The following is a 63,317-nucleotide window of genomic DNA, read 5'->3' as shown; positions in this document are numbered from 1 at the left end:
CATTAACGCAAGCCCCTGTGTTGAAATTTCCTGAAAAGGATGAAAATTTAGAAATTTCAGCGGATGCTTCGGATTATGCGGTAGGAGCGGTACTTTCTCAAAATCAGCAGCCAGTGGCATTTTTTAGCCGAACTTTAAATCAAACACAAAGAAACTATTCCGCGACCGAGAGAGAGGCACTTGCAGTTCTGTTAGCAGTGCAAAAGTTCCGAGTCTATTTTGGAAAGGCGCCGATAACAGTATATTCTGATCATGCGGCGGTAACTAGATTGTACTCTGGGAAAAATTTATCCCCAAGGTTAATAGGATGGGCACTCAAGCTGCAAGAATATAATCTGGTAATCAAGCATACCCCCGGAAAGGAAAATATCGTAGCAGATGCCCTGTCACGAATTATATTAGACGAACAGGGTAATACCGTAAAAGTTGCAATGCTGACAGCGTGTACAATAAATTCCCGAGAAACTGTAATAACCGAACTGGGTAAGGATCCTGAGTTTGGAAGTATTTATGAGTATTTGAAGGATCCTGAAAATTTTAGCCACCAAGATATTGTGGCGATAAGAAATAGGGCGGCCCATTACGAACTAATAGATGGTCTATTATTTTATACAAAAACTACGAATTCCAACAACGAATTTCGACGTGTTATCCCAGCTAGTCTTAGATTAAATATCCTGCAAGAGCTCCATGACAGCCCTTTAGCTTCTCATGCTGGTATTCGAAAAACTACTCAACGCGTACGCGAGGCAGTCTACTTTCCTGAACTGCAAAAGTTAACAAGGGCGTATGTCCAGTCCTGCCCAACATGTCAAGCCGTTAATTATATTAATTTCCACCCGGCCGGGTTTCTAAATAGTATTAAATCTGAATTTCCAAATGAAATAATCGGCATCGATTTATTGGGCCCTTTCCCAAAAAGTCAGTTAAACAAAAGTCGCTATCTCCTTGTTATAGTTGATCATTTTAGTAAATGGACCGAAATTGTTCCCTTAAAACGAGCCTCCGCGAAATTAGTTACCGATTCTATTTTAAATAAATATATTTTAAAATACGGGGCGCCCCTAAAAGTTATATCGGATAATGGTCCTCAATTTGTAAGTAATATATTTGAAGACATGTGCCAAAAACTGGGCATACGTCATTTAAAAATGGTCCCGTATCGGCCGCAATCAAATATAGCGGAACGGGTCAACAGAAATACAGTGAAAATTATCCGTAGTTATGTTAAAAATTTTCATAAAAGCTGGGATAACTATGTCAATGAATTTGCTTTCGCCCTTAGGACCGCAAAACATGATACAACGGGCAAAACTCCTGCTGAGTTATTTCTAGGCAGAAAGGTTATAACACCGTTAGATAAACTATTTTATGTGCAACAAAGAGCCCCAGAATTTAAAATGGGTGATATAGAAAAACTAATAAAAGAAGCAAAAAAGAATACGGAAGTAGCACAAAGAAAACAAAAATTGTATTATGACTTGAAACGACGGGGAGTAACTTATAAAGTAGGGGATGAAGTACTAAAAATTAAGCATTCACTTTCTTCAGCACCAGAAGATAAAACTGCCAAACTTTTTCCACGCTTTGAAGAACCATATGTTATAGAAAAAATAACTCACGCTGTTGTAGTGTTAAAGGCAAGAAATGGTGAAACCTGTTCCGCAAACATTGATCAAATCAAGCCCTACTTCGATCGTAATAAAATGCAAATCTTTTCAGATCTTTTGCAGGATCCGGTACGGCAGACACCGCAGGTACAAGTTCCAGAGGTGGGAAAAGGACAAGTACAAGGGCAAGCCAATGAGAGACAGAAGCAAGTGAAAAGAAAATTGCCCCGCGGAAAAACTGAAGGTAAAAAGAAAAAGAAGCCGTTCCACCGTCCAAAAAACAGAGTTCACGAACACCCCCAGAATGAAGAAGGGAGAAGGACGACGTATGTGGAAAAGACCGGGAGAAAGGACGGCAACTATAACCCGGCTGTGAAACGGAAGATTGACTCATCCGACAGAACTCTCCGCAGCAAAAGTCGCCGAACTGCGGAAGGGCCATCAGCGGCGGAGGAAAAAGTACAAGAAAAATTTGAACGGCCAACAACGAGGTCCAAGCAGGATCACGACAGAAGTTTCCCGGTTCCACCAAGACCAGCTGCCTTCAAACGGCCAAGACCACAAGCAGAGGACAGAAGGAAGATGTTCAAGGCTGGCCGTAGTGGTGAAAAACGGAAGCTTCCAGAGGAAAGCACTGAAGGGCGAGCCCGTACAAGAAGGAGGATCAACCAAGCTACGGTCTGCAGCACCTTTAAAGACTGGGCCCAGAAAAGGATGTCTGAATATTACAAAGATAAGTAAAATTTTATGTTACTTTACAAACTTAAGTTAATCTTTCATTCTTACTGCAAGTGGCAGATTTCAAGAAGTTTTACCTCATGCGAGGTCTACCTTTATCGCCAAAAGGGCGAGAAATGAGTTGTGACCGATTTTCTTATTATGTTTTTCAATTACTCGCGCGTAAAACTAAAGTTGATGTATAATAGCGTTGTATAAAGACTTAAATATTGTAAAAAGTTATTGTATAAATTTTATTTAAAACATTCTAGCAAGAAAGAAGTTTTAGTCTGAAAGACTTTTTGAAATGTAGTATTATTTCAATGTAGAAAGAATTGGCACTTGCTTTGAAAAGAATAGAAGTTAACAATGTACTACTAATGTATGTTTTCAAATGTGTAAAATTAACGGCATCTTGATATGTTCTTGTATACATGTGAACTGTTATTTTGAATGTTTAGAAATACCGTGATATGGTAAAAGTGAAAGTAATGTTAAAAATTTGTTATTCGTGTGACTGTAAAGATTAAATCATGGTGAATATGTGTTAAAGGTTGAATGATGTAGTTAGGCTCTCTGACGCTACACTTTAGAGTTAGCCACTTTCAGAATAGTACCTCAGGGTCTAGAGTTGAAATTAGGGTGTGTTAAGAGGTCTCGTATGTTGAATTTTAACACGTTAGTGTTTTGATTGTAGGAGGAAGTGTTGAACACATAGACAGAAACACATTCGTGTTTGGTGTTTTTACAACACATGTCAGAGAGCACGGGGAGAGATAATTAAAATAGTCATGAATGAAATAAGAATGTTAAGAAAAGTATATTCTATATGTTATTTGCAATGTCATTCTGTAACATTTCATTAAACTAGTTTTCCTTCCAGATCTCTGGAAGGAACCAGAATTGAATAAAGCTCCTGTTTAGATGCAGTACAGATGAAAAAGAAAAAAGATTGTTGTATATTCCGGGAGCTGCTATTGTAACAAATTTCTTTCTTTTAAAATTTTCTAGTTTCTAGCTAAGTTATGATTGTAAAAGGTTGGCCTCGCGTTAGTTTCTAGAGCTAAAAGTTTTCAACAAGGTCGTTTTAGACCTCAGTTTCAAACTAATTAACTCTGGCGGGAAGTATGTAAGGATCTTAAGTTTTACTAACGTTTATTTTATTTTAAATCTTTACTATCACTTCTTATTTTCTACTTCCGGCCAGAATTATAAGCGTGAAGGAGTTTATGCAAAGTTGTCTGGCGAACGCCAAGTATTTAAGTGTGGCCTTTTTGCCAAGCAGAAGAGAGGAAGCCGTGAGTTCGAAGCAGGCCGCTTACCTTAGAAGTTACGCAGTTGCTACTTTGCCTTCCAGGCCAGAGGTTTTAATCCTCTTGATAAATTAAACGTATTGTAGTGTTCACAGTCTCTGTGCTACATACGCTTCCTGTTATTATAAGGCCAATCTTATTCTAAAGTTAAATTAGAGTTTAGTTTTATTTTGATATCTTTTAAGTTAGACCCCGAGTGGAGGGTCATTGTATTCCGAAGTACGGAAGTCATTGTATATAAAGAAAAAAAATAAAGGGTTTTGTATACCCTTCGTCTGTATCCTGTCTACTTACTACAATTAGTGAACATAGCTTTAGTAAGCTCTCTGTTCTAGTCAGGTCATTGTATGTTTCCGAAGAAGGTTAGAAGAAACATTGAACCTGATAACATGATGATGATTGAAACATGAACCGTCCATGGTATATCGCCATGGACGGTTAGAGAGCCATGGTATATCGCCAATTTTGTCGCCAAATGTCGCCAAACAGGCGATTTTTCGCCAAATATGACAACCCTGCTCTTGCCATTTTATGGCAACCCTAAAACTGCTTTGCGTGGAAGCTATCTTACCTCGCCTGTACATTTCGTAACAATATTTATGGTTACAAAATAAAAAAAAAACTGAATTATGAAGAAGTGCATTTGTTATTTTTAAATTGCTCCTCTTGTTAAACACTGCGGTAATGTAAGAGAGTTATAATTTGAAAGTTGATTAAATATATTGTGCCATATCGAATGTCAAAATGTCAACAATGTAAAAACTAACTATTTAGCAAGCCTCGTGAGAAATAAATTAAAGATCTTAGATGCACGATGACAGTTCTTGCCAGTCAGTATTGATGACAAAAGGCATGGTAGCGCAATGTAACGTTATTTAACGGCTCGAAACTTTAGAGAGATATTTCTGAAACTCTCAAACGTTTTTACTATTTAAATAAACAAATAACTAAATAAATTAAGCATATGAAAATCTTTCTAGTCGTTTGTTAGTTTTGTTACATTAAAAAAATAAATAAATAAAATCAGTATTCTCAGCCTCGAACAGTAAATTTTAAAGCTAAGAATGTATAGCGAAAGATCCCCCGTCAATAAGAATTATTCATAAGGGGTACGCCAGATGATGAAAATGCACGACTTCTAGCATAGAGGACTTTTTAAGGGAAACTTCCTTGTATACGCGTTACACATGGGGCAAAAACCACGAAAAAGTCCATGCAGGCCAGCCCGTTCGCGGGATTCGAACCTCGGACCGAACTACCAGTGTTCAGCGACTTTACTACTCGACCGCTAGTGGGATCAAGGTGAAACAGTAAAGGTGCATAATTAATTAAAATGATATAAATAATAATAATGGTATTAAAATCTCTTGAGGAATCGTTCCAGAATCTTTGGACTGTAACATTATGTTAAACTTCCATGCATTTATCATTCGCCTGTCTTAGCACATGTTGCCACCGCAAGAAATGTTAAGTATAATTTATCTTCCATATAGCCTTGTGAGTAATCAGTTAGAGCATTGCCATTTAGCTCATCTTAAGTTCAGTAATTTATTTTTCAAATTTGATCAATATACTGATACACTGAGTCATTTACAGAAACAAAGGTATTTGTTAATAATTTATATAATCCCCTCTTAACAATTTAACTAATGGGTGTCAATTAAAATACATTAATTTGCTCTTAACTGATATTTTTTTTTTTTTGAAAATATACAATTTTGTTCCAATTAACGAATGTTTCTAATACTATGTATAGCATACTTTGATATGCAAAAGTTTACTTTTTAAAGACATATGTAAAAATATTCATTTCCAATGTTATTATTGCTGCTATTTTCAACTACAGCATGCATATTTACATAATTCAACATAGAACAAATTATGTTTCAATAATCTCCGTTAACCATTAGTTTTCTTACTTCAAAACAAAACTATTAATGTATTGGCCTTCAGGGGCGTTCCTAGGCCATTGGCTGCACGCGTACTTTCCTAAGATTGCCGCGCCCCCCCAAAAAAAATGTGCTCAATGATTAATGAAATTTTTTATTTCTTACCCACTACGTACTTACATATCACAAATTGTATAAAAAAGTACTTAAATATGATAAGTGCTTGCATTGAATTTAAAATATTTAGGCTTGGTATTGCCAAAATCCGGCCACCCATGTACTTTTACGCGCTGCACAGCCGCAAGGAACGACCCCGCTGGTCATCAGACTTCATTAACCCATAAAACTATAAATTTTTTTTAGTCCAAATGGGCAATTTACCCAAAAGGACTATTAATTTCGTTTTGGCATTTTGCGTTACAATGTCGGTTTACTTTTCAAATTGTTGCCACCAAATATTAGAGTCCTATGTTATATTTAAAGAAATTTCTGCATAAATGTATGTATGTTTATCGTATTGTGATAAAACAACGGTATCTAGAGCAATCCAAGTTCGAATAAGGTTATTTTCCACTGACTATGGGCACCTGGAAATCCAAATTTGGAATTTGGAATTTATTTTATTATCTATTTCATATTTTGTAAAACATTAACGAATTTTTGATTCACAAACTCAGCGATTTCAATGCGAGTCATGGCAACACTCTACCGGGGGGGGGATTATCTTCAGCGCGCGAGGCTCTGTATCGGAAATTCTAAAGATAGGCTCATTTTAAAACTAATTTGCGATATTGCTATTGAACTGACTTTTATAGTTTGAGTACGTAAACATGATATTTAATAAATAAAGGTAACACACAAAACGTTAAAAAAAAAAAAAAAAAAAAAAAAAAAAAAACGCGCCTTTGGTAAACAATTGGCGTAAAGTTATAAGGTATTTCTCCCGCTTTCCTATCGTGCCTTCGTGGTGTAGTAATTCTGCACACTGAGCCGGTATTCCAGAGGTCCGTAGTTCGATTCCCAGCGAAGGCGGTTGCTAATTTTTCATCTCTCCGGCTTCTTCAAAAATTGCCTAATGTCTCTACAGTGGCGCACGAACTAAAAGGATCGTGGATGACGAATTCCCACAACCAGGATTTGGCGATTGCATCCTCTAAAAACCCCAGTCGCCCTTTAAAAAGGGGGAGTATATAAGGTATTCCTCCCCCTTACCTAGCATGCCTTCGTGGTGTAATGGTTCTGCACGCTGGGCCGGTATTCCAGAGGTCCGTGGTTCGATTCCCGGCGAAGGCAGTTGCTAATTTTTCATATCCCCGGCTTAAGGAATTGAGATTTAGATGAAGATACTGCATAGTATAAGGATAACTAAAGATTTAGGAAACAAGGAGTAGTATTCAAGATGATTTAGCTAATGAAGGACTACTGAATCGTTTAAGGAAAGGCAGAAGAAAGAGGCTTCAAAGGAAACAGATTTTAAAGGGAAAAGGTATAAAATTACAAATAAAGGTTTCAAAGGAAAGGCAGAAGAAGGCGGCTTCAAAGAAAAAATATTTAAAGGGAAAAGGTATACAATTACAAATAAAGGTTTCAAAAAGAAAAAGGAACTTTTTCTGTAGAAGGTGAAAAGTATATGTTAACAAATATTTCATAAAGATGGATTTCTTATTCGCTATATTAAGTAAAAAGATAAAGGATATATAGGAAGAAAATACATGTAAAATGGAGGAAAGAAATTAAGATAGAAGAAAGGAAGATTTAACGAAGATTCAATGAAAGGAAGATTAAAGGAAAGAGAAGAACGAAGAAAATAAGAAGAATGAAAGAGAACTTCTTGAAGAAGAACGAGGGAATAAGTTTCAAACGTTTTTTACTAAAGAGAAATTTCGACATTTTATAAAGAATTACTTACAAAGATACACTTCATGAAGGACTCTAAAGTACTACTTTAAGATTTTTAATTTTTCTTTATTTTTTTATATGGCACTATATGGCACACTATATGGCAATGTAAAAACCTTTGATTTATTAATAAATACTAGATAACGGCGGACGTGGGCAGAACCGATTAACCGTAATGGTAGAGGGAAAATGGTGTCCACGACCTCCGTTACTACTACTACTACTACTACTACTACTACTACTACTACTACTGCAACAAATCCCGGCTTCTTCAAAAATTATCTAATGTCTCTACAAGGTAAAATCTGAAAGCTTTCAGATTTTTTGGGGGGCGGCGGGGAATACTTGCCATTTTCAAAACGTAAGTCTTGAAAAAGCTTTCAGAATCAATAGGATGTGCATTTTATGTGGAAAAGGAAAAGGAAATGAAGCACTCATTACAGTCATGAAAGCAGATCTGTTGCATAGTATTTTCGGTAAAAATTTTGAATTTTCAATTGTCTTTTTGTATTGCACTATCCTTGTAGTACTGTTACATGGAGCTGCAATGTTCCGCAGAATATTTTGAAGATCCCTGCATTAGAAGCAGAAACAACTCCAACTGCCGCTGAGTGTCGCGATTAACATGACTATAAAAGTATTTTCTTTTCCTGCTGTCATCATATACCGTCTTTCTCTGAAAATAAGACATCCTTCGAAAATAAGCCCTATCGTGATTTTCGGAACTTTTTGTAAAATAAGACATCCTCCGAAAATAATCTTTAGTTAAAATAATGTGACAAAAAGAATTCGTTAAAGAAAGATTTAATCCTTTTTGCATCAAAAATTAGGTCATTACTTTGTTCAGATTTTTCACTATTGTATTGTTTGTTGCTTAAAGACAAAAAAAAAAAAAAAAAAAAAAAAAAAAAAAATTTTTCAAAGTTTATCCATTTCATTATTTGAATAAATGCTATTGCATTAGTAATTTAAATAAAGTTCTCAATCTTATTTACCGGAATTGATCAAATTTTTAGGACTAATTTCGTCACAATTATTGTCAAATTCTGTAAATTAATAACCTGTTTATCTTCACTTAAATCATAAATATTCACTAAGTCCAGATGATTATGCAAATTTAAATATTAACGCACAAGCGTGTTAAATACGAGCCGTTCTTAATTGCACACATGGCGTTGTAGAATAAAATCTTTCCTGTTTGTAGCTAAGACACTCAATTTTATGAAGCGAAGGTATTGGTGAATGGTGTTTTCCGACAACAGCCCGAATTTCTGTCTAGATGAAAAATGAGATTAAAGTAAAATTAAATTAAGTTAAAGATTATTATTATGTTTTTTGCATGAAGTTAAAGTTGATTTTATGCTGTTGAGGGGTCAGAATAGAGGTTTACTAGTTTGGGATTCAGCCAGTACTCACCGGGCTAAAGACATATAAACTATCTTGCTGAGAGGAAGATTGATCAAATAAATGACTGGTTACCTCCAGACACTTGACATTGCAATTAACAAGCCATTCAAGGATCATTTGTGGATGGAAATCAATGAATATATTGAAAACTGAGTGGTGACAAATCATCGAGGTAATTTTGTAAAACCAGGCTTACAAGAAGTTGTGAATTGGGTAAAAAATTCATGGGACAAAATAACTGATAGTGATGTTTCCAATGCACCATGAACAGGCTACTTAGACAAGAAGTGTTCATTTAACGATAGCTATATCGCAAGAAATGAGAGATTCGAACGAATGATTTAACAGGAAATGGATTTAGAAGAAAATCAGAATATAATTCAGAATTTTATTTCTGACGATGTTCCAGAAGATGACATGACTGTAACTGAATAAATTAAAATTTCTGTGTAAAATAAATATTAAATAAAAATATATAAATATACTTTTATTTTTTCCCTCCACCGAAAATAAGCCCTAGCGCGTATTTTGGACCAAAAAAGCCCACTTTAATTAACCCACTTTCTTTAACGAATTCTTTTTGTCACATTATTTTAACTAAAGATTATTTTCGGAGGATGTCTTATTTTACAAAAAGTTCCGAAAATCACGATAGGGCTTATTTTCGAAGGATGTCTTATTTTCAGAAAAAGACGGTATATGATGACAGCAGGAAAAGAAAATACTTTTATAGTCGCGACACTCAGCGGTAGTTGGAGTTGTTTCTGCTTCTAATGCAGGGATCTTCAAAATATTCCGCGGAACTTTGCAGCTCCATGTAACAAACAGTACTACAAAAAAGAAAGTAAGACAGTGTCTTATTTTCGGAAAAAGACAGTAGTTGCTTCTATAGTAGCACTTCAAGAAGAGCAGATCTGTAAGTGAGTCAACAGGACAGGATAGTGGGTGAGAAAGATGAGAACAGAAACAGAAACCGTCATCGAATAAAAACAGTAATTTTCCGGACTGACTGCGGCGAGAAATTCCAAGCTTACAACAGGAACCCCGCCACGTTTCCGCGAACTTCGGCGACCAAATGAACCGGTTTCGAAAAGCATAAGAGGATACACACTATAAGCTAGAAGTCACTCGCTAGTCACTGCATTATTCGGAGTCATAACTTTTCTCAGGGAGACTGCCGGGAACAAAAAAAGCCATAGCAACTTGATCTGTGAATGGGCAGTGGTGCGAGTCATCTTCAAAAAGATGAATGACCCACTTAAAAGTACCCCGGGGGTCAGTCACTCACGTTCGTTTCCTAAAATCCAGGAATTTCTGAAAAAGTTCAGCTTTTAGAAAAAAATGAAAAAAAAAAAAAAAAAAAGAAAAGAAAAGAAAATCTGAAAGCTTTCAGATTTTATATTACACCCAAAAGAACGCTTTCTTAACGTTTCGTGTGTTACCTTTATTTATTAAATATCATGTTCTTCGCACTTAAACCATAAAATTCAGTTCAACTGTAATATCGCAAAATGATTTTAAAATAAGCATATCTTTAGAAATTTCCGATACACAGTCTCGCGCTGAAAATAAAAATGTATTTCGGGACAAGGTTGCCATTGTTCGCTTTGAAATCCTTGAGTTTGTAAATCAAAAATTCGTTAAAGTTTTACAAAACATGAAATCGATAATGAAACAAATTTCAAATTAAAATGAGGGCTTCCGCATGCCCATATTCTATGGAAGATTACGTTATTCCAATTTTGATGGCTCTAGGTACCGTTGTTTTACCATAATTCGAGAAACATACATACATTAATGCAGATTCTTCATTATTTAATTTCTTTAAATATAAGACACGGCGATAATATACGATGGCAACGATTTGAAAAGTGATACAGCCTTCAACGCAGTTTTCAACGCAAAATGCCAAAACGAAATTAATTGTCCTTTAAGGCAAATTGCCCCTTTGGACTAGTGTATCATATTGTATCGGATTTTTATTATCGATGATTTGTAGATGTTCATTAATCCAATGATTCTTTTAGAGTGAGATTCACGTTTTTCATTATTTAGTTCTATTAAATTTTCAGGCGCGGAATCCAATGAAATTAAGATTAATCAAACTAAAAGAATAAAAAAAGAAATAATAAATTAAACACCGAATAATGAGTAATCAAAGTTAAAACTGAATATAAGTGTGAAAGGGGGGGATTAAAAAATGCATTACTGAATTAAGGGTAAAAAGATAAATAATAATAATAAAATATCTGAAAGCTTCCAGATTTTACATCAAACCCAAGGGGACCTTTTTTTTAACGTTTTGTATGCTACCTTTATTTATTAAATATCATGTTCTTCGCCCTTAAAGCATAAAATTAAATTTAATAGCAATATCGCAAAATAATTTTAAAATGAGCGCATCCTTTACAATTTCCGATACACAGTCTCGCGCGCTGAAGATAAAAAGGTTTCTCGGGACGACGTTGCCATAGTTCGCTTTGAAATCCTTGAGTTTGTTCATCAAAAATTCGTTAAAGTTTTACAAAACATGAAATCGATAATAAAACAAATTCCAAATTTCTAATTTGGGCTTCCACATGCCCATATTCACAGTAGGATTACGTCATGCAAAACTGGATGGCTCTAGGTACCGTTGTTTTATCACACTGCGAGAAACATACATACATTGATGCAGATTCTTCATTATTTGATTTTTTCAAATATAATACAGGGCGATAATATTGGGTGGCAGCAGTTTGAAAAGTGAAACGGACATTCAGGAGTGATTCGACGCAAAATCGCAAAACGAAAAGAATAATCCCTCAGAGACAAAAATGGTACGTTTTGTGGGATGGAAATGTGTAAAAATATTTACTTTTTGCCGAAGCAGTTTATTTTCCACCATTGACAATTAGGTTAAATTGATTTGATTACGAATTCGAAGCTTTTTCCCTTTAAAGTTACTGTTTACTTCCACGCCTCTGGAATTAATTTGCACTTTTACATTGTCCTGCGTTGGCAACATGCTTTAGATTTGTCATCGGTAGAATTCTAGGATATAGCTGACTTGTAACTGTTCTTTTTCTTATTTTTAAAACTTAACTTTATGATCGTATTATTAGTAAATGTTTACGTATGCATATTTTATCATTATGTGTTTACAGTTTGGTTACAGGTCTCGATATACGGAGTTCTACCTACCCGGACTTCAGATACCTGGTAATTCAATCGTGTGTATTAAAAATAGATTTCCAGTGACATAGAAAAAGCAATCTCTGTTCACTGTTTTCTTTTAATCAAATGATAATATAAGTTTTGAACATTTTGAGGGTTTTTTCTTTGCCGTCCAAAGGAAATGGAGAAACAATTGCCAGAAATTTTAAAGCTAAAATTCCTTGTGAGTCGAAGTTTTAATGTTATTCGACGGTTAAGATAGTATTATGAGTTATTAACAGATATTATTATTATTTTAAATGAGAAGCGAGATATTTATAGGATTCTTGTATTTAAAATTTTTTTTTATGTTTAATTTTTCCAAAAAAAAAAAAAATGAAAATTTTAAACTTAGTGAATTTCAAAATTTGTTCAGAAGAACCCGAACTGCTGCAAAGCTATTATTTACTTCAACACAGTAATAGAGAAAATAATGGAAATTATCTCCTAAGAAATTCGAAGTGAAATTTAGATGCAAAAGTGACCGAGGGGAGTGGCGCCCCCTCGGATGGCCTCTGGAGGTTGGAACATTTTTAACCGTGTAATAAGGCGACTTCGTGTCTGGGAGCCCCTTCCTCTGGTGAACTGGTGAATTGTAATTATTTCAATAAAAAATATATTCATGAATCCATTTTACTTAAAAATAAAAATCGAAATATATATATATATATATGTATAATGTTGTATGAACTCAAATCCATTTAGTGCGAATACATTATTCAAAGCCCCTACTGCCGCTAAGAATTTTCGGACACCCTACACTTCTGAGTCAGACACGAAGAGAACACTTTGCCAACTCCCCCACTAGAAAGAATGTAAGTTACTTAATACCTTTCTGGCCTTTATATCTTCATGTACATTCACTGATCTTATTTATATTATTTTCTATATTATTTTTATATTATTTTTATGTTATCTTTGATTTGTTTTTACAAAGTTTGCATTATTTATCTTTTTTATAATCTTCTATGTTTATTTCAACTTTACTTTGAATTCGATTTCATAATGACAATTTCCAATGTTTAATTTCTACAAATAATATAGTACTCAAATGCATAAAGATGATAGTGTCGGGGACGGTTACTCGAGTTTTACAGGATTTCTCTACAGTAATTGATTTTTACTCCAAATTGAATTGACTAAAATGCTTCATGAGAATAAGTTCTTTGAGTAGCAACTATTCGCGGAAATATTTGGCCTGACTAGAATTGCCGGTTTGGCTTTAACTTATAACTCGAGTAAAGACGAAACACTTTCATATTACGCATTTTTATCAATTATTGTTCATTGAACTGGAGTTGGTTTGTTCCCCTTGAAAAGTCAACTAATTTCCGATCAATGGCAATAATTACATGTTTTAATTTTCCTTTTACAATTGAAATATTATTCTTCGTGATGATTTAACTCCAGTCCCCGTTAAAACATTATTAACATTTTGCTTTCAAATTACTTTAAAACATCTTTCAAAATATAACTTACCAGTATGGATGCACACTTTTAAAATAATTCTACTTTAATTAAACTTAGGAGATAATATAATCAATTAATCAATACTGTTTAGGAAATAAATTATTATATATATATATATATATATATATATTGTTACGAATTTGGTATTTAAAAAGCTAATGTTAGTTCAATTATAAATTAAATGGTTTTATTTCTCGCGCAGTGCAGCGCGTGACGAATATTAAAAGAAAGCTAAGCCGGAAAAATTAAAAACACAAGAGCGCGTGCATTAAATAAATAAATAACTCTTTTTCATTTCGAGAAAGTACTGGAAAATTCTAGCACGTGATTTTAAAATGTTATAAAAGGAGGAAAACATCTCAGTTCGTAGTTAGTTCATGGAAATTAAAAGTAAATCCGTCAAAGAGCCAAATTCTCCTTTTCAGACGTCATCGGAAGTTCACTCCTGTAAATGTAAATATAAAAATTAATGATCAAGCCCTAGCAATTGTTTCAAGTACCAAGTATCTAGGAGTGGTCTTCGACTCACAGCTGTTATTCAAAGAACACACGGAGTATGCCTTGCGCAAAGCCACCGCTGCTAAAATGTCTCTTTACCCTTTAATAAGAAGAAATGCTAAATTAAATATCAGTCTCAAGAAGAAGATCTATACCAGCTTAATAAGACCCACCCTACTTTATGCAGTGCCTATCTGGGCCACTGTGTACAAGACTTATAGACACAAACTACAGGTCTTTCAGAACAAAATACTCAGACAAATTGTTGACTCCCCATGGTTCGTACGTAACCTGCAGATACATAAAGAACTAAAAATAAGACCCATAGATGATCAAATTCTCACCACGAGCCACAATTTCTATGCTAAAATAGAACTTTCTCAATACGAACATATCCGTAATCTGATAAATTATGATCCTACTATAAAAATTGCAGCAAAGCGCCCAAGAGGCATCTTCCATAACAGCAAATGGTGAAATGTGTATATATTGTACATAGTACTATTATCTTTATTTTATCTTCATTGTGTCATTTTACCAGTGTCTTTGAAACTTTATAGACTTATGGACATGATCCGTGTACCTGGATCTTCAAAGCACTCATCTTATATTTGTCATTTTCGTAATCTTCTTATTGTTATATCAGAGACTTTGTAATATTGTGGACTTATGGACATGATCCGTGTACCTGGATCTTCAAAGCTCTGATTATTTATTGCTAGTGTAAAATGTTTTTCACCATTTGCCACTTCGCTCAAATACCGCCGTCCCTATATGTACATAGTGTATAGTTACAGTAACTCATGTGCCTCAGTGTTGTACAAGAACTTTAGTGTTTAATTTCTCAGACCAAGACTTCACTGAATTGTGATATCTACTATTTCAAGATGCATTGGGCTGTGGACAGTTCACGGGAGGGTGACTCCCACGTGACTACCACTGTCCAATCCGTGTTTTACAGAAAGGATGAATTTGAATATTTTGTTTAGCTAATCTGTTGCACTTAGTTGTGCCATTTGTCTTCATTTAGATCGTGATATTAGTTTAATTATTCCAATCTAGATAACCTGTTTCAAAACTTGATAATTATTAATATTTCCAATATTTCTCATTGTACGCGTAAGCTGGTGACCACCCGCGTGACAGGCTCCTGCCTGTCACGCGGCTCCCTTACTCACCTACATTTCACAAAATTTGACAAGTTTCGCCTAGTTAGCGCGGCGTAAATCGCCTTAATTAAAAACTTAAGTACCAACGCCTTAGGGCAATTTACCAACAGAGACGGTTAAAGTAGCGGTTGGCTACTAATTGCCGCCTAGCCATTGACTCGATTTCGATTTCGAGTTCGTAGTTAGTTGCTTAGTTTGTTGTTGTTTAGAAAACTGCTCTTGTTGATTGTAGCGAATTCGCGGATTAGCGTTCTTTAGCTGTTTTGAATTACGTTCTATTGGACATTTGAGTAGTTAAAAGAAAACTACTGTGAGATATTGTAATACTGCGTGATAATTTGAGAAAATTTAAGCATTTTTGTTGTGATAATAATAAATTTTTGTTCATTTTTCATCGGACTTGTGCATTCATTTAGTAACGAATCCGTACGCACGCAACAATTTTTGGTGTCAGAAGTGGGATTTGAATGCCAATAACAAGAGCGATGGAAGAGCAGTTAAGGCAATTGATAACAGCCTTTGCCTCGTTTAAAGAAGAAATGAAAGAAGAGATGAAATCTAGCCAAGGAAAGATGGAAGGGGCCGTCAACTCTGTTAAGGACGAAATGAAAGCCGTTCAAGCTGGTCAAGAAAAGATTGAAGCAGGTCAAGAAGAAATGAAAAGAGAGATTACCTGCATAATAGAAAATAAATTTGAAGCTATGGAAGGCAGAATTGACACAGTTGAAAATAAAGTTGGACTAATTGAAGAAAGAGTTTCTTCGGTGAAAGAAGAAATAGAAGAAAGAGTTTCTTCTGTAAAAGAACATATAGAAGGGAGAGTTTCTGCTGTGGAGGAACGAATTGAAGGAAGAGTTTGTGCCGTCCAACACCAAATCGAACAACAAATTGATGAGAGAGTTTCTGAAGTTGCCAAAGAAATGGATACTTTAAAGAAATTCGTAGCGTCGGCAGGGAGCAGGAGTGATGATTTTAAATTCTTACCAATGCCTGCTCGTCCACCTCTGAAGCTATCCACATATGATGGGAAGACCTCCTGGCAGGTGTATAAGACACAATTTTCTATCGTGGCGGATGCGAATGGATGGGATTCCCAAGCTAAGGCCTGTCATCTCGCCGCTTCTCTAAGAGCCGACGCAGCGGATATCCTTCAGACTCTTCCCGAAAACAAAAGGTTAGATTTCGAAGCTCTGTCCGGCGCCTTGGAGTTGCGCTTTGGGGAGAAGTGTTTAAAAGACTACAACGGGCTTCAATTAAAATCCCGTCAACAGAAGCCCACCGAATCACTCCAGGAACTCGCCACGGATGTTGAAAGGCTGTCCCACCTCGCCTTTACGGAGTGCCCGAGAGAAACGAGGGAAATTCTGTCGCTACAATATTTCATCGATGGCATCCGGGACCCTGAAATACAGAAAGCACTGCGAATGGCCGATGTTAAAGATTTGAAAAGCGCTTTAGTGTATGCCATGAAATTTGAGGCAGCCCAGCAAGCAACTCTTAGGGATAGCTACCCAGTCAGATCTGTGCGAGTCCACGACCCAGGGGACCAATTGATGGCTCGTTTAGATGATTTATCCAGACAAGTCGATGCTTTGATACGGAGTAGCAGTGAGAACAAAGTGGCTGTAAGATGTTGGAGATGTGGTTCTGAAGGTCACCTACGACGGCATTGCAGAACACCCCAGGGCACGGATAATAAAACGGATGAGTTGACAAGACCAGTGAATGCTTTAAGACGGAATAGTGGTGCAACAAAACCGACCCTAAAGTGCTGGAATTGCGGTGTTGAAGGCCACCTACGAAGGAACTGCAGAACTCCCCAGAGCACGGAAAATAAGGCATATGATTTAAACAGACAATTAAATGCCACGGGAAGGAAAAGGACTGACAAGAAACCAAAGTGCTGGAACTGTGGAGCTGAAGGCCACGTACGAAAGAATTGCAGAACACCCCAGGGTACGAAAATTGAGACAATTTCTGAGCAACGACGCAGGAAACAAATTAATGACCATATCAAGGAACGGAGGTTGCCAGATAATGAAAAACCCTGTTTTAAAGCGCTTAAGATCTCTATAGTGAGTGGCAACAATAACGGACTGTCCATCAATGGGAATATCGATGGAGTTCCTTGCAATATGATCATTGACACAGGAGCTAATGTTACCATCATTAGGAAAGATTTAGCTGAACAGTTTAAAGATAAATTTATTTGGACGCCATCCTGTGTTACCCTTCAGACTGCGTCTGGAGATAAGATCGACATAACTGGGAAGTTAAACGTGAACATCACGTTTGGAAGTGCCGCCTACCATCACACGGCATATGTGGCGGATATTACAGATCCATGCATACTCGGATTGGACTTTTTAAGGAAATACAATTTTCCCTTAGACTTCAAAAACAACAAGCTGCTTTCAGCATCTGATGGCATGACTATCCATCCTCAAAAGGGATCCTCGCCTGGAAATGTCGACGTCTTGTCCGAAAGATCGAGCTCGGGAAGCTGCCGAAATCATACTAGGGTCGAAAAGAAACTCAAGACTACCAGCTATTCTCCATCCCAGAAGCTCTTCGGTCGAGACCTTCGTCTGCCTTGTGACAGCCTGTTTAGTCGCCCTACGGATGCGCCTTCATCGCCTGAGGAACACATCCAAGATGCCCAGGCCCGGTTTGAGGGGATGCACCGTTCTGCACGAAAGCGAGTCAACTTGGCGACGGAGAAAATGAAGATCAGATGCGACACAAGAGCTACTAGACAGAGATCCAACAAAGGAGACAAGGTGTGGTTGTGGAACCCAATTCAACGAAAAGGACTGAGTCCTAAATTACAGTCACCTTCGGATGGTCCATATACAGTGCTGAACACGAATGACGTCGTGGTTCGGATCCGTGAGTCTTCGAACTCTTACGACAGGTTATCTTATTACTATGGCCATAGTACCTAATGTAAATAATTGTAAATAGTATCAGACCATGGTCCTTTTTGTTTATAAATGTGTATTTAGTATTTGATTGCATTTAGTATTTGATTCGTATTTAGTATTTGTTTTGTATTTAGTATTTAATAGCCTTTGATTTGTTTAAGTTAGTTATTGCATTTATTGTTCATGTTGTTTGATATTGTAATGTAATGTTCATGCCACAGTTGTAAGTTTAGCTTCCTGTCCAGGGATTGTACTGCCCGGGACGTGCAGTCCTTGGGAAGGGGGCAGTGTTACGAATTTGGTATTTAAAAAGCTAATGTTAGTTCAATTATAAATTAAATGGTTTTATTTCTCGCGCAGTGCAGCGCGTGACGAATATTAAAAGAAAGCTAAGCCGGAAAAATTAAAAATACAAGAGCGCGTGCATTAAATAAATAAATAACTCTTTTTCATTTCGAGAAAGTACTGGAAAATTCTAGCACGTGATTTTAAAATGTCATAAAAGGAGGAAAACATCTCAGTTCGTAGTTAGTTGCTTAGTTTGTTGTTGTTTAGAAAACTGCTCTTGTTGATTGTAGCGAATTCGCGGATTAGCGTTCTTTAGCTGTTTTGAATTACGTTCTATTGGACATTTGAGTAGTTAAAAGAAAACTACTGTGAGATATTGTAATACTGCGTGATAATTTGAGAAAATTTAAGCATTTTTGTTGTGATAATAATAAATTTTTGTTCATTTTTCATCGGACTTGTGCATTCATTTAGTAACGAATCCGTACGCACGCAACAATATATATACTAAAATATTCCGAAACGGCTACCTGTAATTACAAGCAATTTCGCGCTCGCACAGGCCTAGCGGTAAAGTCACTAAACACTGGGTAGTTCGATACAGGGTTCGAATCCAGGCGAATGGACTGGCTGCACGGGCGTTTCGTGGTTTTCCCCTTACGAGAGAGTTTTTCTTAGAAAGTCCTTCACGAAGGCAACCCTCCCTTAGGCAGATAGACCTTGAGTGATTAAATAAATGGAATCAAACTTCGCACTTATTAACTCTTGGACTGGATCTGAAACAGTACGCATCAATTTACCAATTAATGTACCAATTGTCTGCATTCTAAACTCAGTAACTAAATTTTAAGCTATTGGTATTATAATTCAGAAGTCAAACAACAAAAATCAGCGAAGAAGATTAGAAAAAAGGAAACAGAAGTCTTTAGTTACCCAGCATTGTTGGTCCGAAAATCACACTTTCAAATTTTTCTGCTTCCAAAATTATTCAAAAAACATCTTCCATTGGAGAACTGGATTTTCTAGAGGCATTTCACATTCAAAAGAACTTTCTGTTCTAGTTAACGATCCTAATTCCAATCCATCTTTGCCTTCAGCCTTTAAAGAAATTATGTTTTAGTTCTGGTTTCATCAACAGATGGCGCCCGTAGCTTATTTTCTGTCCAGGTTTTCTTATCTTATCTGATCATTATATCTTATCTCGTTCATTTGCGCTTTTGCAGCTGATGATGGTGGTTCGGTAAAACTATCGAAACTAGTCCTGTGAAAATTTGAAAATATCACGCTGATTTTTGTTGTTTGATTTCTGAATTAGTATTTGTTCGGCGTGTTATTGTGTCTTAATTATTGGTATTATATTTTAATTTGCGTTATTTTTGTTCTCCATGGCGGGAGGACGAAAAAAAAATTGCGTTCAGATAAAGCTAATATTCATTTGAGGTCATTTTAGAGCAATGGGACTAACAGAAAGAAGGATCATTTTACTTTAAAGAGGAGACAGAAGGAAAGAGAAGAGAGGCTTTCATGGAGGACTTTCAGAAAGAAATTAGATGTTATTCGAGATTGTCCATGGGAAAATCGCAAAAACTTTCATCCAAAATAGTCTGTTCACCGGATGTGAGTCCAAGACAAATTATTACTACTCTTCAGCGGTTTTCCCATTCGACCGTTGATAGGCCAAATATCACGAATGTGTAAAGAATATCTGAATTATTTTAGCCACCCCTTTAAGGAAAGACAATTTCATATGTATGACCAATAATATTTCAGATTAAAAGCTCTAAGAAAAAAATCAAGGAAATATAACTATTATTATAATCTAAATGAATTACGTTAAATTTTAGTACAGAAATAAAATTATGCATTAAGTTGCAGGGTTTAAATCAATAAAAGTGGAATGTGTATTTCAGCAGATAAATTTTTTTCATAGTTTTAGTTTTGTAGGGAAAAATATGGTTTTTTTTTTTTTTTTTTTTTTTTTTTTTTTGCTTTAACGAAATAAAAATTTTTAATATTTTTTATCTTTTACCAATTTTTTTACCTTTGTTTGGACTTAAATTCAGCCGGAGCTTACTCGGAGCTCTGCTCCGGTACTAGTACTTCGAATGAAATTCCAGCCGGAGTCCGAAATAAGATATGATTTGATATTTCAGTTTATTATTTAACTATTTATCATTAATATAACTTAATTTATAAATTCTTTATTTATATCATTACATTTTATTTTATTTTCATTATTAAATATTCATCATTTTATTTATTTATTTTTATTCATGTTACCAGAAGATCTCCCATTTGAGCTTCGGCACTTCTAATTTTAGAAATTAAGCCCTGATAATTAAGAAACAAAATACGATAAACAAAAAACTAAATTCCATTCTTTTGTATTAAAATACATATTTGGCACAGAATAAATATTACTTAAATTTAGATTAAAATAGCTGGAATCTGGAGACTTTCAAGCACAGTATATTGCTTAAAAGAAAAATTTATAAAAAAATCTGATGTGTACACCACATGACTTCCTTGTATTGGAATATTAAATTATCCGCATTTTTTCTTGCATTTCATTTAAACTTATTGGATTGAATTAAATCTACTTCGCCGACAGCGCATAAACCACAACAGAATAAATGCATTCTTTAAAATTCACTCTAGTATTTGTTTACCATAGCGACACTCTGGCGCTAGATTCACTTAACAGTATTAATAATTATATAACAGTTAACTTATATAATAATTATATAACGGAAACTAAGTTAACTGTTATATAATCCAATAATTATATAACAGTTAACTTATATATTTCGTTCATATTATAACTCATAATGCACAAAATTTATATCATTTAAAGAATAGAATTATCTAATCATTGCCACATGTTCTATTCAAATACTATATATGAGTATAAAGCTAGAATGATGTATAAAAGAAATTAAGCAAACAAAACAAAAAAGAAACATTTCTTCACAGACGATTGAGTATTTTAACTAATTCAGTTCTCACTTCGCGAGAAGGCAAAAATACAAACTCAAAATATCTATATTAAAAATTACGAAGTAAATCTTAAACACTTATTTTCTCGAAAAAATTCCTGAAAGAATTAAGCATGATTTAATTGGCAAAAATAAATGAATGCGTTATCTTTGTTGTTGCGAAGCTAAGTTTCTCTAGATTGGCAACAAATCCACTAGTCTGCTGTTTCAAATGTAAACAATCAATGGCCGCCATAAAAAAAAAAAGGCTTAGCGGCACTTAGACAACTTTAAAATTGTTGATAATTCTAAAAATATTGCACACAGATGTACTAAAAGCATAAAAATCTTAACCGGGAGATAAAAACAACATAATGCAATCATTTTTAAAGCAAAAAATGTACAGTTTACAAACATATAAGAGTAAAGAAACTGAGATCACTGAGCCGGGTAACAGAGTGGATATATATATATAAATATATTTATAAACGTTTGGTGCGGCCGATGGCAACCAAAATACGAGGTGCACATCTACATGTTATAGCAGTCCTATATACAACATTTCAACGTTCTGAGGCTACTCGTTTTTGAGTTATGCGAGATAGGTACATACATACATACGTTCGTACGGACGCTACGAAAAATTCTCTTCAGAATTATTTTTAAAGCAGTTTGATAATTTTTTTGAAGGAAAAGAGTATTTCATTCTGTCCTTACGTACAGATATCACGCAAAAACATCGTTAAATTGCATTCGATAGCGGTCAAAATGGATATTTTCGTTAAAATATGCTGCCTGAAACTTTTCGCGATTACAATACTTCCTTTTTACTTCGTACAAGGAAGTAAAAAGAATTAAATATAAAAAGTTTAGAACTACAGAAATTATGCAAAATATCTTCTTAAGTAATATCTGTTTTCGTTAAATTTTAAAGCTAAATATTTGCTTTGAATAAATTAAAACTCGATTTGGAAAGAATTTTAGTTTAAAAAGATCTAGCATTTATTTCTGCATTTCTTGCCGGGACATAAAGCGATATACATATAAAAATATTAAAATAAGGCAAAATATGTAGAAAGATCTAGCAGTCTGGTATGCTGTTTAAAAATTTCAACACAATATCATCTTATCATCATTTTAATGTAACATAATTCTAATTTTGATGCAGACGATAATGCACACAAAACGCAGAGTTAGAAATTTTGCATCCGTTTTGAGATAAAAGCTTATTTTATTTATGCATCTGATACATAAAGTAACATTTGCTTCAGTGGCATTGCTAAGAATTCCAGATAAAATGATTAAAATAATATAGAATGATAATAGCGAAGAAGAAATAGTAAAAAGGATGAAGAAATGATTTTTTAAGCGATTAACTTAACGTTCAGTTCAGTAACCCACTTTAGAATATTGAACATGAATGAAAGATCTAATTCAGCACTGTCGATTTATACCAAACGCGCTTTTATTGAAACAAAAGAATAACAATATATAACAAAAGAATAACAATAATACGGCGAAGTAATTATCCGCATTTTTCAAATATGTCTCTCTGAAAATTTTGAGACACGCGTAAACGATAAGTTGAAAAAAAAAAAAAAAAAAAAAAAAAAAAAAAATACAATTCGATCTGAAAATGTGAACTGTCTTGAACAAAAATGCATCGCAGGGATAGAGAACATCCACCCTATTCACCTGATTTAGTTATCTGTGACTTTTGACTATTTTTTAATCTAAAAAAGGACTTAATATGGACGTCGTTTTTATTCGGAAGATGAAATTGATAAGGTTATAAACGCAATTTTTTTTTTCTATCGATTCCAAGAAATGAAAGGCCCACCAGCGGCCAAGCGGTAAAGTCGCTGAACACTGGTAGTTCGGTCCGAGGTTCGAATATCGCGAACGGGCTGGCTGCATGGGCGCTTTCGTGGTTTTCCCCATGTGTAACGTGTATACGAGCCAGTTTCCCTTAGAAAGTCCTCCACGAAAGGCATCCCTTCTCTTAGGCAGATAGCCTTAGTGTGCTTTGCCATAATTAAATACACCACACCACACCAAGAAATGAATGACTTGAAGCATTTAATCTTCGGAAAATTCGCCTACAGAAGTGCAATGATGTCAGAGGAGACTGACTGCTTTGAACATTCCTGAAATTATATAACTTTAAATAATAAGTATAACTTTAAGGGGTATCAGAAACCCATATACCGACAATGTTAAATTGGCCATTTTCGATGTACCTTTTCTCAAAATCTGCTGTAGATACAAGCTTGAAATTTTTTCTGTAATTAAAGTATACCTATCTGATTATACTGAAATGAGCTTCTGAAACATTTTGAATTTTATTTTTAGTAAATTACAGAATATTTTGTTAAGCATAGTAAATTTTAGCACTTTTCTCATACAAAAAAAATTAAATTTTTTTTTCTAAGTTTATTACAAAAAACTCATTTCAGTAAATATTAGGGAACCTAATAAATAAGCCATAAAAAGTTTAGATATTTGTGAGCAGTAGTTCCTGAGAAAAGGTACATCGAGTATAAAAAAAATCTTGTTTGCAGAAAAACGCGTTTTTGTGTCAAAATCCTCATTGATCAAAGCAGTAGATGACATATTAAAACTCGATTTTTTTACAGTTCTACTTTTCATAGAGATTAAAGAATGGTATTTTTAGAAAGATAAAAGTGTAGAGAATTTGAAAATGCAAAAATCCGAAATCACAATTTTTTGAAGATTTTGGGTTTCCCCTTAAATGCATATGTGTATCCGAACAATCTTGATGTGTGAAGCTCTGTTCTTTATATATGTCGAATTTATCCGTTAATTTAATTTCTTCGGTTTTTTAGTTCTTTTTCAAAATGAAAATGCGCGAATGAATGACGTGTCCGTAATAAGTGGACGACCCCCTCTTTCACGTGACGCAACGGAATAGAAGCCTACGTGAGAGCGTGTGTACCCGTCGCTGTGGCAACAAGTACGCGAGAACTTTTAAAAAAAACTGCAGCGTTGTCTAGTCACCCCGCGGGCACCATGCGAAATGTACTTTCTTTTGTGCTGTGTACCGTTGTATATATCCTATATCTTCTTCCTATAGGTAAGTACCGATTGATATTAAAGAGTTTTAAAAAGATTTTTTTTAACCGGCCCATCCTTACTTGCTTGTTTTAATGGCGGTCGACTTATGTTCAGTGCAACGAACAGTCGTGCACACATGTTCGCGTTGTTGTTTTCTCGTCGTAATTTCTTCGAGTGCTTAATATTATTGTTTAAAAAGATGTAGAAGTAATCTTTTGAGTGTGGATATAATTAGTTATTCTTTAATTGTGTCGGTTGTAAGGAAATGCGTGTACTTGTTTGATGGGCGTGGTTACAGTTTGTTTACAAATTTCTTTGGAAGAAAAATATGTTTTTTCTTCTTATATTTAAATATATAAGGCTCACATAAATAAACTAGAACTAAACGCGCTTAATATGCACATTTTGGAGAAAAATGTACTAGGTGTCCACGTATAATTGGATCCCGATATAACGCGATTCGTTTAGTAGATCTTGGCAAAGTGGTTTTTCAGTATTTTATAGTATTTTATTACATTAATGATTAAAAATTTCGAAAATTTTTAATCATTAATGTAATAAAATACTATAAATTTCTTCTATTTATGTACTGTAATTTGTAATATTATTTTTTTCTCCAGTGAACGTATTATTACATAATTATTAACGTCATTTATTAAAATATGATTTATATATTATTAGTCTCTAATACTGTAATATAATAGTGATGTTGCAAATAATAATCTGTAATAAAGTTAATATATTTTCAGTACTGTTAATAAAAATAAAAAGTAAATTGCCTGCATAAAATTAGCATTTTTTATAGTGATATATATATATATATATATATATATATTGTTACTGCTATGAGGATTGAAATCATATAATTTTGTAAGGGAACTGAGTTTTTGAGAATCAGATATTTTTTTGTAATAAGGGTATGCAAAACATGTGAACGTTTGAAATGTTTTTAAACGTACACTTTTTTTTTTTTTTTTTTTTTTTTACATTTGCTGCATGACACACATGCCGCAGTATTAAACTTTATAGATTACTAAGTATATATATTTAAATTAATTAATTTTATCGTTAAACATATTAGAACTGATAGCGATATTTAAAAGATCATAGCACAGCCGGTCATAATTGTAGTAAATGCATTCTGTAAATGTTAGTCATAGTTCGTAGGGGCTATGTATTTTGTACTAATAGGTATACTACACACACAGTCCTGAGCATACCAAAAAAAGGGGGGGTGCGGACTAACCCCGGCCTCTGATCTTCTCTCCGAAGAACCTTCACTTTTTAAGCATATGAATTTATATTTAGGGAGGAGGGAACTGAAAGGTTTCAGATTTTTAATTACGTCCAAAGGGGCGTTTTTTTTAACGTTTTGTGTGTTACCTTTATTTATTAAATATCATGTTCTACGTACTCAAATCGTAAAATTCAGTTCAACAGCAATATCGCACAATAATTTTAAGATGAGTCTATTTTTAGAATTTCCGATAGGGAGAGAGAGAATTTTTGCAATGGAGATAATTCCCACCCACCACATAATTTTTGTTTGAGATTGTTAAACAAAAATTCGTTAAAGTGTTACAAAATATGAAATCAATAACAATTAATTCCAAATTAGGGTTTCCAGATGCCCGATTCGGTAGAGGATTACGTTATTCAGAATTGGATGGCTCTAAGTAACCGTTGTTTTATCACAATGCGAGAAACATACATACATACATTCATGCAGATTCTTCATTATTTAATTTCTTTAAATATAATACAGGGCGATAATATTTGTTGGCAACAATTTGAGAAGTGAAACGGACATCTAAAGTTTTCAACGCAAAATGCCAAAACGAAATTAATAGCCCTTTTAAGTTAATATGCACTTTGGGCTTTTTTTAAAAAAAAGGGAAGACGAGGCTAAAAAAATGATCTGCATTAAAAGTTTTAAAGTTTATTGCGGAAATGGATTTCCAAGAATAAGTTCCTAACTTTTATCTAACACTAGAGGCTTGTTTAAACATATGCGTTTCAGTTGCTTCTTGCGAAAGAAGCTTGCCGGTGTTGAAGTTGACTAAGAGCTGGCTATCTAATAAGACTTAGGGGTTTGGCAGTCCTTTTTATTCAAAATGCAGTAGCTAATTTAATTTTAATGAATCTGTAAAAAAATTTTCAGAGGTCACAGCTCGCAAAAATAGGTTAAGGTTTTTTATTGGCAAAAAGTTAAAATTTCTTAAAAATCTTCATAAATGACAAATTATTAAACTTTGCCGAGACATTAGCTCCCTCGAACTAGGACCTCTGGAATACGCGCCGAGTGTGCTACTGTTATACCACGAAGGCATGCAGAAAGGAGGGAGAAAATGCCTTATATACTCCTCCGTTTAAAGGGTGAATGGGGATTCGGGGACCCAATTGCCAAATCCTGGTGGTGAAGAATCATTATCCACCACCTTTTTAGTTTGGACGCCACTGTAGAGTGATTAGTTGTTTTGATTTGAAAAATGAGCAATGCCCTCGCGGAGACTCGAACCAGGACCTCTCGAATACGCGCCGAGTGTGCTACCGTTACACCACGAAGGCATGCAGAAAGGAGGGAGAAAATAATATTTGTCTGCTAAATGTTAATTTTTTTTTCCGTTAGTATTAAGATTTTTTTTGTGTCTCATTTTAATTATTTAACTTCAATTAAATAAATGTTAATTATATATTTGTGTTGATGATATTATACGGTGATTATTATGATTATTCTAATAGGGGGGGAGGAGGATTTTTTCCTAGGCCTCGAAAACTGTACGTTTGCCGCTGAATGTAACTTCAGTTTTTGCCAACCAAGTGTTTACTGTAATAACAGAACAATTTATTAATCAATAACATAATAACTGTTGATTAATAAACTGTTTTCCAAGAAATGTGGATGTATAAAAGATGACTAGGTGAATCTTCGGATCTTGGCAATTTTCTGGCGAAAATTTGGCGACCAACCCTGCTACAGCAACCTGCTAGTTTTTTTTTTTTTGGATGCCATTTTGTTTTCACGAAGTAAAAGCATTCCCTCCCCCAACATTTTTTCCAACAATCTGCTAGCCGAATTACGCTTATATTAGAACTTTTATGGAACAAAAATGCTTAATCATGACGAAGATAAGGTACGAAATTGGGAGAAAGTGCAGAATCGCCCACTGCTTGCCGCGTTTTTAAGAATTGTACATACGATGTACACGTCGACCTATTTTCACTTTAAAAAAATCCCAGAATTGCACAAAAATGGCATTGCGCACACTCTTGACTTTATCCATGTACACATCGACCTATTTTCACTTTAAAAGTCAAAGAAAATTGACAAAAATCCAATTCTTCTTACTCTTGTCAAAAGCGCCAAAGAAATAAGTGGGCGATTCTGCACTTTAGCAGCGAAATTGTTTCTAAGTCCTTATTAGCTAAAATCACGATCGGAATTTTCCGGAAAATGTCACATTACATGTTTCATGATCTCTCATTTCTCTGAGACAAAATAATCTATGATTCCAACTGTGTACTTCTCAGATTATTGCTAAAGTCCTAGCTAGTAACCTTTATCGCCTTACCAAAATGTCTCCAAACTACCTGTTACCATATTCCAAAGATTAGCCGATGACTATTTAATGTGCTACATAAGACACATGCCGTAGTGCGAAATTTTATGAATACAGAATTCTAAGTATATGCTTAATGATTACGTTAAACATATTTGTTGCGAGTTGATTGCGATATTTTTTAGATCATAACGCTGCTGATCATAATTGTAGAAACTCCATTCTGTAAGTGTTGTTCATACATTGTTGTGTCTGTTTTATGGACTAGATTGTCTACATATTTCTGTACAAAAAAATCTGATGTTTACACCACATGACTTCTTTTTACGGAATACTAAATTATACGCACTTTTTTCTTACATTTGAATTAAACTTATTAAATTGAATTAAATCTGCTTCGTCGATAGCGCATAAACTACAATAGAATAAATGCACTATATAAAATTGTCACTTTATTTGTCTACCGTAGCGACACTTTGGCGCTAGATTCACTTAACAACGTTAGATTTAATTCATTTTATAACACAGGATGCGTTGCCACATGTTCTATTCAAATATTATAATAAATCTAAAACGATGTATAAAAAATTAAGCGAAAAAAAAGTTTTCACAGATGATTTAGTATTTTTCATTCAATTCATTCAGTTCTCACTTCGCGAAAAAAAAAAGTTTTCACAGATGATTTAGTATTTTTCATTCAATTCATTCAGTTCTCACTTCGCGACAAGGCAAAAATACATAAAATCCCAAAATATCTATATTAAAAGTTACGAAATACGTCTTAAACACTAATTTTCACGAATAAATTCCAGAATGGATGAAGCATGTTTTAATTCGCAAAAATAAAAGAAGGCGTTATCTTTATTGTTGCGAAGCTTAGTTTTGGCAACAAATCCACTGTTCTGTTAAGTTTCAAATGTAAACAAATATGGCCCCCATGACAAGAATAATTAGGCTTAGCCGCACTTAAACAACTTTGAAATTGTTGAAAATTCTAAAATATTATATGCAGATTTACTAAATGCTTAAAAACCTTAACCGAAAGGTAAGAACAATCATTTGTAATTTAATCATTTGTAAAGCAAAAATTTAATCATTTGTAAAGCAAAAAATGCTCAATTAACGAACATATAAGAATAAAGAAACGGAGATCACTGAGCCGAGTCACAAAGTGGATATATATATATATATATATATATATACATATATTTACATAATTTTGGTGCAACCGATTGCAATCAAAATGGGAGGTGCACATCTACATGTTATAGCAGTCCTATATACAAAATTTCAACGTTCTGAGGCTACTCGTTTTTGAGTTATGCGAGATGTACGTACGCACAGGCGTCGGGATGGGGAAAAATTATGTTTGGAGATAATTTTAAATCAGTTTTATAACTTGTTTGGGGAAAATGAGTCTTTTATTCTGTCCTTACGTACAGATGTCACGCGAATGTCAAAATGGATATTTTCGTTGAAATATGATACGTGAAATTTTTCGCGATTACAATACTTCCTTTTTACTTCGCACAAGGAAGTAAAAAATGACATTTTTCGTTTTATATTTAATAATCATTGAAATGACAAATGAAATGAATACGAATGAACTAAATAGGTTAAGGTATGAACTAAATAGGTTAAACTGAACTACTGTTGCCAAAGTTAACAAACAGAAATGTCTTTACTAATGAAGTAGAAAAGTATAGTTTGTAATTAAGAAATATATATGAGACTAACTAGATCTTTATGTGTGTAGAAGAATTGAAAACAAGTTCAGTATAAGTATGATATCGACGTCAGTATTAAACATATCGATTGAGGTGAAATCTGAAAAGACTATGGAACAAGAATTTAAAATGCAAATTTTACAGGTAACAGGTATAGAAATTGTTTTTATTACTTACGACTACAAAATTAATTTTATTTCTGTCTCAATTTAAACAGAAAATCATAATGTACAAAAGTTTTAATATTTATTTAAAAACACGACGTGTTATCAATACATTTAACTTTCATTTAATACATTAATATGCCTTGTTTAATTTGTTTTTAAATATTTTAGAGCAAATGCTCTCGAAACGTGTATGTGCGTATAAATGAAAAAATAAATAAATAAATAAAAAATAAAAAATAATAAAAAAAAAATAAATAAATTAAAAAAAAAACCGCATCTTTGAGATTAATACAAAATCAGAAAGGCCTATAGATTTTATCTATTTTTTCATAATATTTCAGTTCAGGCAATCTGTTTCGGAGCTCAAAAAACTGCATTATGCACACCAACTCTTGTTATTTTTCCTATCCTATAACTACCTATAACTATTCTATAACTAATAATATTAAAATAAAATAACAGAGATGTTCCACAGCTAATTTTTTTAGTCATGAAATATTTCTGTACGAATGCAAATTCCATTATTTTGAACAGAATTTGGTTTGGCGACTTTTGGTTATTTCTCGCCAATTTTGGCAACAAAATGAGTCGCCAAAACCGTTTACTCAGTAGCCATTTACTCATTGTTAAATAGGACTGTATTCCTGTTTTTCCGGCACAGTATCATTTCTGTCAACTTTAAAATACAACAATTTTACATGTAATTTCATTAAAATGATCTATCTATGTACGAAATTTCTAGCAATATTTTTGTGAAAGTAAACATATTGCAATTTCTGGATCAAATTTTTATAATCTGAAATGTTTAGATTTGTGTTAAATTTTGAAATTATATACGTAAATTAATTTGTTGCACACGTTGCAGAAACCTTAAATTTACGTTTCTTTCTTTCGTACAGGGATGAATGCCCATTTCATCTGATGAAATGCAGCATTTCAAAAAAAAAAAAAACCCTGTAAATTTCTTAAGTTTTTAATTTAGAGGACATACATCTAAAGCGAGAAAATAAGACGAAATGGAAAAAAAAAAAAAAATATGAAATTAGTTAAAATGCTAATCTTTCATTCGACCTAAATATCAAAGAAATGCAGTTTGCATGCTTAGAAATGGAATAGATTAATTTTTTTCCTCTGACACGTTTTAATATATGTCTTCTTTATCGGTGTTTCTCGGATGATAGTTCTTTAGAGACAGGTTTAGAAGTTTATTATTAAGAGAGGAGAACTAAAAAGGGAGAAAGATTATAAGAAGGAAAAGAAGAACACTAGAAAAAGGGTCACTAAAAGGGTTACTGTGTAGTGGGTGAATCAATTAATAGCCCGCTGGATGAGACCAGATCCCGAAAACTTTGTACCTTTGGTAAAGGGGCGAAACCTAACAAAATATTACATTAGGCTAGCATACCATATATCATATGCTAAATTTAGAATAATACTTAATATAGGAAAAAACAGAAAATATAGAATAATACATAATATGTCATATAATAAAATTTGGAATTTTCCAAACTTGGAAAAAATTTAAAAAAATAGAATATATCATATGACAATTTAAAATAATACTTATAATATAGAAAATGAAATTCAGAATAATATGTAATATATCATATAATAAAATTTATAATATTTAGAATCTAGAATAAAATGTTAAAACAGTACTTAGCAATTGTATACTTGAAAAGTCACAGTCCATTTACCGGTTTAGGCAGAAAGTTTAAGCTGCCACGTAATGAAAACAGATCCATCAACAGCCGATCGGTGAAATTGAAGAACACTGGTAGTTCGTTCCCGGTTCGAATCCCGACGAACGGGATAGTTTCACGGGCGTTTTCGTGGTATTCTTCATGTGTAACGTGCATACGAGCCAGGTCCCTTAGAAAGTTCTCCATGAAGGCCTCGAGTGCTTTGTCGTAATTAAACTAACCAAACCTAATGAAAACAAAATATGAAAATCCACTTGCCAGCTTAGGAGCTATTCATAATTTAAGTTATAATTTTGATTTATACATTTATCTCATATACATACACACGAAAGAATAGTATATATATATACATATCATACGTACATCCAATATGAATATACGTATATATACGTATATTTATATGTATTTGTCGTCAAAATTAGGAAGAATGTGTGATCAAATGATCAAAATAAAAAACTGCCATTTCAGAATAGGTGTACATTTTTTTACCGCAAAACTCTCGAGAGCTATCAGCATAAGGGGAGGAGTTCTTGGAGAACTTTCTAAAGGGAAACTGTTTCGTATACATGTTACAGATAGGAAAAATCACCAAAACGGGTATGCAGCCAGCCCGTTTGCGTGATTCGAATCTGGCATCGGATTACCAGTGTTTAGCGACTTTACCGCTCGAATGCTGGTGGGCGCTATCACTTTTATTTTTCGATGTATTTAATGTTTACAGATTAATCTTATTTTATTTATCTTTAAAACTTATGTTTTCAATAACTGCCATTTTAAAAATCACATCAGTGACTGTTCTACTTTTGAAATCCAAAAATCAGTAAATTGCATTATAGATACTCCTAGATATATCAGATGGAAGATCTACACGATATTGAAGAGAACGTAATTTTTCGATATTTTATTTGAAGTAATTTTAATTAATAAAGGAAATTTTAATCAATAAAATTAATGCATGAACAAAAAATCTGATGTATAGACCACATGACTTCCTTGTACGGAATATTAAATTATGCAAATATTTTCCTGCATTTCATTTAAAAATATTGCCTCGAATTTCATTAGAGATATATTTCTCATTCAATGAGTTCAGTTCTCACTTCGCGGCAAAACAAAAATACATAAAAGCTCAAAATATCCTCATTAAAAATTGAAAGACATAGAAAAACATAAAACACCAAATACAGCTAAAACAGATAAAAAGACAATTTTTACAATTAAAATTACAGTTTCTACGCAAAGACAAACAATTTGGCCCGCAAGCAAGAAGGCAGATTTTTCTGTGCACAAAACTAAAAGTTTTCTTTTGGTCAACTAGGCAAAAAGACATTGAAGGTGCAGAAAGACGTCATTCACTACTCTGCTAAGTTTCAAATGTAAACAAATATGGCTGCTTTGGTTAAAAAAATAGACTTAGCCGCACTTAAAAAACTTTTAAATTGTTGACAATTTTACAACTATTGCATACAGATTAACTAAAGGCATAAAAAACTTAACTGGAAGATAAGAACAACATAATTCAATCATTTTCAAAGCAAAAAATAGACAATTTACCAACATATAAGAATACAAAAATTGAGCTCACTGAGCCGAGTAATACAGTAGGTGTACAATAGGTAAGAGAAAGAAGGAATATGTGTAAATTAGCAACGTAAATTTCCCTTCTCAATTTCAAAAATAGTAACCTCTCTCTGCACTGGGTCATTTCTAGATTAATCCATGCCATATGACTCTTACATAATTCTGGTGATGTCAATGGAACTAAAACTCAAACAGCCAATAGTAATTTTACCGCAATATTAACTATCCAATCAAAATGCCTTGAGAACCGAAATTAACGCAGTCTGAATTAAGATTTTACCCTGAGCACAACGTACTTGCTTCTTACGCTTTCTTTGGCTTAGGTGGACGACAGCCTGTTTCTTTCTTACTGCAAATTTATCTAAAATGTAAACTTTTTGGGATAGGCACATTTAATGTGCCAACTTGTTTGTGCCCGCAACATGTATTCTGAAATAAAAAAATCTGATGTGTACACCACATGACTTCCTTGTACGGAATATTAAATTATACGCATTTTTTCTTGCATTTCATTTAAACTTATTGGATTGAATTAAATCTTCTTCGCCGACAGCGCAAAAACCACAATAGAATAAATGCATTCTTTAAAATTCACTCTATTTGTTTACCATAGCGACATTCTGGCGCTACGTTCACTTAACAGTATTATATTTCGTTCATATCATAACTCAGAATGCACAAAATTTATATCATTTGAAGAATTATCTAATTGCTGCCACATAATACTATAATAAAGCTAGAACGATCTATAAAAGAAATTAAGCATACAAAACAAAAAAGAAACAGTTTTTCACAGACGATTGAGTATTTCTCATTCAATTAATTCAGTTCCCACTTCGCGAGAAGGGAAAAATACATAAAAACTCAAAATATCTATATTAAAAATTACGAAGTAAATCTTAAACACTTATTTCCTCGAAAAAATTCCAGAAAGGTTTAAGCATGATTTAATTCGCAATAATAAATGAAGGCGTTATCTTTGTTGTTGCGAAGCTAAGTTTCTCTAGATTGGCAACAAATCTACTAGTCTACTGTTTTAAATGTAAACAATCAGTGGCCGCCATAAAAAAAAAGCTTATCGGCACTTATACAACTTTAAAATTGTTGATAATTCTAAAAATATTGCATACAGATTTATTGAAGGCATAACAACCTTAATCGGAAGATAAGAACAACATAATTTAATCATTTTTAAAGCAAAAAATGTACAATTTACAAACATATAAGAGTAAAGAAACTGAGATCACTGAGCCGGGTAACAGAGTGGATATATATATAAATATATTTATAAACGTTTGGTGCGGCCGATGGCAACCAAAATACGAGGTGCACATCTACATGTTATAGGAGACCTGTATACAAAATTTCAACGTTCTGAGGCTACTCGTTTTTGAGTTATGCGAGATACGTACGTACATACGTTCGTACAGACGCCACAAAAAATTCTCTTCAGAATTCATTTTAAAGCAGTTTTATAATTTTTTTGGAGGAAACGAGTCTTTTATTCTGTCCTTACGTACAGATATCACGCAAAAACATCGTTTAGTTGCATTCGATAGCGGTCAAAATGGATATTTTCGTTGAAATATGCTGTCTGAAACTTTTCACGATTACAATAATTCCTTTTTACTTTGTACAAGGAGGTAAAAATGAAGCTTGAACCTGCCTTAGCCTCCAATTCTAGTCATTATGGATGGACACTTGAGTTTTTTTTTATCACAATTTAGTCGATAGGATTCGAAATCTACACCTGAGTATATTTTTATTACACACACACACACATATATATATATACTTTTGGTGCGACCGATAGCAACCAAACAGGAGGTGCACAACTACAGGTTATACCAGTCCTATATACAAAATTTCAACGTTCTGAAGCTACAGACGCGACGAAAAAAAAAATCTCTTTTGAATCCATTTTAAATCAGTTTTATAATTTGTTTTTTTGAGGAAAACAATCCTTTATTCTGCCCTTGCGTACAGATGTCAGGCAAAAAACATCGTTGAAATGCATTGGAAAGCGGTCAAAATGGATATTTTCGTCGAAATATGATACCCAAAGTTTTTCGCGATTACAATACTTCCTTTTTACTTCTTACAAAGAAGTAAAAATAAAAACCTGAAAAATTCAGATTTTATATTATGCCGAAAGGGCCGTTTTTTAATGTTTTCTCTGCTGCCTTATTAAATATCATGTTCTTTGCACTTAAACCATAAAATTCAATACAGCAGTGATATCAGAAAAGAATTTTAAAATAGCATATTTGTTGAATTTTCGATACACAGTCTCGCGCCCTGGAGATAAAAATGTTTCCCCCCCTCCCATATAGTGTTGCCATGGCTCGGTTTGGAATCGTCGAGTTTGTTAATCAAAAGTTCTTTAATGTTTGACAAAATATTAAATAGATAATAAAACAAAGTCCAAATTTGGGCTTCGATATGTTAATATTCGAATGGAGGAGTACGTTCTTCAAAATTCGATGTCTCTAGGTGCCGTTGTTTTTTCACAGGGCGAGAAACATACGTATATTCATGCAGATTCTTCGTTATTTAATTTCTTTAAATATAATGCAGGGCTCTAATATTTGGTGGCAACAATGTGAAAAGTGAACCGACGCAAAATGTCAAAACGAAATGAATAGCAAACTGCCTCTTTTTCTAGAAAGGAAATTCTGGGTATACTACCTCCTTTTGGTTAATAATTTTAGTGTAGTTTTTCATATATATTTATTTTATACAATTTCCTCCTTACTACACGATACTACTTTATCAGTTATATCAGTAAACGATTAATTAGCAATTTAATTAGTAATTTTTAGTAATCAATATGATCTTGATTATCATTGACTTCTTTTAAAATTTTATCGACCGCCGCGGGGTTGGTCCGACTGTGATGAGAACCTATGCATTACATGTTGGAAATACCTACCGCTGGGTTTCGTTGAAACGCGTTTTGCTTTGATCACTGTATTGCTATGTATTACGTATTGCTATGTAGTATTATAACGGTTTCGATAAAGATTTTTTAAAAAGTAGATGTTCTGGAATAAAAATTTTTGGCAACACCTTATTATTTAAAATGGGAAATATCGTCTGCTAATTTTAAATTTATTCTTCTTCGAAAATGTTGCATGTAAACAAGCTGATAAATAAAGATTGAAAGATGTTTTTGCCCTCGCTGACAGAGAAATATTTCTATTCCATAATTCAAAACCGTTGTGAAATGCATGGTATTAAAATTTCTAAGGGCGAAATAACCAACATTTATTAATCTGAAAGGCTAAATTCCACAATCAATACTTCTGCATGGAAAGAAGACTTCTAGAGTCATTAGGGCTATTTTGGGAGGAAAGCTAGAGTCATGAAAAATTGAGTAGTGCCCTCGCTGGTGCTCGAACTTGGCCGTCTCGAATACGCGCCGAGTGTGCTTACCGTTACACCACGCAGGCATGCTGGAAGAACCGAGAAAATCCCCTTTTAAAGGATTTGACGACTGGGAATTAGGTGACCCAATCGTCAAATCCTGGTGGTGAAGTATCATCATTCACCACTTTTTAGTTCGGGCGCCACTGTAGAGTCATTAAGTTATTTTGAAGCAGGAGTGCATGAAAAATGTGCAATGCCCTCGCCGGGGCTCGAGCCTAGACATCTCGAATACGTGCCGAATGTGCTAAACTGTTACAGCACGAAGGCATCCTGGAAGAAGGGAGAAAATAGACTCCAAAAGAATATCTGAAAGACTTCCTGTTTCTAATGTTAAATCACTGGTGAACAGAGAAACTCCTCCGACGCAGAAATCAACTGCAGAATCTAAATACAGTAAGACCCCGCTTAACGCTGTTTCGTTTAGCGCTGTTTCGGTTTAGCGCTCTTTTTCAACCCGGGGATTCTCCGAAATTGTACGCAGCGCTAGGTTTCCAAATAACATATCCGAAACAGTGTAGTTGTGTTTCTTGCTTGGTGGACGCATTTTTATCATTTGAAACATTTGTTGACATTATTGTAAGTTTAAATTTGTATAATACTATAACGATTAATACAGTGACAAATATTATGATCTTTAGTTTTTATCATGGGTGATAATAAAAAACAAGAAAAGAAAGCAACCAGAAAAAGCATTTCACTGGAAACTCAAATGCAAGTGATTAGAAGATTAGATTCTGGTGAACGTCAATCTCAAATTAGTGCTGCATTGATTTTGGCAATTTCAAAAATAAGGACAATTCTTAAGAATAAAGAAAAAATACTGTCATCGGCAACTGCAACTACGTCCAGCTCTGCAACTAGAATTACCCGTTCTAGAAATAACATTATAGAGGAAATGGAAAAACGACTGTCTATATGGATTGACGACGAAATTGAACGCAATATGCCATTAAGCCAATCTATCATAATGCCTTCTTGACAAAAAGGCAGAAAATTGGAAACCCAGAATAGACTGAATGATCTGACTGAGAATTTTATTTGTTTTTAAAAGTATATGCGATTATATTATTTTTATTTTTGTAAGAAATAAATGTTTGATTTTATTTTTATTAAAAAAACATTATTAAATTTATTGCCTAACCATTTTTTATCCGTCTTCCCCTAACCCTATTATTTACATGTTAAGATAGCCTCGCTTAGCGCTGTTTCGCATTACGCTCTACTTCGATGGAACGTATCCCCCGCGTTAAGCGGGGTCTTACTGTACTTCTGCAGCAATCATCTCTTCTCTCTATATAATAAAACAAAGAGTCTGTCTGTGTGTGTGTGTCTTTCGTTCGCGCTGCGCGTAAGCTAATAGACCCACGACTACGAAATTTGGTACATAGGTGCATCTAGACAAGAGCCAGTGCACCTCGAAGCGATTTTTTCGAAATTCGAATTCGAATTTTGTTTATTTTATGTTTTGTGACGAAATCGCGTCATTTTGAGACATAATGGGCTATACGAAAGCGAGATTTTACTCTACACACTCCATTTTCACATCGTCGTGAAACGTAGGCACTTAGCTATTTTACGAACTTAAAATAAATTTCCTGTTTCAATAAATCGATTCAATACGAATTTATTTAACAAAGGGAGCTTAACACCTTTTCAACGGGATTTTTTTCTAAAAAAGTTTATTTTTAAAAATGTACAGTTTATTTTTCTTTGATTTTTGGACACGTTAAACTTTTATCCTTGCGACTGCTTTTACAAAAAGAATTTTGGAAAAATGATAATATTTTGTATTTTTAAAGAATTTTTTAAATGAAGCTTCCGAGTACACTTCTCACATCTCACATCTTTACAAATTTGATTTTGGCAACAATTTTCCTGTCTTATTGTTGTTGATAGATTTTTGATGAAATCGCATCCTTTTGAATATTTCATTCTTTTAGAAATATGGGTTTGGCAACAATTTTTCATCGTATTTCTTATGTCACTGTTTTTAGGAGATTGGCATATTTCATTGTCATTTATATATATATATATATATATAATATATTTTTATTGATTTTTTTTTTGATAAAGTTGTTCTGCAGAGTAAATTTTTGCTGGGAATTTTATGTTTTTTGAGTTGCTTTCATGTTATTTTTTGCTTATTTCACTGTTTGTAAGATACTGAAAAGTTTTGCCTTCAACGGAAAGTTGGTTAATTTTTTTATTAGGATAATTAATATTTGTATTAGGGGATATAGCTTATTTCATTGTAATTTTTTTCTCTTGAAAATATAAGATAAAATATCATTAATTATACTTTGCTTTTCAGAATTTTTTGTTTTTTGTATTCTTTTATGTTATTTATTGCTCATTTCACTCACTGTCTTAACGATATTGAAAAGTTTTGAGCGATTTTTTTAGGAAACAAAGTTCTTAACCTCCTTTATACCATTTGAATTCTTAAGATTTTTCAAAGGGAAGTTGGTTAATTTATTTATTAGGATAATTAATATTTGTATTAAGGGATATGGCTTATTTCATTGTAATTTTGTTATACGTAATAACCTTTTTTTATGAAGTTGTTCTGCAGAGTGAAATTCTACGCAGTTTGTAAATTTAACGTTTGGTGTTCCCTTCAGCCATTTTTCCGGTACATTTAAAAGCCAGACGAAGGCTGGCAGCGAAACTGCTAGTATCATAAATAAAATAATAAACCAAGATTTAGGACTTAATAAAGCTAATAATGTTCGCCAGCTTTTGCCGAGGTATGTGGCTCAATCAGATGAATTTGTAGAACCTTGTATGAAAACAATTTACCAGGAGATAAATGGAAATGCATTGTGCCCCCCCTCCCCGGTGAAGCATTGTTTAACTAAATAACTGCAAGTAAAAGCTGTATACTTAGTATCAGAAACGAAGAAGAAAAAAGTGTGCAAACTGGTTTCGTCAATGCAAAGAAAGTTTCAGTAATGGGTTTGTGATTTCACTCTTGCAATGGGAAATAAAAAATAACAGCAGTGGAAAAAAGTGTGAAATTCAACTCAGCTTACTATCAAGAGAAAGTTTTACATCCGATATTTACAGAAGAAATCCCATTTCTTTATCCCTATGACTTTCAGAGAGTGAAAATTGATCAAAGCAAGAAGTTATCATGCTTCGAAAAGTACCACTGCGTTCCTTGAAAAAGTGATGACTGATACAGGTATTGCATGTATAGCTTTTCAACATATTCCTGCCAAGTCTTCTGACGTTCTACCTTGTCTTTGATCTCTTGATAAGAACTCTTTCTAAGCGCAATCCACCACGACTGATGAACTACGGAAAGTAGTGGGAGTGGAGAAATCAGTACCTTTGGAAATTTTAGAAAAAGCTATGACGTTTCGTAGTCTTAGGTAGTATAAACTAACTAGACGTTAAAAAAACTATGTAGAGGATTATTCCTAAGTATGACAAAGTCTAGAGAAGGGTGTAAAGAACTCTTTCATAACTTCAACGCAATGTTCACAGACTCTTGATTACAAAAGCGGACCTTTTTTGGGCTTAAATAATAAAAAAATTAAATTAACTTACAATTAAGTAGAGTATGTTAACCTAACTTACTTACTTACCACCTGCTGTATTGCCTGCTATATCACTGTCAGCATTTGTACTCAATTGGTGGAGCATTCTGTTGTCGCTAGGTCCAGCCAAAAATCTCTTTGGAATATTAAAATTTATAGTGGAATTTATCAAGTTGCTTCGGAAGATGGGTATTTGTAAGTTAGCTTAACAGCTTCACAGATTACTTAACGCGCAGAATGGCTCTGACTCGGAAAAGTCGGCGTAAACAAGCTTAATAGCAAGAGGCACTCGACGGTACAGAAATCTAATCGCTAGTAAATCAAATATAGCAACGTCAGGCAGAACATGCTCTAAATTCACCTTGCTTAACCTTTTGAGGCCGGGGCTTTGGTAGCGGTAAAAGCTACCAAAGGACAGGGAATCTTGAACCGAATGCTTTCCCCCCTTTAAGAAATCACCTCCTATTTGCAACAAAGATTCTTGTGTATACTTTAATGGATTCTCAGAAGGGTGCATCTATGTCGCAAAAGGAAGACTTTTGAAAGAGATAAGTGGTTAAAACCCTAGGGAAGTCAAATTTGACATTTCACTCCACTTTTCAGCCTAGAAAATGGCCACTAAAGTGGACAACACCGTCTTTTCAAAGAGAGGACTCTATGGCCACTATAATGGCCATCCCGTCGTCAAAGGGTTAATGCTTAAATGCTAATTGCTTATGCTTATATTAGCCCAGTTGGGTTTTAATAAGCTATATTGATCTAATCCCGTAAGGACAATCAGAGTGTCAACTATCAGCTAGTTCCCAGCCGGGAAATCGGAGCAGGTAAGGAAAAGAGGGCCCATCGGCCATAGTGACAAAAGTCCAGTCATCAAAGTAACTTAAACCCCTGAGACAAGAGTAATAATCCCATGTATGGGGATGGTGAGATAGAAAAGAAGGAAAATACATGAAATGTACATAGGATATACTGTTAAACATGTAATAAACAAATAAAAGTGAAGAAATGTGCGCATGAAAATGTGTTATTTACATATTTAAAAACGAGTGGGCTAAGTGACAAAATCGGGATCCCTCATTCTGTGAGCCGTAAAAGGCCTGATATTGTAGTGATCAGGAATGCAGACATAGTTCAGTACAGCATTAAAGTTTCCTTTACTGCAATTCAAACCTTTGTCAAAGAACTTCCCGTTAAGTTTTTGCAGATATTTCTCAATATATTCAACTTGTAAATCATCGTGCAGGAGTTTGTTACGGATGTAAAAATTCACCTTCCAGAACCCCTTCTCTTATATACTTACTAACTTCTTTCTACCTCATCTGAATACACGCCTGCTTAACTTATTTACATTTTGGCAAGAAAGCGGGAGTTGAAAGTGAGAACAATAAGAAAGGTTGCTTCAAAATAAAATTAACTGTTCAAGTAAATTAAATAAATCCCCCAAAAGCCCTTTATCACGGAAATCAAGACGCAGATTTACAATCCAAATCAAGGTTTGTAAGGTATTTCTCCCGCCTTCTTCGCATGCCTACGTTGTGTGGTGGTCTGCTCGCTCAGCGCGTAATTGAGAGGTTCGCGGTCGATTACCGTTGCTAATTTTTCGTCTTGCCTGCTTCCAAAATACCTAATATCTCTACAGTGGCGCCCGAACTAAAAGGGTGTTGGATGATGATTCTCCTCACCCAGGATTTGGCGATTTGGTCCCCTAAAAAAAACCCCAGTCGCCCTTTAAAAGGGGGAGTATATAAGGTATTTTTCCCGACTTTTTAGCGAGCCTTCGTGGTGTGCATGCTCAGCGTGTAATTGAGATGTCCGCGGTTCGATTCCCGGCGAAGGCGTTGCTAATTTTTCGCTTTGCCTGCTTCCAAAAATAACCAAATGCCTCTACAGGTTATCAGATCGAACATTTAACATCTTTACACTTTAAATATTAGCTAATAGGTATCGAAATCTTTCTAAAAATGTGTAAATACCCTTTGTACCGTATCAGTTTTCGTGTACTAAAATTGTTATTAGTCAGAAAAATGGCATTAAAAGGTGTATTAATTTTAAACAAATGTAGTCGTTATATAAGGTATTTCTCCCGCGTTCCTAGCGTGCCTTCGTGGTGTAGTGGTTCTGCACGCTGGGCCGGTATTCCAGAGGACCGTGGTTCGATTCCCGGCGAAGGTGATTGTTTATTTTTCATCTCTCCGGCTTCCAAAAAATCCTAATGTCTCTACAGTGGTGCCCGAACTAAAAAGGGTTGTGGATGATTACTCTCCACACCCAGGATTTGGCGATTGGGTCCCCTAAAATCCCCAGTCGCCCTTTAAAAGGGGGAGTATATAAGGTATTGCTCCCGTCTTCCTTTCGTGGTTTAGTGGTTCTGCACGCTGGGCTGGTTTTCCAGAGGTCCGTGGTTCGATTCCCGGCGAAGGTAATTTTAATTTTGATCTTTCGTGCTTCCAAAAAATTACTTAATGTCTCTAAAATTATACTCTGATTTCTACTAAGTAGTGTGGCAACGGGAGACTGAAAACGTGAATAATGCACTGTTAATGTCCGATGCCACAATTACTGTGATACATTTGTAGGTTTGAAATTTATTTGCATAGATCTTATAGTAAATATTGAAACACTGACTCCGAGTTTTTCCCCCTAATGTACGATTTTCCCTATTTATGTTTATTACAAAATAAAATATCGTCAAAATATTCCTTATAATGAAGTGATTCATTCCAAAAGTAATTATTAGTAACTGGCCTAGTAATTCAGACACCCGAAGGTTTTGTTGAGATGTTTTGGCAGGTGGTGTCTTTGTTTAAATGAAACCCATCAGAAGAATCATCGTCTGAGTTCGAAAATTATTATTCGCTCAGCAAAATATATTAACAGTTCCATATCTAAAGTGAAAATGGCAAGATGCTACAAATTAGCAAAAAAATCTGTTAAAAATTTAACTATTCATCAGTTTAAAGATGGCCAAAGTGTATAAAACATCCAAAATGTCCTTGATAACAGCTGTTCAACTGTCTTTAATGTATTAAAACGATAGAAATTGCTCAAACGGCTCAAAATGCACTGAAATCTGAATCACGTTTCAAACTAAGACGAAGGAATTGGAGAATAATCCTATGAAAAATCAAGCATAACCTAAACATTAAGTACTGTAAAACTTGCGGATTTCGAAGAACGATTTGCAATAAAAGTTAACCGCGAAATTGTCAGAAGAATCATTAGAGCGCATGGGTACAATAGACGATCAGTAAGTGGGAAATTCTTTGCCATCAATAAAACAAGGAAAATACACCTGTGGTTCGCAGAAATCCATGGTAGGCAAAGATTTATCACGTTGAAACATTATTACAGACGAGTCAGTGTTAAATATATTTGTGCCTGTTAAAACAAAGTGCTGTGCGACGAAAGCGGAATGCAAAATTGAATCCTAAAAAATCTATGTATTGTTAAACACGAGGATTAAGTGAAGGAATAATGGTTTGGGAATATTTCGTTGCCTTTGGGATGGGAAATTTACTTTAATGTGAATCAGTATAAATATGTAAGTATTCTTAGTAAAAACCTGAAAACATCTGCAGCGAAACTTAGAAAGCAAAACACATTCAAGTTCTATGAGGATAACGATCCTAAACAAACAGTCCTAAATTTTGCTTGAGATTGTTATAGTCCTGAAATTATCCAAATTCCTCCATATTCTTTGGGCGTAAATCTTTGTGATAAGGTGGCATAAAGGTTCTTTGTCTAGGATGAGTGATTTCAGAGTGCAACAGTTTTCATATCAGAGATGCAATCCTGTGCCTTTGTTAATGATTCCGGTTGCGGTCTCGATCGTCACTCCAGTGGAAAAAGAGGTAAAAGAAGTCTTTTCATCAGGGTCAGGAGATGGACACTTTGTTATGTATGAATGAAAGAATCATTCCCCCCTGTGAGCTCAGCGCAAGTAAACACAGGGAGATATATAAAATGGTTTCCTGAGAAGAGAGGACAACTATCCTGTTTAGAGCTATGGGCATGTTGACCTGCTAAGAACGATCATTCCTCGTGTATAAAATGCATTAGAGCATTTTTCCTGTAACAAAATTCTTAAATTACGGGACTAAATATATCCAAGTCCCATACTGTCAAGATATGCAACTGTTAAGGTTTTCATCTTATTAAAATTCATGTTATTGTTAAAACTTGAGTTTGAAGTTCATTTCAACCCTGTGTCACAATCCAGGGTTTGCGTAGCGGTTTCGGCCACTACACCACATCCTGTTCCAACATATATGGAGTGATTTGGAGAAAAGATAGAGGAACATGAAACTTTTTTCAAAACTCTACTAAAAGCAGTTATGATGGAAGTATGCAACAAAACGGAATGTTCTTTCACAGAAAAGTTAGTTATACCCATGCCAAAGTGAATGAAAGTGTAATTTTAGCTAAAGGATATCTAGTCAAATACGAAATGTCCCGTTATTTTTATGTTTTTATTAAATGTGAACTGTTTGTTTGAGGTATCTGAATAGTTATTTGCGTATAATTTAAGAACTTTTTGATTAAATTATTATCCAATCACCAGATTCTGGTGGTGACGAATTATTGTCCGCCACCTTGTAGTTCGGGCGCTATTGTAAGGTATTTTAGAATTTATTGAAAGAAGGAAAAATGAACAATGCTTCTTGCGGGACTCGAACCTGGACCACGCACTATCCTTCTTCCATAATCATCTACATGTTGCCAATACATTATTATTGTTGCTTGTGTTCAGGCTCATAATGTTTTGAATGCACAAAGAACAGATGATAGCTTGATAAAATTTATTTTACCAAAAGAACTACTTAAAAGTTCTGGAAATTTCCACAAAATTATTCATACAGCTTCTCTCTGTCACAGAGCACAACCAGCAGTTACACCCCAAACTACTAAGAACGTTAAGCATACCTAAGTTACATAAAGGCCGGATGCGGTTACAAGGATGAATTACAGTATCAATTAGTTATACAGGAACCGGATCAAAGTGTCACTAAATCTTGTGAAAAATCGCCCCAAATCCTCGAACTTAGCGACTGAGTGATGACATTTTCGAACTCAAACTGCATGCGGGCAAAATGCACGATCTAGAAACAGCTGACAGGCCTCCCTCCAAAAAAACTGAAAGCTTTCAGATTTTATAGTACGCCCACAGAGGCGCTTTTTTTTTTCTACGTTTTATGTGTTACCTTTATTTATTAAATATCATGTTCTTCTCACTCAAACCATAAAATCCAATTCAACAGCAATATTCCAAAATAATTTAAAAAGAGCATATCTTTAGAATTTTCCATACACAGTCTCGTGCGGTGGAGATAAATTTTTTTTTTCCCATAGTGTTGCCATTGCTCGCTTTGAAATTGTTGAGTTTGTTAATCAAAAATTCGTTAAAGTTTTACAAAATATGAAATAGATAATAAAAGAAATTCCAAATTCGGGCTTCCAGATGCTCATATTCGGGTGGAGGACTACTTTATTCAAAATCTGGTCTCTAGGTAGCGTTGTTTTTTCACAGTGCGTGAAACATACATACATTCATACAGATTCTTCATTATTTAATTTCTTTAAATAAAATGCGGGGTCTAATATTTAGCGGCAACAATTTGAAAAGTGAAATAGTGGACGATACGAATGCCAAAACGAAATTAATATTGGGCTTCTGGATAAATTGCTCTTTTGGGCTGAAAAAATAACATACAATTTTACTAAAATTATTTGATGAGGTACAAAATTCGTAACAATTTTATTGTGCGTTTCCTAAATAAAATATAATGAAAACTACAAATTTTATAATAGCATACATTAATTGAACTCCTATTTTTTATATTTCTTTTAAAAGTGTTTTCAAATACTTTTCTTTCTTGCTTTCAAACTATATCAGTATTTTCTATATTTAAAATATATATTTGAAGAAAGCAGTAGCAGCGGGCAGCATCCTTTCAAACTATATCAGTATTTTCTATATTTAAAATATATATTTGAAGAAAGCAGTAGCAGCGGGCAGCAGAAAGTAGATAGTAGAGGAGCAAGAGAGAGAGTGCGCCGTGTTCAAGATGAAATCTTGGTTTAGAATGATTTGGCATTAGTTTATTTTGATTGGTTAATAACAACTTTGTAAAATTCGCTTTCTGAAGCCTTATGTAACTGCCTGCGTCATGCTAGGATAATTAGATTAATTTTGATTGATGGAGTTTAGAGATATTTATTACAAGCAGCTACTTTTTTTAGGGCAGAAGGAATCAACAAGCAAATTTAAATGGAGAGTTAAGGGGCTGTTGCAGATTAAAGTTAGAATCTTTTTGCTTTGCATATTTTTTATCTTACATATATATTTATGCAATAAATTCTCGTACAGTAAATAAACTTACTTTTTATGTACAATAATTAAAAAAAAAAAATGAAAGGTCCACAACTTTAAAAACTGAAATTCTCTTTTCGAGTTGGATCTTAATTTTATTTTTAACAGTAAACATTTAGTTAGGAATTGATATTATTACCGTTACTTAATTACTCATTTAATGATTACAACCTTCGGAGGTATTTTTGAATTTATCAGAATGCAAAATCTAATTTTTTAATTTATGATTATTTCATTCTCTCATATATTTTAGAAATAAAAAAAGTATACTAATTTTAAAAGCTGAAAATCTAATTACTTAATATACGCCTCTATGCGTAAGTATTGTACTCTGTACTTTACTAGGAAAAACTCTTGTGAAAATAAGCGTACTCGAGTTGCTACAGAGCACATTTTTATCCCTCAGTCTCGAAATGGTCGTCCACTGTAAATGTCGAAATGGTTTAAGTCGGTTCACTGTAAATGTCCGTTGCACTTTTCAAATTGTTGCCACCAAATATTATCGCCCAACATTATATTATTATAATTTATTCCTCAATATTATAATATCGTCCAATATATAAATATTATCCCGAGAGTACGGGTCCGAGGGTCTCCCACCTCTCCTTCCCTACCACCAAGCTCTGGAGCGGGTCTTCGGCTCACTGCATATTTAGAGTGCTTCCATGCCACACAGACACTATACATTTTCAAACATACATGCCTTTTTCTGGATTCGAACCCGAACCCTACTGAACGGCAGTCAGAGTCACTAATCACTTCATTTATGAACTGTGGCTGTGGCGGCTGTTCATTTATAAACTGTTCATAACGTTTCTGGAAATTATTTGACCGATGCTGATATTCGGAAAGCATTCTCTCCCATTGAAATAAAACATGTGAAATTTAAAATTTTAAAAAAAAAAAAAAGTAACCTTACTTTGTCATAAAAAGAAAAAAAAAATTGCTTTTTTTTTTTTTTTTTTTTTTTTTTCCGCTCCTGAAGAAGAAATACATGTGTATGATTGCCCTTAAAATCGGTCAAGTTATTCAAAATCTCTATCAAAGTAAGGTTGCTTTTTTTCGTAATTTTTATTCGTCTGAAATCTAACCAAGCTATTTGGCGAGTTACTTGGCGGTATTTCTGCGCCACATGGTAGATTTTATAATCGATTTTGATTTTTTATGGCGAATTTATCTTTTATTTGGCGACTTCAGGTAAAAGAATTATTGTGTAATAATTTGATCCTATTAACCGAATTGTTGATCATAATACGTGATGTATTTCCCGCGTTTTCATATACAAATTTGCGGGATTTCGGCAAAACCGAATGATAACCGCGAACAAAATAAACTGTGACATATCAAGAGGTATAAACTGTATTGTTATTTATTTTTATTCTCAGAAATGCTGGTCGCTTTCAGATATGGTATTTTTAAGAAGATTTCACCTTGAAAGTTTTCACCAGAATTTGCGGGCAGTTAAGAGACAAAATTTCGTGCCTATCGTGAAAAGGAATGGAATTTTTTTTTGATGTATTATTTCCAGCATATTCCCTTCGTGCTAATTCGCCGTGCAGTGATTATGAATGAATTCCAGACGCGAGGCTGTGTTTTCAACCAATCAAGTCCATTTTCTTCAGTTGCGTGAAATGCGTGGTATTTGACGTGGATTTTCCCGCACAATGGATCAGCTGGAATCTCAGCGCATTCGTATTATTAGATTTAACTTCCCCCCCCCCCCCGCAGACCAGATATGCATTTACGGCTTTGTATGTAAGCGGATTTTATTTCTACTCCTATTTTATTTCAACAAAGATTATTTGATAGAAATAAAAATCGTGAAATCAATTCCAAAAAACACTTATTTTGACAAAGCTGTGCAAAGATATGACTTTACTTCCGTAACCGTATGTAGTTTATGCAGTGACAGGTCTACAACTGTCGAGCGAGGTCCGTGGCGGGAGTTTCCCCGGGGCTTTCTTATTGCAATGGACATCATACAAAATGTCAACACAAATATATAATTTACATTTATTTCATTAGAGTTAAACAGTTAAAATGAATTGAACAATAAAAAGGTCTTACGACTAAATAAAAAAATCTGACGGGACTACATGTGGACACCACATGACTTCTTTGAACGAAATATTAGATTTTACACCTTTTTTGCTGGAAATTTAAGTAGTAATTTGAAAATTACCTTATGGATTGATCTTTTCAGAGATTGAGGAAGTTTTTTTTTCCTAGTTGCGAGAAGTAATAGGGGAACCGGAAAGTAATGTCGCTTTCAAATTTTCGGGCACTAAGAAAATGTTGTTAGGATCGGAATAAATGGAAATCCGAGTGTACGATATCGGGCGAGTATGGTGGGTGATGCAGCACTTCCCATCCCAATTCATTCATTTTTTCCAGTGTCCGACTTGCACAGTGCGGTCTTGCATTGTCGTGTTGCAGAATGATGCCTTTTCTATTGACAATCGCTGGATATTTTTCGATTAAAGATTGGTTCACTCGATCCAATTGTTCACAATAAAGTAACAGTTTAACAGTTTAAACTGTTACTTTATTGTGAACAATAAAGTAAAGCATTAACAGTTTGTCCAGGTTTCAGCCATTCAAAATGAACAATTCCGCGAAACTCCACCAAACACCCAGAAGCGCCTTTTTAGGATGTAAACCCTTTGTAACCCCTATTAAAACTGCCTTTTGCGTTTTGGATTAGCATATAGGACCCATTTTTCGTTCCAGTAATCAAATGATCAAAAAACGGTTTTGTATGGTGCCGTTGAAGCAATAGGTTGCATGTGATGGATAGGTTGGCTTTGTTCTTTCCGGACAGATTATGGGGGACTCGAACAGCTGCTTTGCTTATTTTTCCATTCTGCTTTAAATGTTCTTGGATGGTCGACCAAGGTTGGTTAAGAGTGTTTCACATGGATTTACTTCCACTTCTGCCCTTAGCATGTTGTTGTCGACATGCGCGGAAACGACATTACTTTCCGGTCCCCCTATTATATAGTCAAAGGAAATTTCTGGGTTAAACTTTAGGACGATAAGTTGTGCTGTTTGTGAAAAAAACTGTGTTAATGAATATAGTAAGTTCTATCATAAAATACCTAGTTTTATCATAAAATGTCTAAGTTTTATCATAAAATACCAAAATTTATTTCATTAGATATATTTCTCATTCAATTAATTCAGTTCTCACTTCACGGCAAGGCAAAAATACATAAAACCTCAAAATATTTTCAATAAAAATTGAACGATATAAAAAAACATAAAACACCAAATACAGTTAAAACAATTAAAAAAAATTTTTACAATTAAATTAGTTTCTACACAAAAACAAGCAATTCGGGCTGCGGGCAGGAAGGCAGATTTTTCCGTGCACACAACTGAAAGTTTTCTTTTGGTACCACTCGGCAAAAAGACACTGAAGGTGCAGAAACTGAATTCATTATTCTGCTAAGTTTCAAATGTAAATTAATATGGCTGCTATGGGAAAAAGATTAGGCTTAGCTGCACTTCAACAACTTTTAAATTGTTGATAATTCTACAACTAACTATTGCATGCAGGTTTTTAAGGATCCTAAGTTTTACTAACGTTTTTTTTTTTTTTTTTTTTTTTTTTTTTTAAATCTTTACTATCACTTCTTATTTTCTACTTCCGGCCAGAATTAAAAGCTTTAACTTATTTATGCAAATTTGTCTTGCTAACGCCAAGTACTTAAGTTGTGGCTTTTTGCCAAGTAAGAGAGAGGAAGGAGTTATTAGAAGCAGGCCGCTGGCCATAGTAGATTTACTCGGTTGCTGGTTGCCTTTAAGGCCAGAGGTTTAGTCCTCTTGATATTTCAAACGTATCGTAGTTTTAGCAGCTCTCTGTACTACATACGAATTTTTGTTAAATAACGCCCAGTCTTAAAGTTAGGCACTTGTATATTAATCCAAAGTTAGCTTTAGCTAGAGTTTTAGTTAATATTTTTATATTCTTACGTTCAAACCACAAGTGGTTGGTCTCTGTATTCCGAAGTTCCGGAAATCGCTGTAAAGATAGAAAAATAAAGGGTTTCGTATACCCTTCCTGTGTGTATTGTCTACTTCACCATTTATTGAACATAGCTTGAGTAAGCTCCCTGTTCCGAGTCAGGACAGTTCATGTTTCCAAAGCAAGTAAAGAGGAATACAAGTCCTGATAGATTAACTAAAGGCATAACAAACTTAACAGAAAGATAAGAACAACAGAATTTAATCATTTCTAAAGCAAAAAAAATGCACAATTTACCAACATATAAGAATAAAAAAGCTGAGCTCGAGTAACAGAATGGAGTCGAGTAACAGAATGGGTATAAGTGATAAGTGACGGTGGACGTGGGCACTGTCCCTTTACCGTAACCGTTACTCAGTACAGCACCACGTCCACCCTCATCTAGAAATGGCTTGAGGGGAACCACATAGGAGTCTCGCACTGAGCGCCCAGACCCAGCGCCGGATTCATCCAGAGGTCAGTCCTACCGACCAAAGCACCCCCCCCCGGGATTCTCGTCATCCAGGACGTACATACCTGCCATGCAAGGGCGCTATAAGTACAGATGAGAATTTACAGAAGAATTACATGTGTTCAAATTAACCTTGAGTGCTATCGGGCGGCTCCTGAATGCCTCTGACATGCGTTATACCATAAGACTAATATGTTTACATATGTGGTACATTTACATTAAGTACGCAGTGCATGAACAGGACTCAACATATACATTTTAAAGTACATTAATAGTGCTCAACACATGCAATATATTACATATTGCATGTGTTGAGCACTATTACTAAGTAAGAAACACAGAGACAATATATATATAATTCGACACATGAGTATAGTTAGAAATTCTGTAACGTACTCATGCGAGTCCGTATCATTCCCGCTGTGTGTGTACGCGCTGGATTACATACTGATATATACTCCATTGGTTTGCATTCGACTTTGCCTACGATTGTATAGGTATTACACTACTGCGTTACATTTTCAAATATGAAGCCTATACGGCATAACATATGCGCTAAATACAGTACATATTTACATTACATAACATGGCAACAGAATGGGTATATAATATATATATGTTATGGTGAAACATCGAAATCTGGAGAATGTCGACTTTCACCGGTGAATGTCAACATTCACATAGTCGCTTGGTGTATGTCCGAAATATTTTCCAAATACTCTTATTTCTGACTTACACCGGTGAATGTCAACATTCACCATGTATTGATGGTGAATGTTGAACATATAACAATATTATATTTCCTTCTCCGTAATTCATTCGCGAAAAAACGCACTTGAGACTCAGAATATTAACTTAAGAATATAAGAACTTAAAACAGTACATTCAAAATGAGAAAGGAAAATAATAGAAGTTATAAACTTACCAAATTATGTGATTCAAATCTTATTTATTGCAACAACTTAAACTATTATGACACTTTGAATTGCACGAGAGGCCCTTGCTTTTACAACTGCATTTATTTGTGGAACACTTCCTTTTGGAATGGCAGCGTGTACATATACTCCTCTCTTTTCGACCTACACCAGAGCATATCTGTGATTGTCGACATACACCGGTGAGGGTCCGAATGTGCAAGAATGTAAAGAAATAGTCGATCTTTCACCGACGTATTTGGTGAATGTTGACATTCTCCGGTGAAAGTAGACATTCTCCAATTTCGGTCTTTCACGGTAACATATATATATCGTATTTGACGGCATATAAGACGCACCCTTATTTACACGGCCACACACAAGGGAAAAAAGTTTCAATAGCGTGGTTTCTTTTAGTTCTCACGTTTCGTAAAAGCCAAATAAACAATTATTGAATGCAATGACTTTCACCTATAAGACTGTGTCCTTCACGTATAAGACGCAGGTAACTTTTTTAAGACCAAATTTAGGAAAAAAAGTGCGTCTTATATGCCGTCAAATACGGTATATACTTTTGGTGCGGCCAATTACAACCAAAAAGAGGGCTGCTTTTATAACAGAAGTCCTATATACAAAATTTCAACGTTTTGAGGTTACTTGTTTTTGTTATGCGAGATACCTACGTACAAGCGCCACGAAAAAATCGCTTCTGAATCCATTTAAAATCCTTTTTGCAACCAGTTTTGGAAAAAGGAGTCCTTTATTCTGTCCTTACGTACAGATGTCGCGCAAAAAACATTGTTAAATTGCATTCGATAGCGGTCAAAATGGATATTTTCTTTGAAATATGGTATCGGAAAATTTTCGCGATTACAATACTTCCTACGTTTTTTAATTCCTTCGTAAAAGGAAGTAAAAAATAACTTACCTAGTAGACAGATGTATGCTAAAAAAAACGAATTTGTCTGCCATTTGTGATGATTTAGGAAAAAGTTTTGAACTTTTTGGTCAATTAAAAAAACGTTAATTTTTTTTTTTTTTTTTTTTTTTTTGCGAGGTGTGACTTTTGAAAAAAAAATTATAACTTCATCAGAATGAATGTTTTTAGCTATTTCATTTTCAGTGGAAAGGATTGCCAAACCTTTAAGTCGTATGTGTGATATAATTGATCGAAGATAGCTTTTAATCAACTTCAACTCTAAAAAGCCTCTCACGCAAGAAAGAACTGAAGCACACGCTGCCAGAAGTCTTTACTGCTAAATATATATTAGAGACTGATTCTTGGATGTCCATTTCCAAACTAAACATTAATATTTTCAATGCAGACCCTTTTTTAGCTTCGTCCTTTTATATATTCCTACTCCTTTTCCCCCAAAAGGGGGAAGGAGTGCTACTCGGCCGTTCTACTTTCCGTTCTACTTGGCCGATTTATGAAATTTAGCTGTCGTCTTTCATGTGTCCAAAGCGCGACTTAAGATAAATATTAGATTTATATATAGCATTGTTCTAACATACATATATTTTGACACAAAAATCGGACTTTTTCTGAAATGACATGCAAATTTTTTCCCATATTTCAAGTCTACGACTCAGATTATGCCTGAAAAGTAAACTTTGTAAAACTTGATGGGAAATTTAAGCTGTAATTCGGAAACGAACTTTATATATTGAATTTTTCCAGAGATTGAGGACGTTTCTTTTTCCTTGTTGTGAAAAGTTGTGAAAAGTCAAAGGAGAATTCTGAGTTAAATTTTAAGACGCTGAAAGTTGTGCTGTTCTTGAGAAAACTGTGTTATGGAATGTTAATAAGTTTTATCATAATATATCTAAACATAGGAATTTGTTGTGTAAAGCTAACGGTCTTCGGCGTTAACTCGTTTTTGCTGGTATTGGGTGATGTGGCAGTTCTCTCGTGGGGCCATCCATTAGCTTGGGTGGGAAGTGAGGCGTTGTTAGAGTTCCCATTCTGCTTGAAAATTGTAAAGGACTTTGGGAAGGCTAACTGTGGTCTATTAATCGTGGGTTTCAGACGATACCCAGAATAGTCCTTGCAAGTCATCTGGGTATCTGGATCCGAACTCATCTGTGACCTGTGGTCTATTGCATAGAAGCCAAGCATCGTTCGCGGCGCTTAGCTAGAAAGTCTAGCTTTTGCCGGCTGTCATGAAATGTAGTTGCTAGCAGGTGCTCGAATGCTTCAGTAGGAGACAACATTGGAGATGGAGAGGGGGAAGACGCCAGGTCCCCTATGGCATGGAGACATCCGAATGGTAGTTCAGGAGGAAATTCCAGCATCATCGTCTTCAAAGTTCGAAAAGTGATTTATTTTTGATTGGGATAGGACACTGCAGTCCAGGCGCCCATTCAAAGAAACATCTTGTTCGAGGATGAGCACTAAAAGGCCGTAAATAGCGGTCCTCATTGAGAATTTCATAGGTGAATACATTAAAGCAATTCGTAACATTGCAATCTTTCGCAGCCTGGTAAAATTGCCTGTTAAGCTTGCCAAGATGCTTAGTAACAGTGTCAATTTTCGAATCATCATGTAGGCATTTATTCCTCACGAAGAAGTGACCGTTAGTGATAATTCTAAGATATCTATTCTGTACCTTCTGTAGTTTATCGAGATCAGATTTAGTAGCAGTAGTCCACGCTGGGGAGGCGTAAAGTCATTATTGGTCGGATGACAGAAATGTAGATTAACCTTTTCTTGTCAAGATCCAGTTTCGAGTACTTATCAATAATCGGAAATAAGCATTTCATAACACAGGTGGCCCTGTTACGCACATTGTTAATGTGATGTGTCCATGTAAAACGGTCATTGAAGGGTTATTCCCAGGTATTTTGCAGTAGAAACTACCGGCAGTACTTCATTGGATAGTGCGAGATTTTTCTTGATTACAGCATTATGCTTTTTCCTGCGGATAATCATCAGCTGTGATTTTGTGGCGTTAATACCAAAAGCGCTCTCAGACCTGACTTGCTAATAGTCGGATCGTTTTCCTAGTACGAGCGCCTGATTGGTCATTGGAACCCTACAGAGGAGCCACTTGAAGATAAAATTCATATGCGGTCGCTGATATCATCTGCAGTCACAACGAATCAGGGCATAAAATGCAACAGGAAAACTAAATTCAGACTACTTCAGTCTGAAAAATGTATGAGACAGAGTAATGTTTTAAAACGCAGAATCAGTATACGTAATGTTTTAAATGCATTACGCAGAATGTTTTAAAACTCTGAAGTTGATATTTATTGCTAGCCGGAACGGTGTCTTCTCACAGTGAAGGCCTACTGGTTTAGAAGTTCAGTTTGAAGGGCTACTGGTTTAGAAGCAATGGTTAACTCAGCCACTGGTTAAGAAGTAATGGTTAACATAGAAATAGTAATGGGTAACTCATTGCTGCTTCTTTGCTTCTGTGATTACTATATTTGATTGTTAATTTGTTACTAGTAATGTTATTATTAAGTAAATGTAGGCTATTTATAAAATATGTTAGAAATCAGTTTTGTAGGTGTACTTGTGGTAGAACAGACAGTCCAAACAACATGAAACCCAGCTAATGGGCTCAACATGCTTTTGTTCATAATTTTTTTTTTTTTTTCTTCCTTTATCATATCTTTTGTACCATTTAAACTATCCCGATTCTTCCGTTTTAATCATGTGAAAATGTCGTCAGCCTCAATGCAGATTGCAAGCCTTTTCATGTACTCATTTTTAAAATTTGTCCAAACAGTAATATATTGGGTTGGCAACTAAGTAATTGCGGATTTTTTTTAGAAAATCAAAGACAATTTTTTCATGGAACTAAATAACTTTATTCTGTAATCTATTGCCCATTTTGATCAATGACCTTTTGCCATCTTTCAGGCAGCATCATAATCCCACGTTCATAAAACTTCTGGTTTTTATTAGCAAAAAACTGAATCAGGTACGATTTGACATCATCATCATTATTGAAATTTTTACCATTCAAGGAGTTTTGTAAAGATCGAAACAAAAATTAATCAGATGGTGCAAGGTCAGGACTATATGGTGGATGTTGCAAAACATCCCAACCAAGCTCCAATAATTTTTGCCGAGTGACCCAAGATGTGTGCGGCCTTCCATTGTCATGATGGAATACAACACCTTTTCGATTTGTCAATTCGGGTCGCTTTTCTTCAACAGCATTGTTTAATTTCGTTAGTTGTTCAATGAAGACATCAGAATTGATCGTTCGGTTGGGTGGTAAGAGTTCAAAGTAGACAATTCCTTTGTAATCCCACCAAACTGATAACAAAACCTTCTTTTGATGAATATCAGCTTTTGATGTTGTTTGAGTTGGTTCACCTGGCCTGCTCCACGATCTTTTCCGCTTGATATTGTTGTAAACAACCCATTTTTCATCGCCAGTTATCAGTCGTTTTAAAAATGGATCATTTTTATTACGTTTCTTTAGCAAATCGCAGCTGTTAATGCGTTGCGTTAAATGCGTTTTTTCAGTTCGTGAGGAACCCATGTATCGAGTTTTTGAACATAACCAAGTTGTTTTAAGTGATTTTCAATGCATGTATGTGATACATGAAGCTTCTCTGCAATCTCACGTGTTGTACTGTGACGATCCGAATCGATTATTGTTTTGATTAGGTCGTCATCAACTTCAACTGGACGACTAGAGCGTTTTTCATCTTTGAGTGAAAAATCACCAGAACGAAATTTGGCAAACCAATTTTGACACTGCCGTTCTTTTAAGGCTTCGTCACCATAAACAGCACATAACTTTTTATGAGCTTGCGATGCGTTTTTCCCTTTGCGGAAATAAAAAAGCAAAATATGACGAAAATGTTCCTTTTGATTTTCCATTTTTCAACGAACGCCAAACGAAAACTACGCAACCGATCAAAAAACATTTTTTACTGATTGACAACTCAATTGCCAGCTATCAAATAACAAAATGTGTTTTACATTTGTACTACGTCTGCAGCTCTAAAAATTCAACTGAAGCCATCTATGAGTGAAATCCGCAATTACTTAGTTGCCAACCCAATAGTTTTCTTAATAAATTGATGTTTTTTAGTTTATATCGTTTTATTTTCTAAAAAAGAAAAATACAGTTTTACGTCCCCCCCCCAAAGAAAAAAGGAGAGAAAGGAAAAAAAACATTGGCGTTTTTAAATCTGAAATTCTTTTTGAGTCTTTTTTCATGTTCAACCATAAAGATTTACTTTTATTTAAGAAGAGAAACGAAATATTTGTATGATTCGTTTTTGCATCTAAAATGTTTTATGTAGTTTAATAAAAATGTTTTTAATTGTAAATTCTTCTTAGGGGTAATCTGTAGTTTTAAGATTGCAGTTTTTACTTGTTCAGTTTTTTTTCCCCTAGATGTTATAAGGTATTATTATTTCCTAGGTATTTTTGCTAGGAGATATGATAAAGGAAGAAACTTACCAACTCAATGATCTGTGTTCTTCTTCATGGAATAATGGAATTTCTTTGTTTTCAGCCACATCCATCAAATGCTGGGTGTGCCGCTCTGATGCCGACCCCAGATGTGTAGACCCTTTCGACAACACCACCATTCCCATCTTCGACTGTGATACTGTCAGATTGCCGCATTATGAGGGACTCAAAGCCACAATGTGCAGGAAGATACGACAAAAAGGTATGAAATTTGTTTTTGTACGAGTTTTCTGTGTTGCATACTAAGGTTTGAACTGAACACCAGCGGAGGGAGCTCTCAGACCTGGCTAGCACTAGGCCGCCATACGCAGTTTATTATTGCCTCAACCTTCAGAGGCGATCCGGGGGGCGTCACCGTCTGATCAATCCAGAGGGATTTTAATGACTCACATGCACGCTTATGTAAAATTCAAAGTACTGTGGTGGACGGTAAGCGTCCACCAAAAAAACAGTCACAAGGTTGACTTCGCTGACCCTCTGTATTGACCGAGGGAAGTCCATCCCACATCAAACAACCTCCGAGGTCAACCAACCATGTAACGCCCCCACAACCAAGGGGCAGACAAGACAATCTGATGCACACGAGTCAATGACTTAAGTGTTCTGTTGAAGCAGTTCCTCCATATGGCGGAGTTGCTTGCCATAAAGTGCCTGGCTGAGGATTTGCTTTTTCAGGGATTTATCAAAGAATAATCCTTTCTATATCCACCAGCAGCGTAAAATGATTTTCTAAAGAATTTTTTGTTACAATCATGGTGTTAGCTTTCTGCTTAAGCTTAGGGCACAACTTCCTATACTATTCCGCAAATTGACACAGAAGCACCATCCTTCGTCTCCTACTACAATACGCGCGAGAAAGAGTTTGCGTAATTGAGAACATATGTGATAACGGGTGAACAAAAATGAATGAATGGCAACACATTAATTCTTATTGTCGTTGATGGGAACTTTTATGTGTTTCCCTATTCGTTGCAGATGTTGGATAGTAGTGGAATAATCGTATTGTTCAAACTATCATCGTCAAAGTGGGCATGCAGAGCTTGTAGTATTTGTTCTCAAAATTTCTACTTCTGTAATCAGTCAACTATTGTTGATCGAAGTTTTCAGCATCCACTCATGTGTACAGGTTCTATTATGAGAACATAAGAAAAAACTTCATTACTTTTCATGTTTTCAGGGACTATAAAATAACTCGTGTTGATGTCTCAGTCGGAAAAAGGATTTTATTCTCCATGGAAACCCAGTTTACTTTTCTACTTACACTTTACCTAAAAAACATTGAAAAGGAAAGCAAATATTTAACTGATATTTCATAAATTTTACAGCCGTAGCCTATTTCTTATTTGCGGCTGTAAAATTACCTGATGGGCCAGAGGGCCTAACAGTGCACTTTTCTTACATGTCCATACAGGAACGAACCCCAACCGTAACTAACTGTGGTTAATATGCCAAAAAAGACACAAAAGTTAAAATTTTCTCACTAGCCCTAACTCCTGGCGCCATCTAGTGAGTGAAAAACACTAGATGGCGCGAAGTTTTTAAATATTCCGTTTAAAAACGGAATATTTAAAAACTTCGGAAAAGGTCAAATTATTTTCATTTTGCTCTCGAAGCAGTAGCATCACAAAGCTTCAAGTAGCCTCTGCAGCTTTTATATAGAGGAAGATATCGAAAACGGAACTTGTTATGTAGTTGATGCTTCATATTTAAGTATCTTAAAAGTTAGAAGTCATGATCTACAGTCATTTAGGAATCAAACCAGTAATACCACAAGTATATTAATTTATTTCAGTATTTCAAATATTGTACGAAAAGAACACTCTTAAACAATTTTATGTCAGCATTCTCTGCTCCCCTTTTAAAGTTAGTCGGAATTCGACGAACTTCTTGTTCCTATCGATGTTTCATGTACAGCCTTTTGTGAATCATTTGTTCTCCGAAGACATGAATTAAAAAATATTTTTAGGTGAAGACATTGCGTGTGGAAATAATCTGTTGCGCCATTTGTTATTCTGATATCAGAGACCTTTCAGTTATTCACGCCATCAAAGTCTCAATAACATAAGTTAGTAGAAGAGACAGGCAATTTTTCTGCTTTGTCAGATGATACAAAACAGCCATTCACCACGGATCACTTTGGGTTGCCATGTAAAAGGGAGAAACAAACAGAGACTAGCAAAAAAACCCAATTCAAAATTTTCTTCGATGCTGACTGGGTGAAAATGTACAATCTGCAACATTTTATGGAAAGAAAGAAAAAATCTACTTGTTTTACATCCAATATTGAAGCCTCTAGAAAAAGTATTTGAAACGGTTATTTCGTACAAAACGGAGATTGATGTGTGATAGCGCACTAAGTGGAATGGTCATACTCTATTCCACATGAGCTCAACTCAAACTACTGTTTTCCATTTTTTTGGCTTCCCAATCTTCCAATTTATTGATTACTATATGTCGATGTTAGTATAGAGCAGTGGCGTAGCTAGGGTGGGGCAAGGGTGGGCATCTTCCCCGGGTGCAGCATCCAGGGGGCGCCAAATTGATGGTACGAAATTTTAGAATAAAGTGTTTTCCATTCGTGGCAAACAGAAACGGGCGCGAAATCTCCAGTTGTCCCTGGGCGCTGAAAACCCTAGCTACCTCTCTGGTATAGAGTGATTCAGAATGTTTGATCCGATTTCAGGTGGGCAGAATTTCGTAACAATTAACAATGCTTTAATTTGATATGTATAGGGAAAAAAAAAACTAAATGAAAAGAAGAAGAACTCGTCAAAAATTTTGATGCTGTTTTCTTAGTGAAGTGCTTCTTCTGCATTTCATTGTTTAACAATAACTTCATTTTAAGAGTTAGCTTCCTGTTACTGGATTCTACTTCATGTGACTTGTTCCACTGGAGATTGTGTTTAAAATGTGTGTTAGAAGTCCCCAATGATGATCCACAAACCTGCCTGATCTCAAACTTTGTGCTGTTTTTCTTGCAGAGACGGTAACCGATGGTGTAGGATTGTACTTTCTTTGGTAACTTAAACTCTGCTAGATCCTACTAAGGAACCTGGCGGCTTCTCGCGCAGGCGTAAAGAATACCAACACAAGAGAAAAGTAAAAATAACCCTTTATTATTCGTAAAACTCTAAGGAGAAAAGTAAAAATAACCCTTTATTATTCGTAAAACTCTAAGGAGAAAAGTAAAAATAACCCTTTATTATTCGTAAAACTCTGAGGAGAAAAGTAAAAATAACCCTTTATTATTCGTAAAACTCTAAGGAGAAAAGTAAAAATAACCCTTTATTATTCGTAAAACTCTGAGGAGAAAAGTAAAAATAACCCTTTATTATTCGTAAAACTCTAAGGAGAAAAGTAAAAATAACCCTTTATTATTCGTAAAACTCTGAGGAGAAAAGTAAAAATAACCCTTTATTATTCGTAAAACTCTAAGGAGAAAAGTAAAAATAACCCTTTATTATTCGTAAAACTCTGAAGAGAAAAGTCACGTACTTCGTTCCTACAAAAACACCGACAACTTGCGGTGGAACTTAAGATTCGTTACACAATAAATTGAAATATAAAGAGTAGTGCTGCACTAAAAATTTTAGTCAAGACACTAGGTTGACTCGTCAACCTACCTGGCGTTATATAGGGTGCGGCAGCTTTCATAGCATAATTTGACTTGCGTAGCACAATGACGTACTGCATGAATGCGCGGCAGCTCGTGCCGCATTCGTGTACTAATGAGCTGCCATTTTGAGTGTGACAGTGATATGGATCGTTGGAGTGAACAGCATCGTGCCTTTGCTGTTGAAAGTTATTTCAAGAATAACTACTCTTTTATTGCTACCCAGCGTCTATTTTGGCAGCATTTCAACTTGGGACGTTATGGGAAAGTCCCAGATGGATGGACCATAGCGACAGACATTTCCAGGTAGAGTAATTTCCCGTTTTGGTGACATTTCCTGGCCGCCTCGCTCACCTGATCTTTCATGTGCCGACTTTGAAGGCACCTGAAGCAAGAAGTTTTCCGAACACGTTTGTGCTACCATTCCTGAGTTGGAGGATCGCATCCGAACTGCCGTCGGCAATGTCCCAGGGAATACGTTACGCCGAGTTATGGCAAGCTTCCAACGCCGCCTAGATGAATGTGTTGTGCAGAGGGGGCATCCTATTCAAAAAGTAATCCATGCAATGGACAATGACTTACACATTAGTAAATGGCATACCTTTAACTGTTAATTGACATAAGAGATAATAAATACATTACAGTTACTGCCTTATAGTGTGCTTTTAATATCCTACTATGAACGCTGCTGCACCCTATACTTATTTAAATGGTCAAAAAGGCGTATTAGCCACTCCGCGTAACAGCAAGAAAAGACTCGTAACGTGTGCTGGCTAGAAAAAACACGCCCTGAATAAACAACAAGATTCACCCAATACTCACTTCACTTAATTTAAATTTGCATCCTGGCGAGGAAATGCGAGGGGAAAATGTGAGGTTCAGGAAAGGTAGCAAAACTTAAAATAATTTGTTATGCAAATTAAGGGAAACTCTAGAGTGACATATAGAAGAAAGCGGGGCATATGGTTATCGTCTTATCATTATTCTTGTTGCTAAACGATGTCATATAAAATGTTTTTATATTATACTTAGAAGTTTTAATTTTATTTTATGTATTATTTAAGATTCCATATTCATAAATATGAGAAGTAAATCGTATGAAATCCCATGAATCATTTTGAATCAGCTTGTATATTTCAAAGCGATGATGAATGCACTGATTTGATGTCTTTCCTTTCTTACAGTGTACGGCAACTGGCGTTTCATTCGCACGTGTGCCTTTCTCGGCAGCCCGGGTGAGGGAACTGGCAACGAGAATTACTGTACAATGAGGACAGGAACTTACAACGTCTTCATGGAGACCTGCACTTGCAACAGCAAAGACGGATGCAACGGTGCCATGTCGCTTCGCGTGTCGTACGCTGCGACATTCCTGACGGTCTTGTTGCTGCTCAAGTTAAAATTCCAACAAGTTGGCTGATGATGATGACCCGACTGTAGGAAGAAAAACAAAAGCTAATTCCATTGATTCCGTCCAAATAACACTCCACCTATTTTGGCAATTATTTTTGTAAGCATGTTCTTTTTTACGAAGGAAACTGTGATTTATAGAATCTCATTTATCTGTTCATGGATTTCATTTTGAATCGTTGCATCGTGTCATCCATTTGTATACTATTTGGCACAAGGACATTGTTATATTATGTCATCGTTAAGAAAGGACGATTTGTATACGAAAGCAGTTGGTTGTGTTTAAAGCGAGTTCTTTGTTTTTAAACGACTGTTTACATATCTCGATAAATATTAATGTTAATATGCTTTGTTTTGATTTTTTTTTGCGCAATATTCTGGTATTTTTATGTGTTTTACCCATGTCTAAACGTTGCTGCATTTAAATGGAATCTAAATCGTTTTTTTTGGGGGGGGGAGGGGTATATAAGGACGGTAATATTTTGTTCCATTTAAAATGAATAGTTATCCCGAGCTTAATTTATAACTCAAAAAGTAAAAGGCTGATATTGATATGATTGGGTTAATAAAAGCTAAAAGTTATTTAACGCAAATGACTTATACAACAAAGAAGAGTAATATATGATTCTAAATAATGAAAAAAAAATTCCGATTTTTTAATATATTTTTAATGATGAAAAAAACAGGTTCCGATTTTTTTAAGTCTAATTTAAGAGTTTAATTATACTTTCATGCAACTCTGAGTTAATACATTTTTCTTAACCCTTAAATGCATGAATTTTTATTTTTATTTTTAAAGTAAAAATGCATTAGATTTAATATCAAATAAAAAGGAAAAATACTAATAAAAAAGTCTGAACTAAGTTTTTATTCGAATTTTTGAAAAATCAAAAAATATGATAGGCAAATGTGTAATAACAATTTTAGATAATAATACATACCGTATAC

General features: G+C 34.7%; 1 protein-coding gene across 1 annotated transcript; it reads left to right on the top strand.

The window, feature by feature from the left end:
- The first annotated feature begins 24,289 nt into the window (after positions 1-24,289).
- On the top strand, positions 24,290-62,717 carry crok (crooked). The gene is made up of 3 exons (XM_085812576.1): positions 24,290-24,448; positions 57,390-57,548; positions 62,144-62,717. Exons 1-3 carry the CDS (start codon positions 24,385-24,387, stop codon positions 62,377-62,379), a joined length of 459 nt encoding a protein of 152 aa, XP_085668702.1. The 5' UTR covers positions 24,290-24,384; the 3' UTR covers positions 62,380-62,717.
- Positions 62,718-63,317: the final 600 nt, after the last annotated feature.

Source organism: Stegodyphus dumicola, chromosome 3 (genome assembly GCF_044657685.1).
Source record: "Stegodyphus dumicola isolate Sdum_Otavi_A_Nest chromosome 3, ASM4465768v1".
NCBI lineage: Eukaryota > Metazoa > Arthropoda > Arachnida > Araneae > Eresidae > Stegodyphus > Stegodyphus dumicola.
Note: the sequence above shows the minus strand (reverse complement) of the source record. Positions and strands in the feature narration are given on the sequence as shown.

Excerpts from the sequence above, each read along its gene's own strand:
- crok (XM_085812576.1), top strand. The coding sequence starts at position 24,385 with ATGCGAAATGTACTTTCTTTTGTGCTGTGTACCGTTGTATATATCCTA. Across the intron at positions 24,449-57,389 it reads CCTATATCTTCTTCCTATAG|CCACATCCATCAAATGCTGG; the intron begins GTAAGTACCGAT and ends CTTTGTTTTCAG. Across the intron at positions 57,549-62,143 it reads CAGGAAGATACGACAAAAAG|TGTACGGCAACTGGCGTTTC; the intron begins GTATGAAATTTG and ends CCTTTCTTACAG.